Source organism: Cupressus sempervirens, chromosome 10 (assembly GCF_028749045.1).
Source record: "Cupressus sempervirens isolate cs-2001-9-10 chromosome 10, ASM2874904v1, whole genome shotgun sequence".
In the NCBI taxonomy this organism is placed as follows: domain Eukaryota; kingdom Viridiplantae; phylum Streptophyta; class Pinopsida; order Cupressales; family Cupressaceae; genus Cupressus; species Cupressus sempervirens.
Genome location: NC_143127.1, coordinates 683,777,076 through 683,849,164, shown reverse-complemented (window position 1 = coordinate 683,849,164; position 72,089 = coordinate 683,777,076). Strand labels below are relative to the sequence as shown.

Genomic DNA, 72,089 nt, shown 5'->3' with positions numbered 1-72,089 from the left:
TGGAAGTTGGGCTACCGAAATTTCTAAAATAATTTTTCAAAGATGTATTAGGTAGACTTATGTGTATTGTCAGGGTCTTCCAGCCATAGGTATTAAGTCTGAGCATCTAGAACATTCCCGACCGGCATACAATTGCCTATTTAAGAAAGGCCCAAACGTTGTCTAGGACAACTCTGGGTGATAGCTGGCAGCTTGTCTTGCAGACTGTTGTAGTGAAGGCCCCCATGTGGGTTAGCATATTGTGCTTATGAGTTATGCAATTCCACTTCTGCAGTCCAAATGACAAGACCACATTTTGTTCTCGCATTTTCTATTATTTCTATGGTTCTATTATAAGTTTATGGTATTAAGGGAAGCTTCCTGCGTCACCTCACCAAGTCACGTCTTAAGCCTTGCTCACCATGTCGGCTTTCCAAGTCAGCTCAACAAGTCGACTATTCAAGCATGCTCGCCAAGTCAACACATTTAGTTCACTCACACGCTCTTCTCGCATGGTCAGCTCATCGAGTCACCCCACCAAGTTGCCTCAATGACCCAACTCATCTAGTTGCCTCACCAAGTTGACTCTTTAAGTATACTCATCAAGTTAGCTTGTCAAGTTGCCTCTCCTCAGGGCTGGCGACCAAGGGTCGGATAGATTCGCTCACCGGGTTTCCTCACCAAGTGGGGTCGCCAGGTCACCCCACCAAGTAGCCTCAACAAGTTAACTCTTTCAGTTTGCTCGAAAAGTTGGCTCACCAAGTCACCGTACCATCTCGCCTCGCCAACTTTCCCAACCAAGTTGCCTTTTTAAGCTCGCTCACCAATTTGACTCACCAGCTCGGCTCCCCAGGTCGTCACACCAAGTGCTCTCACCAAGTTGACTCTTTAAGTTCGATCATCAAGTCCCCACGAGGTCGGCACATCAAGTCAACTCTTTAAGTCCGTTCATCAAGCAACCCCACAAGGTCGGCACACCAAGTACTCTCACCAAGTCGACTCTTTAAGTCTGTTCACGAAGTCACCCAACCAAGTCAGCCCACTAAGTACTCTCACCAAGTCGACTCTCTAAGTTTGTTCATGAAGTCACCCCACCAAGTCGGCCCACCAAGTACTCTCACCAAGTCGACTCTTTAAGTCCATTCATTAAGTTACCCCACCATGTACTCTCACAAAGTTGACACTTTAAGTCTATTCATCAATTAACCCCCCCAAGTACTCTCACCAAGTTGACTCTTTACATTCGTTCATCAAGTCACCCCACCAAGTACTCTAACCAAGTCAATTCTTCAAGTGCGTTCATCAAGTCACCCCGCCAAGGACTCTCACCAAGTCAACTCTTTAAGTCTTTTCATCGAGTCACCCCACCAAGTACTCTCACCAAGTCAACTCTTTAGGTCTGTTCATCAAGTCACCCCACCAAGTACCCTCACCAAGTACTCTCACCAAGTTGACTCTTTAAGTCATTTCATCAAGTCAACCCACCAAGTCAACTCTTTCAGTCTATTCATCAAGTCACTACAACAAGTACTCTCAAAAAGTCGACTCTTTAAGTACGTTCATCAAGTCATCCCACCAGGTTGGCCAACCAAGTACTCTCACTAGGTTGACTCTTTAAGTTCGTTTATCAGTTCACCTCGCCAAGTACTCTCACCAAGTTGACTCTTTAAGTCCACTCATCAAGTCGCACCACCGAGTACTCTCACCAAGTCGATTCTTTAAGTTCGTTAATCAAGTCACCCAACCAAGTACTCTAACCAAGTCGATTCTTCAAGTGCGTTCATCAAGTCACCCCACCAAGAACTTTAACCAAGTCAACTCTTTGACTCTATTCATCAAGTCACCCCACCAAGTACTCTCACCAAGTCAACTCTTTAGGTCCGTTCATGAAGTCACCTCGCCAAGTCGACCATTTAAGTCCGTTCATCAAGTCACCCCACCAAGTACTCTCACTAAGTTGACTCTTTAAGTCCTTTGATCAAGTCACCCCACCAAGTTGACTCTTTATGTCAGTTCATGAAGTCACCAGAACAAGTACTCTCACCTAGTTGACTCTTTAAGTTCGTTCATCAAGTCACCCCACCAGGTCAGCCTACCAAGTACTCCCACCAAGTTGACTCTTTAAGTCCGTTCATCAATTCACCTTGCCAAGTACTCTCACAAAGTTGACTCTTTAAGTCCGCTCATCAAGTCGTGCAACCAAGTACTCTCACCAAGTCAACTCTTTAAGTCCATTGATCAAGTCACCCAACCAATTACTCTAACCAAGATGATTCTTCAAGTCCGTTCATCAAGTCACCCCACCAAGTCGACTCTTTAAGTCTGTTCATCAAATCACCCCACCAAGTATCTCACCAAGTCAACTATTTAGGTTCGTTCATCAAGTCAACCCACAAAGTCAACCCTTTAAGTCTATTCATCAAGTCACCCCACCAAGTACTCTCACCAAGTCGACTCTTTAAGTCCTTTCATTAAGTCGCCCCACCAAGTCAACTCTTTAAGTCTGTTCATCAAGTCACCAAAACAAGTACTCTCACCAAGTCGACTCTTTAAGTCCATTCAGCAAGTCACCCCACCAGGTCGGCCCACCAAGTAGTCCCACCAAGTTGAATCCTTAAGTCTGCTCATTAGTTCACCCCACAAAGTACTCTCACAAAGTTGACTCTTTAAGTTCGTTCATCAAGTCATGCCACCGAGTACTCTCAACAAGTCGACTCTTTAACTCCATTCATCAAGTCACCCCAGCAATTACTCTAACAAAGATGATTGTTAAAGTCTATTCATCAAGTCACCCCACCAAGTCGACTCTTTAAGTCTGTTCATCAAGTCACCCCACCAAGTAATCTCACCAAGTCAACTCTTTACGTCTGTTCATCAAGTCACCCCGCCAAGTCGACCCTTTAAGTCTGTTCATCAAGTCACTCCACCAAGTTCATCAAGTCACCAGAACAAGTACTCTCACCAAGTCGACTCTATAAGTCCGTTCATCAACTTACCCCAACAGGTCAGCCCACCAAGTTCTCCCACCAAGCCGACTCTTTAAGTCCGTTCATCAGTTCAGCCCGCTAAGTACTCTCACCAAGTTGACTCTTCAAGATTGCTCATCAAGTTGCGCCACCAAGTACTCTCACCAAGTCGACTCTTTAAGTCCGTTCATCAAATCACCCCACCAAGTACTCTCACCAAGCTGACTCTTTAAGTTCGTTCATCAATTCACCCCACCAAGTACTCTGACCAAGTTGACTATTTTAGTCCGCTCATCAATTCGCACCGCCAAGTACTCTCACCAAGTCAACTCTTTATTTTTTTTCATCAAGTCAACCCACCAAGTACTCTAACCAACACGATTCTTCAAGTGCGTTCATCAAGTCACCCATCCAAGGACTCTCACCAAGTCGACTCTTTAAGTCTGTTCATCAAGTCACCCCACCAAGTACTCTCACCAAGTTAACTCTTTAGGTCCATTCATCAAGTCACCCCACCAAGTCGACCCTTTAAGTTCGTTCAACAAGTCACCCCACCAAGTACTCTCACCAAGATGACTCTTTAAGTCTGTTCATCAAGTCACCAGAACAAGTACTCTCACCAAGTCGACTCTTTAAGTCCATTCATCTAGTCACCCCACCAGGTTGACCCGTTAAGTTCATTAATCAAGTCACCCCACCAAGTTGACTCTTTAACTCATTTCATCAGGTCACCCCACCAAGTCAACTCTTTAAGTTTGTTCATCAAGTCACCAGAACAAGTACTCTCACCAAGTTGACTCCTTAAGTTTGTTCATCAAGTCACCCCACCAGGTCGGCCCAACAAGTACTCTCACCAAGTCGACTCTTTAATTCCGTTCATTAGTTCACCCCGCCAAGTACTCTTACCAACTTGACTCTTTAAGTCCGCTCATCAAGTCGCGCCACCGAGTACTCTCACCAAGTTTACTCTTTAAGTTCGTTAATCAAGTCACCTCACCAAGTACTCTAACCAAGTCGATTCTTCAAGTGCCTTCATCAAGTCACCCCTCCAAGCACTCTAACCAAGTCAACTCCTTAGGTCTGTTCATCAAGTCACCCCACCAAGTACTCTCACCAAGTCAACTCTTTAGGTTTGTTCATCAAGTCACCCAACCAAGTCGACCTTTTAAGTCTGTTCATCAAGTCACCCCATCAAGTACTCTCACAAAGTCGACTCTTTAAGTCCTTCCATCAAGTCACCCCACCAAGTCGACACTTTAAGTCTGTTCATCAAGTGACCAGAACAAGTACTCTCACTAAGTTGACTCTTTAAGTGCGTTCATCAAGTCACCCCACCAAGTTGGCCCACCAAGTCGACTCTTTAAGTTCGTTCATCAATTCACCCTGCCAAGTACTCTCACTAAGTTGACTCTTTAAGTTCGCTCATCAAGTCGTGCCACTAAGTACTCTCACCAAGTTGACTCTTTAACTCCGTTCATCAGGTCATCACACCAAGTACTCTAACCAAGTTGATTCTTCAAGTCCGTTCATCAAGTCACTTCACCAAGTCGATGCTTTATGTCTGTTCATCAAGTCACCCCACCAAGTACTCTCACCAAATCAACTCTTTAGGTCCGTTCATCAAGTCAACCCTCCAAGTTGACCCTTTAAGTCCATTCATCAAGTCTCCCCACCAAGTACTCTCACCAAGTCGACTCTTTAATTCCTTTCATCAAGTCGCCCCACCAAGTTGACTCTTTAAGTTTGTTCATCAAGTCACCAAAAAAAGTACTCTCACCAAGTTGACTCTTTAAGTACATTCATCAAGTCACCCCACCAGGTCGGCCCACCAAGTACTCCCACCAAGTCGACTCTTTAAGTTTGTTCATCAGTTCACCCCGCCAAGTGCTCTCACCAAGTTGACTATTTAAGTCCGCTCATCAAGTCACACCACCAAGTACTCTGACCAAGTCGACTCTTTGAGTTCGTTCATCAAGTCACCCTACCGGGTACTCTAACCAAGTTGATTCTTAGAGTGCATTCAGCAAGTCACCCCACCATGTACTCTCACCAAGTTGACTCTTTAAGTTCGTTCTTCAAGTCACCCTACCAAGTACACACACCAAGTCAACTCTTTAGGACCATTCATCAAGTCACCCTGCCAAGTCAACCCTTTAAGTCCATTCATCAAGTCACCCCACCAGGTACTCTCACCAAGTCGACTCTTTAAGTCCTTTCATCAAGTCACCTCACCAAGTCGACTCTTTAAGTCAGTTCATCAAGTCACCAGAACAAGTACTCTCACCAAGTCGACTCTTTAAGTTTGTTCATCAAGTCACCCCACTAGGTCGGCCTACGATGTACTCTCACCAAGTTGACTCTTTAAGTCCATTCATTAGTTCATCTTGCCAAGTACTCTCACCAAGTTGACTCTTTAGGTCTGCTCATCAAATCGCACCACCAAGTACTCTCACCAAGTCTTCTCTTTCAGTTCGTTCATCAAGTCACCCCACCAAGTACTCTAACCAAGTTGATTCTTCAAGTTCGTTCATCAAGTCACCCCACCAAGTCGACTCTTTAAGTCTGTTCATCAAGTCACCCCACCAAGTACTCTCACCAAGTCAACTATTTAGGTCCGTTCATCAAGTCACCCCACCAAGCCAACCCTTTAAGTGTGTTCATCAAGTCACCCCACCAAGTACTCTCACCAAGTCGACTCTTTAAGTCCTTTCATCATGTCACCCCACAAAGTCTACTCTTTAAGTCCATTCATCAAGTTACTAGAACAAGTACTCCAACCAAGTCGACTATTTAAGTCCGTTCATCAAGTCACCCCACCAGTTCGGCCCACCAAGTACTCGTACCAAGTCAAATCTTTAAGTTTATTCATCAGTTCACCCCGCCAAGTACTCTCACCAAGTTGAATCTTTAAGTCCGTTCATCAATTCACCCTGCTAAGTACTCTCACCAAGTTGACTCTTTAGGTTTGCTCATCAAGTCGCGCCACCAAGTACTCTCACCAGGTCGACTCTTTACCTCCGTTCATCAAGTCACCCCACCAAGTACTCTAACCAAGTCGATTCTTCAAGTGCCTTCATAAAGTCAACCCACCAAGGACTGTCACAATGTCGACTCTTTAAGTCCATTCATCAAGTTACTAGAACAAGTACTCCGACCAAGTTGACTATTTAAGTCCGTTCATCAAGTCACCCCACCAGGTCGGCCCACCAAGTACTCGCACCTATTCAACTCTTTAAGTTCATTCATCAATTCACCCTGCCAAGTACTCTCACCAAGTTGACTCTTTAAGTCTGATCATCAAGTCGCGCTACCAAGTACTATCACCAAGTAGACTCTTTATGTCGGTTCATCAAGTCACCCCACCAAGTACTCTCACCAAGTTGAATATTTAAGTCTGTTCATCAATTCACCCTGCCAAGTACTCTCACCAAGTTGACTCTAAGTTTTCTCATCAAGTCACGCCACCAAGTACTCTCACCAAGTCGACTCTTTACGTCTTTTCATCAAGTCACCCTAGCAAGTACTCCAACAAATTTGACTCTTCAAGTGTGTTCATCAAGTCAACCCACCAAGGACTCTCACCATGTCAACTCTTTAAGTCTTTTCATCAAGTCACCCCACCAAGTACTCTCACCAAGTCAACTCTTTAGGTCCGTTCATCAAGTCAACTTGCCAAGTTGCCCCTTTAAGTCCGTTCATCAAGTCACCCCACCAAGTACTCTCACCAAGTCGACTCTTTAATTTCCTTCATCAAGTCACCCCACCAAGTCGACTCTTTAAGTTCAGTCATCAAGTCACTAGAACAAGTACTCTCTCCAAGTTGACTCTTTAAGTCTGTTCATCAAGCCACCCCACCAAGTCGACGATTTAAATCCGTTCATCAACTCAACCCACTAAGTACTCTCACTAAGTCCACTCTTTAAGTCATTTCATCAAGTCACCCCACCAAGTTGGTTCTTTAAGTACGTTCATCAAGTTACCAAAATGAGTACTCTCACCAAATTGACTCTTTAAGTCTGTTCATCAAGTCACCTCACCAGGTCGGCCCACCAAGTACTCTCACCAAGTTAACTCTTTAAGTTCATTCATCAGTTCACCTCACCAAGTACTCTCACCAAGTTGACTCTTTAAGTCCGCTCATCAAGTTGTGCCATCGAGTACTCTAACCAAGTTGACTCTTTAAGTTTGTTAATTAGGTCACCCCACCAAGTACTCTAACCAAGTCGATTCTTCAAGTGCATTCATCAAGTCACTCCACCAAGTACTCTAACCAAGTCGACTCTTTAAGTCTGTTCATCAAGTCACCCCACCAAGTACTCTCACCAAGTCAACTCTTTAGGTCCGTTCATCAAGTCACCCCGCCAAGTCGACCCTTTAAGTCTGTTCATCAAGTCACCCCACCAACTACTCTCACCAACTCGACTCTTTAAGTCCTTCATTTAAGTCACCCCACCATGTCGACTCTTTAAGTTCGTTCATCATGACACTAGAACAAGTACTCTCACCAAGTTGACTCTTTAAGTCCGTTCATCAAGTCACCCTGCCAGGTTGGCCCACCAAGTACTCTCACCAAGTCGACTCTTTAAGTCTGTTCATCAGTTCACCCCGCCAAGTACTCTGCCCAAGTTGACTCTTTAAGTCTGGTCATCAAGCGCGCCACTGATTACTCTCACCAAGTCGACTCTTTAAGTTCGTTAATCGGGTCACCCCGTCAAGTCGACCCTTTAGGTCCGTCCATCAAGTTACCCCACAAAGTACTCTCACCAAGTTGACTTTTTAAGTCCTTTCATAAAATCACCCCACCAAGTCAACTCTTTAAGTTCGTTCATCAAGTCACCCCACCAGGTCGGCCCACCAAGTACTCCCACCAAGTCGACTCTTTAAGTTCGTTCATCAAGTCACCCCACCAGGTCGGCCCACCAAGTAATCCCACCAAGTCGACTCTTTAAGTCCATTCATCAATTCACCTTTCCAAGTACTCTCACCAAGTTGACTCCTTAAGTCCGCTCATCAAGTTGCGCCACCAAGTAATCTCACCAAGTTGACTCTATGAGGCCGTTCATCAAGTCACCCCACCAAGTACTCTAACCAAGTCGATTCTTCAAGTGCATTCATCAAGTCACCCCACCAAGTAATCTCACCAAGTTGACTCTTTAAGTCTGTTCATCAAGTCACCCCACCAAGTACTCTCACCAAGTCAATTCTTTAGCACTGTTCATCAAGTCACCCCGCCAAGTCGATCATTTAAGTCCGTCCATCAAGTTGCCCCACCAGGTACTCTCACCAAGTTTACTCTTTGATTCCTTTCATCAAGTCACCCCACCAAGTTGACTCTTTAAGTCTGTTCATCAAGTCACCAGAACAAGTACTCTCACCAAGTTGACTCTTTAAGTCTGTTCATCAAGTCACCCCTCCAGGTCAGCCCACCAAGTACTCTCAACAAGATGACTCTTTAAGTCTGTTCATCAGTTCACCCCACCAAGTAATCTCACCAAGTTGACTCTTTAAGTTCGTTCATCAAGTCACGCCACCAAGTACTCTCACAAACTCGACTCTTTACGTCCATTCATCAAGTCACTAGAACAAGTACTCTCACCAAGTCGACTCTTTAAGTCTGTTCATCAAGTCACCCCATCAGGTTGGTCCACCAAGTCGACTCTTTAAGTCCGTTCGTCAATTCACCTCGCCAATTTGACTCTTTAAGTCCGCTCATCAAGTTGCGCCACCTAGTACTCTTACCAAGTTGACTCTTTAAGTCCGTTCATCATGTCACCCCACCAAGTACTCTCACCAAGTCGACTCTTTAAGTCCGTTCATCAAGTCACCCCACCAAGTACTCTCACCAAGTTGAATCTTTAAGTCCGTTTATCAAGTTACCCCACCACGTAATCTCACCAAGTCGACTCTTTAAGTTTGTTCATCAAGTAACCCCACTGAATACTCTCACCAATTCGATTCTTTAAGTCCGTTCATCAAGTCACCCCACCTGGTCGACCCACCAAGTAGTCTCTTCAAGTTGACTCTTTAAGTTCGTTCATCAAGTCAGCCCACTAGGTCGGCCCACCAAGTACTCTCACCAAGTTGACTCTTTGAATCGATTCATCAGGTTACCCCACCAGGTCAGCCCACCGAGTACTCTCACCAAGTCGACTCTTTAATTTTGTTCATCAAGTCATCCCACCAGGTCGGCCCACCATGTACTCTCACTATGTTGACTCTTTAAGTCCATTCGTCAACTCACCCCACCAAGTACTCTCACCAAGTTGACTCTTTAAGTCTGTCCATCAAGTCATCCCACCAGGCTGAGTACTCTCACCAAGTCGACTCTTTAAGTCCATTCATCAAGTCACCCCACCAAGTACTCTCACCAAGTCGACTCTTTAAGTCCATTCATCAAGTCACCCCACCAGGTCGGCCAACCAAGTACTCTCACCAAGTTGACTTTTCAAATCTGTTCATCAGTTTACCCCGCCAAGTACTCTCACCAAGTTGACTCTTTAAGTCTGCTCATCAAGTCGTGCCACCAGGTACTCTCACCAAGTGAACTCTTTAAGTTTGTTCATCAAGTCACCCCACCAAGTAGTCTAACCAAGTCAATTCTTCAAGTGTGTTCATCAAGTCACCCCACCAAGTTGACTCTTTATGTTTGTTCATCAAGTCACCCCACCAATTAGTCTCACCAAGTCAACTCTTTAGGTCTGTTCATCAAGTCACCCCACCAAGTTGACCCTTTAAGTCCTTTCATCAAGTCACCTCGCCAAGTACTCTCACCAAGTCGACTCTTTAAGTCCTTTCATCAAGTCACCCCATCAAGTCGACTCTTTAAGTTCGTTCATCAAGTGACCAAAACAAGTACTCCCACCAAGTCAACTCTTTAAGTCCGTTCATCAAGTCACCCCATGAAGTCGGCCCACCAAGTACTCGCACCAAGTCGACACTTTAAGTCTATTCATTAGTTCACCTCGCCAAGTACTCTCACCAAGTTGACTCTTTAAGTTTTCTCATCAAGTCGCACCACCAAGTACTCTCACCAAGTCGAATCTTTAAGTTCGTTCATCAAGTCACCCCACCAAGTACTCTAACCAAGTTGATTCTTCAAGTGCATTCATCAAGACACCCCACCAAGTACTCTCACCAAGTCGACTCTTTAATTCTGTTCATCAAGCCACCCCACCAAATACTCTCACAATGTCAACTCTTTATGTCCATTCATCAAGTCATGCCACCAAGTTAACCCTTTAGGTATGTTCATCATGTCACCTCACCAATTACTCTCACCAAGTCAACTCTTTACGTCCGTTCATCAAGTCATCCCACCAAGTACTCTCACCAACTCGAATCTTTAAGTTCGTTCATCAAGTCACCCCACCAAGTACTCTTGCCAAGTCGACTCTTTAAGTTCATTCATCAAGTCACCCCACTGAGTAGTCTCACCAAGTCAACTCTTTAAGTCTGTTCATCAAGTCACCCCACCTAGTCGACCCACCTTGTCGACTCTTTAAGTTTGTTCATCAAATCACCCCACCAGGTTGGCCCAGCAAGTACTCTCACCAAGTCGACTCTTTAAGTCCATTCATCAAGTCACCCCACCAGGTCGGCCCACTGAGTACTCTCACCAAGTCGACACTTTAAGTCTATTCATCAAGTAATCCCACCAGGTCGGCCCACCATGTACTCTCACTAGGTCGACTCTTTAGGTCCATTCATCAAGTCACCCCACCAAGTACTGTCACCAAGTTGACTCTTTAACTCTGTCCATCAAGTCACCCCACCAGGCTGAGTACTCTCACCAAGTTGACTCTTTAAGTCCATTCATCAAGTCACCCCACCAAGTACTCTCACCAAGTCAACTCTTTAAGTCCGTTCATCAAGTCAACCCACCGGGTCGGCCAACCAAGTACTCTCACCAAGTCAACTCTTTAAGTGCGTTCATGAAGTCACCCCATTTCACTCCCTTGGCTCCATGAATTCACATCTCCTAATCAATGACAATCTTTTGCTTCTCTGCCTACCTCATAAAATATGGGGTCGTGGATGGCTATTTGGTCACATTTTTCAATGATTTGGATTTTTAAGGCAGTTGTCGATATGTTCGCTAATTTATAATGCAGAGGGAGCCTTGCACTAATAGCTTATATAGGAGAGGTGGTTTTTGTGAGCCTCTCACATGCCCCTATCATTGATTCAACACTGATGTCAAGGTGAATGGATATGTCAGATTCTGAAAGGGTGGCCGATGATGTTGAATCAATTAGAGGGGCATGAAGCCCACCCTCGAGGTGCTATTCCTCGACTCTCCTTTAGATCATGTTTTCTTGTCACTCCGTTGACGCAATTTTGAAAAAAGGTTTGGCAGCGGTGGCTAGCCCTCACCGCATGTACTTCGTGATTTTAAAACTTGATCTAAACGGGAGCCCTCGTTTAGCACCTTCGTTCAGTGTTGCTCACGTATTACATAAATTTTTGCTATCAGCCCGAATCGTCCAACGAATGCCTGTCCTTGGACTCTCTCTTAGATCACCTTCTTCGATCACTCGACCGACGCAATTACGGAAGAGACTTGGCAGCAGTTTCAATTCTACAGCATGTCTATTCAGCGATTTCGAAGTTGATCTAATGGCGAGCCCTTGTCTAGCCATGATGTGGGTGCTTGGCGCTCTAGCAATTTTTTGTGTGCCTATCGCAGCTACAATAGGAGAGGTGGTTGCCACGAGCCTCTCCCATGCCCCTCTCATTGATTCAACGCTAGTGTCAATGCGGATGGATATGTCAGATTTTCAAATGGTGGACGCCGACATTAAATCAATTAGAGGGGCATGAAGCCCACCCTCGAGGTGCTATTCCTTGACTCTCCTTTAGATCATGTTTTCTTGTCACTCAACTGGCACAATTTCAGAAAAAGTTTTGGTAGTGGTTACCAGCCCTCACTGAGTCTACTTCATGATTTTAAAACTTGATCTAAATGGGAGCCCTCGTCTAGCACCTTCGTTTGGTGTTGCTCGGGTATTGCATAAATTTTTTCTATCGGCGCAAATCCCCCAACGAATGCCTACCCTTGGAATCTCTCTTAGATCACCTTCTTTGATCACTCGATCGACGCAATTATGGAAGAGACTTGGTAGCGGTTGCCATTCTACAGCGCGTCTATTCAGCGATTTGGAAGTTGATCTAATGGCGAGCCCTTGTCTAGCCATGAGGTGGGTGCTTGGCACTCTAGCAATTTTTTGTGTGCCTATCGCGACTACAATGGGAGAGGTGGTTGTCGCGAGCCTCTCCCATGCCCCTCTCATTGATTCAATGCTTGTGTCAAGTTGGATGGATATGTCATATTTTGAAATGTTGGACGTCGATGTTGAATCAATTAGAGGGGCATGAAGCCCACCCTCGAGGTGCTATTCCTTGACTCTCCTTTAGATCATGTTTTCTTGTCACTCAGCTGGCGCAATTTTGGAAAAATGTTTGGCAGTGGTTGCCAGCCCTCACCACGTCTACTTTGTGATTTTAAAACTTGATCTAAACAAGAGCCCTCGTCTAGCACATCCGTCTAGTGTTGCTCAGGTACTACATAAATTTTTTCTATTGGCGTGAATCCCCCAACGAATGCTTACCCTTGGACTCTCTCTTAGATCACCTTCTTCGATCACTCGACCAATGCAATTACGGAAGAGACTCGGCAGCAGTTAACATTCTACAGTGCATCTGTTCAGTGATTTCAAAGTTGATGTAATGGTGAGCCCTTGTCTAGCCATGAGGTGGGCGCTTGGCGCTCTAGCAATTTTTTGTGTGCCTATCACAGCTACAATGGGAGCTTTGATAACAAAATCTATCAGTGACCCTCCCCAATAGAATTAGTGTTGGTGTTCGAGAAAGACACGTTATTCAAATTTTGAATATTAGCACCAGCATAGTGTCTATTGGGAGGGTCGTGAAGCCATCCTGACTACTATGCGAGAGCTCTCTCCCCAAAGTTGTTCTCTTTGCAACAACTTCTTTAGCAAAAAAATTTTGGAATGGTTCGGCAGCGGTTGTCGTTCCAATGGTGTCGTTGTGTTGGTTTCCTAGGTAGTGATCTGAAGGGCAAGCTGTCGTCTAGCAGTTGGGTTGTGCATCATGAGTGACAAGGGAGCCTTTATTATCAGAAGCTCCCCGTGGCCATTCGATCAGAAGAGCCATTGCTTATGTGAGCAAGGGCGAATGTAGCCTCAGATTCCAAATGAAATCAACGACATCGAATCTATATAAGAGTGGAATGAAGTAGCAGCCCGTTTGCTATGCGTGGCTCCCCAAAGTTGCTCTTCTTTCTCACTCCATTGGCACAAATTCAAGAGTTGTTTGATAGCGGTTGTCATTCCAATGTGTCATTGCGGTGATTTGGAGAGCGATGTTAAGGGTGGGAGCTTGTGTCTGACATTTGGGATGTTTATGCAAGCGAGCAGGGGAGCTTCTCTTATCAAAACCTCTCCGTGGCCTTTGAATATAGACCCAGTACTGATGATATCAATGGATACGAGCCTTGGATTCTAAATTTGTTCAGCTAACATTGGTTTTTGTGAGAGATGGGTACGAAAGCACATCTCGATTGCTATGCAGGAGCTCCCTAAGGTCGCCTCTGTGCAACTCGATCGATACAACATTGGAAATAGTTCGACAGCAGTTTTCGTTCCAATGTGTCATCGAGATGTCTTGGAAAGTGGTCTTTCAAGGGCGAGCTCATGTCTAGCACTTGGATTGTGTGTCATCACAAGTGAATGGGGAGATCTCTCTGTGAACGGCAGCATGGTGATTGGAAGAGAAAATTGACTTAGTCGGAGCATTGGCCTCGGGCCATTGTGACAGCCTTGCAATTTCTCTTTAATTGCAACCTATGTTTTTGAAGTAGCAGAGTTTGCATGTAAGATTGGCCTTGTTCTTGACAGTTCCAAGAGATGAACTTAAGAACTTTTGGAATTGGCCCCTTCAAGGTGAAATTCATCCAGTTGATTGGATGAGCTCGATGTGCTTGTATCTATTCCGAGACGGTAATGATGGTCATTAATCTGTGGCGGTGAGTATATCCCATTCGGTAATCGCAATGGTGGAGCTGGTGGGAAGTACTTGTCACTTTTTTTTTTTGGATACCCTATATCTAGGTGTCTACATGGCTTGCAACACATTGCACATTTGGTGTTCGATTCTAAGAAGCGCTTGTTGCTAATTGTATGGAGTTGTATCTTTTAGCCAAGGGCTCTGTCTCTTAGCATGTTCTATCATTGCATTTTTATCATGCTCGGACGAAAAGAAGGAAAGAGATAGTTGCATGGGTGTGTTGCTCGACATCCCTAATTTCATCAAGGGTCCACTCTCCACCCTAAGTTTTGTTGATTGGTAGAGTCTTGCGATTGAGAGGGGGGCCGGTGAAAGGTTTGGTTGCCGCATAATTTATTCGCTAGTGCATTCTCGGTGCATGCTTGCCTCTTCACTGTCTCATCCTACAGAAGTGCATGGCACTGTCGTGACAGCTTTTGTGGTCCGAGCCAGTAGAAGCGTAGAGTATAACCATTAATTTTTTTTTGGATGAAGAAAATCTCCATGCCCTGTCCTGCACGTGTGATCTAAACGGCTGTGGCTCATGCATATCTGTGAGAGATACTCTTCTTCAACTTCCCCCTAAATAGAGCATTCAGTGTTTGCATTGTGTGGACAAAAAGCCCAAGGCATTTCATCTCTCTTCAGATGCGAAATTTTGGGAGGGCTTGTCAAAGTATGGCCATTTGTACGGGGTGCACCAAAAAGTGTGTAGGGGGCATATGCCTTGGAAATGGATGTCTCTGAGTGTCCTTACTTAGTCACGTGTGTGGTGTACATCTTTGCATTACGACTCTGTTGCGAGCATTTGTGATTCAAGCATTTTGGGGGAACAGGTTTCGTATGAGATGTTCTTCTCAAGCTGTTGCGAACCAGAGCGCTCATCTTTGCAATGCTCCGACAAGTGCAAGCCAACGTGTCTGTCTAGGGGAAGAAATCACACAAATGCTTTTTGTCGAGATGTGGGTGCTCGTGGGTGGTTCCCTCGTAGTGCAGTTCTTTGGTATGTGCATGTGCATGAGATTGAAGCTTGTTTGACAACGCTAGTGTGAGTGTTCACCCGTAGGAACTTTTTTGTACCTACGCTGACAAATCACGTGTCATGGGGAACGGTTAGCAAAGCTGTGCTAGGAAAGGAGATATTTGCCAGAGGTTAGACATGTCTGTGTATGCAGGCAGGCTCTCATCACCTATAAATGTGTGCAGGGGGTGTTATACATGATGCCCTTGAGTGGCCTTATAATTGAGGTGGGTGTGTGCACAGTGATGCCCCCGCCAATCGCATAACCAACCATGTTTTTGACTCGCATGACCCTTCACCTTTTAGCACAGTGGTCTCCATGGGCAGTTCGGCAACCAACTCTTCATCATGGGAAAATGTTTGTTGCGATCGAGAAGGCTTTTGTCTGTGCGGGTGCACCTCAACAGGCGCGTAGGAGGCATATGCCTGGGAAATGGATGTCTCGTAGTGACCTTATAATTGAGGTGGCTACGTACGCAGTGCATCTCGTACAGACTTGAGGATTCTTTTTGAGTAGTGGGCACAGCGAGCTTGAGGGTAAAGGGTTCCGTACGAGATGTTCTTCCCAGGTGTCTGTGAACCGAGGCTCCCTATTTGGCCCTCTCCAATCGATGATGGGACACTTTCCTCTTGTGTGAAATCTTTGAGCATTGCGAGTCTTGCTTGTGTTGTGAACGCCATTCTTGTTGCTTGTGCAGGGGATTATGTTTGGATGCATGACAGAGCGAATGCAAATTTTGGTTTCCAATCGCGGCGAGCATCCCTTGGCTCTAGCAGGTCTTGGGGGTCGCCTCGTTGTTAGAAGCTACCTAATCGATCCTGCTAGTAGTCATATGCTTGTCTCAAAGATTAAGCCATGCATGTCTAAGTATGAACTATTTCAAACTGTGAAACTACGGATGGCTCATTAAATCAGTTATAGTTTCTTTGATGGTACTTTGCTACTCGGATAACCATATTAATTCCAGAGCTAATACATGCACCAAATCTCGACTCTTGGGGATGCATTTATTAGATAAAAGTTCGGCACGGGCTTGCCTACTACTTTGGTGATTCATGATAACTCGATGGATCGCACGGCCTTTGTGCTAGCGATGCTTCATTAAAATTTTTACCCTATCAACTTTCAATGGTAGGATAGAGGCCTACCATCGTGGTGACCGGTAATGGAGAATTAGGGTTCAATTCTGGAGAGGGAGCCTGACAAACGGCTACTACATCCAAGGAAGGCAACAGGCGCATAAATTACCCAATCCTAACTCGGGGAGGTAGTGACAATAAATAACAATACTAGGCTCATCGAGTCTGGTAATTGGAATGAGTACAATCTAAATCCCTTAACAAGGATCCATTGGAGGGTAACAAGGATCCATTGGAGGGCAAGTCTCGTGCCAGCAGCTACGGTAATTCCAGCTCCAATAGCATATATTTAAGTTGTTGCAGTTAAAAAGCTCGTAGTTGGGCCTTCGTTCGCCACGGTCGGTCCGCCTTCTTGGTGTGCATTGGCCCTCACGTCCCTTCTGCCAGCGGCGTGTTCCTGGCCTTAATTGGTTGGGTCGCAGTTTCGGCGCCATTACCTTGAAAAAATTAGAGTGCTCAAAGAAAGCCTACGCTCTGAATACATTTGCATGGAATAACGCGATAGGAGTCTGGTCTTATTCCGTTGGCCTTCGGGACCTGAGTAATGATTAATAGGGACTGTCAGGGGCATTTGTATTTCATTGTCAGAGGTGAAATTCTTCGATTTATGGAAGACAAACCACTGCAAAAGCATTTTCCAAGGATGTTTTCATTAATCAAGAACGAAAGTTGGGGGCTCAAAGACAATCAGATACCGTCCTAGTCTCAACCATAAATGATGCTGACTAGGAAGCGGTGGGTGTTTCTCTAAGGACTCCGCCAGCACCTTCTAAGAAATCAGAGTGTTTGGGTTTCCGGGGGAGTATGGTCGCAAGGCTGAAACTTAAAGGAATTGATGGAAGGGCATCACCAAGAGTGGAGCCTGCGGCTTAATTTGACTCAACACGGGGAAACTTACCAGGTCTAGACATAGTAAGGATTGACAGATTGAGAGCTCTTTCTTCATTCTATGGGGGGTTTTGCATGGCCGTTTTTAGTTGGTGGAGCGATTTGTCTAGTTAATTTTGTTAACGAACGAGCCCTTATCCTGCTAACTAGCTATACAGAGGTTCCCCTTCCCGGCCAGCTTCTTAGAGGGACTATGGCCTCCTAGGCCATGGAAGTTTGATGCAATAATAGGTCTGTGATGCCCTTAGATGTTCTGGGCCACATGTGTGCTACACTGATGCAACCAACGAGTTTCTCTCCCTGGCCCGAAAGGTTTTGGAAATCTTGCCAAATTGCATCATGATGGGGATAGACCATCGCAATTATTGATCTTCAATGAGGAATTCCTAGTAAGCGTGAGTCATCAACTCGCATTAACTATGTCCCTGCCCTTTGTACACACCGCCCGTTGCTCCTATCGATTGAATGATTCAGTGAAGTGTTCAAATCGTGGTGATGACGGTGGTTCCTGTCAGCGACGTCGTGAGAAGTTCATTGAACCTTATCATTTAGAGGAAGGAGAAGTCATAACAAGGTTACCGTAGGTGAACCTGTGGTAGGATCATTGTCAGTTCGAGACCCATAATCGTGTAGGGGATGGAGCTGGCCTCCTCTCCGCCCCCAAAATCTCGGTGACATGCGAACACTTGGCCCTGTAGTGATGTGCTGGATAGCCAAGCTACGGGTCCAATGCCATCAAGGTCGAGGGTCACATCGAGTGTCGTGATCGAAAGGGTGGATTCCCCATGGGGTGAAGACGAGACTCAAATGCAATCTGGATTACGCTCGGTGCCTTCGAATGACATTTGCGTCAAAGCGAGATGTCTCTGCTCGGTTGTAGTTCAGAGGGGGTCCGAGCCTTGTCCCTTATTGAGATTTCATGGTCCAATCGCGTGCGTGGCGTTGTGCAAGGGATCCATCATTTCGACGGTAGCAAGTCGGGACTACTACAACCCCACGTTGCCTTGCCCAGGTGTGTTAACTCGTCGCTTGGAGTGTTTTACATTTAGGATGGGTGCACTTGCATGATTTGCGGGGTAGGGGCCCCGTCCAATGACAAGGCTCTCCCATGTGTCGACTCCCACCTTTGCGAGGTGATGGGACGAGGACACACCACAGCCTTCCTCGTCGCACCCATTGGGTGCTCAGGGTTCGGGATGTGTCAACACCCAACACACGGGTGCATCACGCACCTTAGAAATCCAAAGAATGAAGCGCGATCCAGTGCTTTGCGTGCTTGAGTCGCTAAAAGACAAAAGCATAACAAAATCATGACTCTCAGCAACAGATATCTCGGCTCTTGCCATGATGAAGAATGTAGCGATATGCAATACTTAGTGTGAATTGTAGAATCTCATGAATCATCAAGTCTTTGAATGCAAGTTGCACCCGAGGCCTCGGCCAAGGGCACATCTGCTTGGGCATCGCACTACAAAATTGCCCTCCCCAGCAAGGAGCGGAGATGGCCGTCCGTGTCTGCAAGTGGCGCGGTCGCCTGAAATGAGCACGAGGTCTGTCGATCCATCACGACGAGCAGTGGCTCACAAAGGTCAGCGTTGGTTTGCACTGATCGAACGATTCCTCATGAGGAACTTTATTCTGCGTCCAGCGGTCCACCGCAGTGCAGGCATGCTACATCTCTATCGCGTCAACAAGTCAGGCGTGAATACCCATTGAGTTTAAGCATATCAATAAGCAGAGGAAAAGAAACTTACCAGGATTCCCCTAGTAACGGCGAGCAAATTGGGAAGACCCCAGCATGAAATTCGACGATCGCGCCTTTCAAATTGTAGTCTCTAGAAGCATCCTCAGTGACGGACTAGGCCCAAGTCCCCTAGAAGGGGGCGCCGGAGAGGGTGAGAGCCCCGTCAGGCCCGAACCCTGTCACACCATGAGGCCCTGTTGGCGAGTCGGGTTGTTTGGGAATGCAACCCTAATCGAGTGATAAATTTTGTCCAAGGCTAAATACGGGCAAGAGATCGATAACGAACAAGTACCGCAAGGGAAAGATGAAAAGGACTTTGAAAAGAGAGTTAAAGAGTGCTTGATATTGCCAAGAGGGAAGTGGATGGAGGCCGGCGATGTGCCCCAGTCGGATGCGAAACGGTGTGAGCCAGTCCGTCGCTCGATTCAGGGGACGTGCCAGCGCGGGCTATCGTGGCAGCACAAGCGCAACCTTCTGGTCGCACAAATACTTCTGTCATGGCGGTCAAGGAGCGAAGCACGTACCTTCACAGCGGGCTCTCGGGCACCTATGCGCTTGTGGCGCTGGCCAGCGGGCTTTCCATCCGACCCGTCTTGAAAAACGGACCAAGGAGTCTAACATGTGTGTGAGTTGGCAAGTTGGGAAAACCTGTTAGGCGCAAGGAAGCTTAATAGTGAGATCCCCTCTCGGGTGGTGCATCGCTGACCGATCCTAATCTTTTATGAAGGGTTCGAGTGCAAGCGCACCTATTGGGACCCGAAAGATGGTGAACTATGCCTGAGCAGGGTGAAGCCAAAGGAAACTTTGTTGGAGGCCCGCATTAATACTGATGTGCAAATCATTTGTTTGACTTGGGTATAGGGGCGAAAGACTAATCGAACCGTCTAGTAGCTAGTTTCCTCTGAAGTTTCCCTCAAGGTAGCTGGAGCTCACGTGCGAGTTTTATCGGGTAAAGCAAATGATTAGAGGCATCAGGGGCGTAACGCCCTCGACCTATTCTCAAACTTTAAATAGGTAAGTCGATGCAATTGCTCTGTTGAGCCATGCCACAGAATCACGAGCTCCAAGTGGGCCATTTTTGGTAAGCAAAACTGGCGATGCGTTATGAACCAAAAGCTGAATTACGGTGCTAAATTGTGCGCTAACCCAAATCCCACAAAGGGTGTTGGTTGATTAAGACAGCAGGACGTTGGTCATGGAAATTGAAATTTGCTAAGGAGTGTGTAACAACTCACCTGTCGAATCAACTAGCCCCAAAAATGGATGGTGATGAATCGCGCAACCTATATTCGACCGTCGGGGCAAGTGCCAAGCTTCGATGAGTAGGATGCGGGGGTTTTTGTGAAACCTTGGGCGTGAGCCTGGGTGGACCAGCCCCAGTGTAGATCTTGGTGGTAGTAGAAAATATTCAAATGAGAACTTTGAAGACTAAAGTGGGGAAAGGTTCCATGTGAACAGCACTTGGACATGGGTTAGTCGATCCTAAGAGATGGGGAAACCCTGTTTCAAGGGCGCACTTTGCGCAATCATCGAAAGGGAATTGACTTAATATTCCCAAATTGGGACGTGGCAGCAGATAGCAACATCAGGAAATCTGGAGACATCGGCGGGGGCCCCGAGAAGAGTTTTCTTTTCTTTTTAACAGCCTGCCCACCCTAAAATCGGTTAAATCGGAGATAGGGTCCAGCGACTGGAAGAGCACCACACGTCCTGCGATGTCTAGTGCACCTTCGGTGGCCCTTGAAAATCTAGAGGACCGAGTATCGTTCATGCTCGGTCGTACTCATAATCGCATCAGGTCTCCAAGGTGATCAACCTTTGGTCAATAGAAGAATGTAGGTAAGGGAAGTTAGCAAAATGGATCCGTAGCTTTAGGAAAAGGATTGGCTCTAACGGCTGGGCCTAGGGGTCTGCACCCCAAACTCGTGGGTTTTTGGCGGCCTGGCCGAGCTGCTCCCGCGGTGAGGGTAGGCTGTTGTGTGTCGATCGGGCGACAGACGCAGGATGCCCCCTTCGGAGGGCTTTCCCTAAGTAGCGAACAGTCGACTCAGAACTGGTATAGACAAGGGGAATCCGACTGTTTAATTAAAACAAAGCATTGCGATGGTCCTTGTGGATGCTGACACAATGTGATTTTTGCTCAGTGCTTTGAATGTCAAAGTGAAGAAATTCAACCAAGCGCGGGTAAACGACGGGAGTAACTATGACTCTCTTAAGGTAGCCAAATGCCTTGTCATCTAATTAGTGATGCGCATAAATGGATTAACGAGATTCCCACTATCCCTATCTACTATCTAGAGAAACCACAGCGAAGGGAATAGGCTTGGCAGAATCAGCGGGGAAAGAAGACCCTATTGAGCTTGACTCTAGTTCGACTTTGTGAAATGACTTGAGAGGTGTAGAATAAGCAGGAGCTTTCAGGCACAAGAGAAATACCACTACTTATAACGTTATTTTACTTATTCCGTGAGGCGGAGATGGGGCAATGCCCCTATTTTTGGCCTTAAGGTGCATCTAGGCTCGCCGATCTGGGTGGAAGACATTGTCAGGTGGGGAGTTTGGTTGGGGCAGCACATATATTAAAAGATAACGCAGGTGTCCTAAGATGAGCTCAACGAGAACACAAATCTTGTGTGGAACAAAAGGTTAAAAGCTCATTTGATTTTGATTTTTAGTACAAATACAAACCGTGAAAGCGTGGCCTATCGATCCTTTAGACTTTCAAAATTTGAAGCTAGAGGTGTCATAAAAGTTACCACAGGGATAACTGGCTGGCGGGTGGGGTTTTGTAAAAATTTCCACGAGGGCTAAAAAATCTCCCAAGTGCCAAATTCTCCGTAGGTGGGGTTTGTAATTTTCACCAGGACGAAAAAATCTCCCATGTGCCAAATTCTAAGCAGGTGGGGTTTTGTGAAAATTTTCGCGACGGCAAAAATATCTCCCAAGTACCAAATTCTCGATGGGTGGGGCTTGTAATTTCTGTTAGGACGAAAAAATCTCCAGAGTGTCAAATTCCCGGCGGGTGGGGTTTTGTAAAAAATTTTGCGAGGGCGAACAAATCTCCCAAGTGCCAAATTCTTGGCAGGTGGGGTTAGTAATTTCTGCTAGGACGGAAAAATCTCCCAAGTGCAAAATTTTGAGGGGGTGGGGTTTTGTGAAAACTTTCGCGAGGGCGAAAAATCTCTCAAGTGCCAAATTCTCAGTGGGTGGGGTTTTATAAAAATTTCCACGAGGGCAAAAAAATCTCCCAAGTGCCAAATTCCTGGAGGGTGGGGTTTGTAATTTGCGCGAAGGCGGGAAAATCTTCCAAGTGCCAAATTTTGAGTAGGTGGGGTTTGCAATTGTCACAAGGGCGAAAAAATCTCCCAAGTACCAAATTCTCGGCGGGTGGGATTTGTAATTTTTGTGGGGCGGAAAAATCTCTCAAGTGCCACATTCTGGGCAGGTGGGGTTTTGTAAAAAATTTCGTGAGGGCAAAAAAATCTTCCAAGTGCCAAATTTCGGGCGAGTGGGGTTTGCAATTTTTGCAAGGGTGAAAAAATCTCCCAAGTGCCAAATTCTTGGTGGGTGGGGTTTGCAATTTTCGCGAGGGCGTAAAAATCTTCCAAGTGCCAAATTCTTGGCGGGTGGGGTTTGTAATTTTTGCCAAGGCAGAAAAATCTCCCGAGTGCCAAATTCTGGGCGGGAGGGAGGGGTTTTGTAGAAATTTTTGCCAGGGCAGAAAAATCTCCCGAGTGCCAAATTTTGGGCAAGTGGGGTTTTGTAAAATTTCCACGAGGGGGAAAAGAATTCCCAAGTCCCAAATTTTGAGCTGGTGGGGTTTGCAATTTTTGGAAGGGTGGAAAAATCTCCTAAGTGCCAAATTCCTGGAGGGTGGGGTTTTGTGATTTCTGCGAGTGCGAAAAAATCTCTCGAGTGCCAAAGTTTCCTCGAGGGCAAAAAAGTCTTCCAAGTGCAATTTCATGTGGGTCAGGTTTGTAATTAGTGCAATTTCGGGTGGGTCGGGTTTGCAATTTTCGTGAGGGCAGAAAAATCTTCCAAGTCCAAATTTTGGGCACGTGGGGTTTCGTAATTTCCAAGTGCCAAATTCCAAGCGGGTGGGGTTTGTAAATTTCGTGAGGGCGAAAAAATCTTCCAAGTCCAAATTTCGAGTGGGTGGGGTTTGTAAATTTTTGTGAGGGCAAAAAAATCTTTTGACTGCAAATTTCAGGCGGGTGGGGTTTTGTAATTTTTGTGAGCATAGACGACTCATGTACGTGATTAAAAATTGGTTAACTTATTTTTTTGGTTAACGCCCAAAGTTTTGAACTCAAATTGAGTTGGCTACCCCGACTCAAATCGCCTCGAGCCTAATCGCCTCCGAATTTTTCACACAACCCATGTCACCATGCTCAACTTGATTCCAAGTGCCCCGAGTCATGTACGTGGTCCAAAAGAGGTTAAATTTTTTTTTTGGGTTAATGCCCAAAGTTTTCAACTCAAATCGCGTTGGCAACCTCGACATGAATCGCCCCAACTATCCCAACCCTGACTCAAATTACGTCGAGCCTTAATTGCCTCCAATTTTTTCGCACGACTCCTTGTCACCGTGCTCAACATAATTCTAAGTGCACCAAGTCATGTGCGTGATCCAAAGGCGATCAATTTTTTTTGGGTTAACGCACAAATTTTTTAACCCAAATTGTGTCGGCAACCCTGACTCGTATCGCCTCGAGCCTTAACTACCTCCAGTTTTTTCATAGGACTCATGTCACCGTGCTCGACTTGGTGCCTCGAGTCATGCACATGATCCAAAAGTGGTTAAGTTCTTCCTTTTTTAGTTAACACCCAAAGATTTCAACCCGAATAGTGTTAGCAACCTCGACTCAAATTGCCTCAAGCCTTAATCGCCTGCAATTTTTTCAAACCACTCATGTCACCGTGCTTGACTTGATTTTATGCGCCCCAAGTCATGTACGTGATCCAAAACCGGGTAACTTTTTCTTTTTTCTTTTTTTAAATTTTTTGTCATGTCCCAAAGCTTTGAACTCGAATAGAGTTAGATACCCCCACTCGAGTCATCTCCAAATTTTTTGCACGACTCATGTCACTATGCTCAACTTGATTCTAAGTGCCTCGAGCCGTGTACGTGATCCAAAAGCGGTTAACATTTTCTTTTTGGTTAACGCCCAAAGTTTTGAACCCGACCCGCCTCGGCAACCTCGACTCAAAGCGCCTCGAGCCTTAATGGCCTCCAATGTTTTTGTACGACTCATGCCATCGTCGAATTTTCACTCGAATTATGTCACCCAGGGCACCTCGATGCTACATGACCTAAGCCCTGTGTATGATCCAAAATTGGGTAACATTTTTTTAGAACTCCCAAAATTTCATTCTTTTTTGCCTTACGGGGCCTATCATGATCTCTTTTTATAAAGAAAATTCTCAAATCGGATCGTTTCGGCTACCCTACCTCAAATCTGGCTAGCTAGGCATAACGCCTCGAGTCGGCTTGGCAATATGTGAACTGAAACCTAAGCGTGAACCAAAAGTGGGTAACTTGTTTTTATTTTTTTTGTAATGCCCAAAATTTAGTGCTTTTCACTATACAAGGCCTCCCATGAATTTTTTTTCCCTCATTGACCCACTCTGGCGACCCAATTGGGTCACCCTAGGCTGGGGCGATAGAGATGGGTTGACCCAGTCGAGTGACCCAAGTTGGGTCGACCCAGGCGTGCGATCTTGGCTGAGGACAACAAGTCAATTCTATAAGTTTGCTTGCCAATTTTGCTAGCCAAGTTAGCTCACCAAGTCGCCTAACCATGTGGTCTTTACCAAATCACCCCACCATGTTGCCTCAAAGAATTGACTCTTTAAGTCCGCTCATAGCTCGACAAGCTGGCTCACAAAGATGACTTACCGTCTCACCTCACCAGGTTGCCCCATTAGGTCACCTCTTCTTTAAGATTGTTCACCATGTCGGCTCCCCAAGTCAGCTCACCAAGTTGACTATTCAAGTTGCCTCACCAAGTCGACTCCTTAAGTTCGCTCACCAAGTCAGCTCCCTAAGTTAGCTCACCAAGTCGACTCACCTAGTCATTTTATCACCTTGCCCCAGCAAGTGTGCTCGCCAAGTTGCCCCACCGAGTTGCTTCTCTAAGCCCACTGACCATGTCAGCTCACCAAGTCAATTGTTCAAGTACTTTGCCAAGTCAACTCTTTAAATTTTCTCACCAGGTTAGCCTGCCCAAGTTGGCTCTTTAAGTTTGCTCCCCAACTCGGCTCACCCAAGTTGCATCAGCGAGCTAACTCGCTGAGTCACCTCACGAAGTTCACTCTTTAAGTGCGCTCACCAAGTCAGCTCACCAAGTCGACTCACCATCTCGCCTCGATAAGTTGGCTTGCCTAGTTACCCCACCAAGTCGCATCTTTAAGCTCGCTCACCGTGTCAGCTCGTCAGGTCGGCTCACCAAGTCGACTAATCAAGTAGGCCCACCAAGTCACCTCACCATGTTGACTCTTTGAGCCTGCTCGCCAGGTCGCCTCACCAAGTCGACTCAAGTACGTTGCCAAGTCGACTCTTTAAGTTCACTCGCCAGGTCGACTCGCCTAGTTAGCTCACCATGTCATCTCAATGAACCAACTCACCAAGTCACCTCACCACATTGGCTCTCTAATTCCACTCACCAAGTTGCCTAACCAACTCGCCCTGTTAAGACCACTCACCATGTTAGTTCGCTAGGTTGGTTCCTTGTGTCAGCTCACCAAGCCAATAATTAAAGCATGCTCACCAAGTCTACCCCTAGGTCATCTCCGCAGGTCGGCTCACAAGGTGGACTTGCAAAGTTTCCTTAATGAGTTGACTCTTCAAGTTTGCTCGTTAGGTTGACTCCCCAATTCGGCTCGCCAAGTCAGCTCACCAAGTTCACTCGCTAGGTCGCCTCCCCAATTTGGCTCACCATGTCATCTAAACGAACTAACTCACCGAGTCGCCTCACCAAGTTGGCTCTTTAATTCCACTCACCGAGTTGCCCCGCTAACTCGCCTCGTTAAGCCCACTCGCCATGTCAGCTTGCCAAGCCAAAAATTCAAGCACGCTCACCAAGCCAACTCTTGTAGTTTTCTCACCAAGTGGGTTTCACCTTGCCAGGTCAACCCCACCAAGTTGCCTCAATGAGTTGACTCTCTAAGTCCACTCACCAAGTTAGCTCAAGCATAAGTGTCGAGAAGTTATTGCAGATTTTCAGTGGAAAAATATGCTAAAAATCTTTAGGCTCACCGTTGGAGGCCTTAGAGTTCCCGGATGAGGTCTAAAAAATTGAGGGAAGGGCGCATTCACAGTTCCGAGCCTGTAGATCAGGAGCTGGCATTTCCAAAAAGTGGTCATAATAGCCAATCGGAGAAACAATTCGTGAGTTATGGCCTTCGAAAGTTGGGCTACCGAAATTTCTAAAATAATTTGTCAAAGATGTATTAGGCAGACTTATGTGTATTGTCAAGGTCTTCCAGCCATAGGTATTAAGTCTGAGCATCTAGAACCTTCCCAGTTGGCATACAATTGCCTATTTAAGAAAGGTCTAAACGTTGTCTAGGACAACTCTAGGTGATAGCTGGCAGCTTGTTTTGTAGACTGTTGCAGTGAAGGCACCCATGTGGGTTAGCATATTATGCTTATGAATTATGCAATTCCACTTTTGCGGTCCAAATGACAAGACCACATTTTGTTCTCGCATTTACTATTATTAGTATGGTTTTGTTATATGTTTATGGTATTAAGGGGAGCTTCCTGCATCACCTCACCAAGTTACGTCTTAAGCCCTGCTCACGATGTCGGCTTTCCAAGTTAGCTAAACAAGTTGACTATTCAAGCATGCTCGCCAAGTCAACACTTTTAGTTCGCTCACAAGGTCTTCTCGCATGGTCAGCTCATCGAGTCAACCCACCAAGTCACCTCAATGACCCAACTCATCTAGTTGCCTCACCAAGTTGACTCTTTAAGTCTGCTCACCAAGTCAGCTCGCCAAGTTGCCTCTCCTTAGGGCTAGCGACCAAGGGTTGGATAGGTTCACTCACCGGGTTGCCTCATCAAGTGGGGTCACCATGTCACCCCACCAAGTAGCCTCAAAAAGTTGACTCTTTCAGTTTGCTCGACAAGTTGGCTCACCAAGTCGGCCTACCATCTCGCCTTGCCAACTTTCCCAACCAAGTTGCCTTCTTAAGCTCACTAGCCAATTCGACTCACCAGCTCGACTCCCTAGGTTGGCGCAGCAAGTGCTCTCACCAAGTTGACTCATTAAGTTCGATCATCAAGTCACCCCACAACGTCGATGCACCAAGTTGACTCTTTAAGTTTGTTCATCAAGCCACCCCACAAGGTCGGCACACCAAGTACTCTCACCAAGTCGACTCTTTAAGTTCGTTCACGAAGTCACCCAACTAGGTCGGCCCACCAAGTACTCTCACCAAGTCAACTCTTTAAGTCTGTTCATCAAGTCACCCCACCAAGTATTCTCACCAAATTGACTCTTTAAGTCTGTTCATCAATTCCCCCCGCCAAGTACTCTCACCAAGTTGACTCTTTAAGTCTGCTCATCAAGTCCCACCACCAAGTACTCTCACCAAGTTGACTCTTTATATCCGTTCATCAAGTCACCCCACGAAGTACTCTAACCAAGTCGATTCTTCAAGTGCATCCATCAAGTCACCCCACCAAGGACTCTCACCAAGTCAACTCTTTATGTCTGTTCATCAAGTCACCCCACCAAGTACTCTCACCAAGTAACCTCTTTAGGTTCGTTCATCAAGTCACCCCACCAAGATGACCCTTTAAGTCCGCTCATCAAGTCACCCCACCAAGTACTCTCACCAAGTTGACTCTTTAAGTCCTTTCATCAAGTCAACCCACCAAGTCGACTCTTTAAGGCCGTTCATTAAGTAACCAGAACAAGTACTCTCACCAAGTCGACTCTTTAAGTCTGTTCATCAAGTCACCCCACCAAGTTGACCCTTTAAGTCCGTTCATCAAGTCACCCCACCAACTACTCTCACCAAGTTGACTCTTTAAGTCATTTCATGAAGTCACCCCACCAAGTCGACTCTTTAAATCCGTTCATCAAGTCACCAGAACAAGTACTCTCACCAAGTCGACTCTTTAAGTCCATTCATCAAGTCACCCCACCAGGTTGACCCACCAAGTACTCTCACCAAGTCAACTCTTTAAGTCCATTCATCATTTCACCCCACCACGTACTCTCACCAAGTTGACTCTTTAAGTTCGCTCATCAAGTCGCGCCACCGAGTACTCTCACCAAGTTGACTCTTTAAGTTCATTAATCAAGTCAGCCCACCAAGTACTCTAACCAAGTCTATTCTTCAAGTGCATTCATCAAGTCACCCCACCAAGTACTCTAACCAAGTCGACTCTTTAAGTCTGTTCATCAAGTCACCCCACCAAGTACTCTCACCAAGTCAACTCTTTAGGTCCGTTCATCGAGTCACCCCACCAAATCGAACCTTTAAGTCCATTCGCCAAGCCACCCCAAAAAGTACTCTCACCAAATTGACTCTTTAAGTCCTTTCATCAAGTCACCCCACCAAGTTGACTCTTTAAGTCTGTTCATCAAGTCACCAGAACAAGTATTCTCACCAACTCGACTCTTTAAGTTCATTCATCAAGTCACCCAACCAGGTCAGCCCACCAAGTCAACTCTTTAAGTCCGTTCATTAGTTCACCCCACCAAGTACTCTCACCAAGTTGACTTTTTAAGTCCGCTCATCAAGTTGTGCCACCAAGTACTCGCACCAAGTCGACTCTTTAAGTCTGTTCATCAAATCACCCCACCAAGTACTCTAACCAAGTCGATTCTTCAAGTTCATTCATCAAGTCACCCCACCATGTCGACTCTTTAAGTCTATTCATCAAGTCACCCCACTAAGTACTCTCACCAATATAACTCTTTAGGTCTGTTCATCAAGTCAACCCTTTAAGTCCACTCATCAAGTTGCCCCACCAAGTACTCTCACCAAGTAGACTCTTTAAGTCCTTTCATCAAGTCGCCCAACCAAGTCGACTCTTTAAGTCCGTTCATCAAGTAACCAGAACAAGTACTCTCACCAAGTCGACTCTTTAAGTCTGTTTATCAAGTCACCCCACTAGGTAGGCCCACCAAGTCCACTCTTTAAGTTTGTTCATCAGTTCACCCCACCAAGTACTCTCACCAAGTTCACTCTTCAAGTCCGATCATCAAGTTGCGCCACCAAGTACTCTCACCAAGTTGACTCTTTGAGTCCTTTCATCAAGTCACCCCACCAAGTACTCTAACCAAGTTGATTCTTCAAGTGCGTTCATCAAGTCACCCTACCAAGTACTCTCACCAAGTTGATTCTTTAAGTGTGTTCATCAAGTCACCCCACCAAGCACTCTCACCAAGTAAATTCATTAGGTCCGTTCATCAAGTCACCCCGCCAAGTTGACCCTTTAAGTGCGTTAATCAAGTCATCCCACCAAGTACTCTAACCAAGTTGACTCTTTAAGTCCTTTAATCAAGTCACCCCACCAATTTGACTCTTTAAGTCCGTTCATCAAGTCACCAGAACAAGTCGACTCTTTAAGTTCATTCATCAAGTCACCCTACCAGGTCGGCCCACCAAGTTAACTCTTGAAGTGCATTCATCAGTTCACCCTGCCAAATAATCTCAGCAAATTGACTCTTTAAGTCTGCTCATCAAGTCGTGCCACCAAGTAATCTCACCAAGTTGACTCGTTGAGACCGTTCATCAAGTCACCCCACCAAGTACTTTAACCAAGTCGATTCTTCAAGTGCGTTCATCAAGTCACCCCACCAAGTACTCTCACCAAGTTGACTCTTTAAGTCCATTCATCAAGTAACCCCACCAAGTACTCTCACCAAGTCAACTCTTTAGGTCCGTTCATCAAGTTACCCCGCCAAGTCGACCCTTTAAGTTCATTCATCAAGTCAACCCACTATGTACTCTCACCAAGTAGACTCTTTAAGTCCTTTCATCAAGTCACCCAACCAAGTCGACTCTTTAAGTATGTTCATCAAGTCACTAGAACAAGTACTCTCACCAAGTTAACTCTTTAATTCTGTTCATAAGTTCACCCCACCAAGTACTCTCACCAAGTTCACTCTTTAAGTCCACTCATCAAGATGCACCACCAAGTACTCTCACCAAGTTGACTCTTTAAGTTTGTTCATCAGGTCACCCCACCAAGTACTCTAACCAAGTTGATTCTTCAACTGTGTTCATCAAGTAACCCCACCAAGTACTCTTACCAAGTCGACTCTTTAAGTCTGTTCATCAAGTCACCCCACCAAGTACTCTCACCAAGTCAACTCTTTAGGTCCGTTCATCAAGTCACCCCACCAAGTCGACCCTTTAAGTCTATTCATCAAGTCACCCCACCAAGTACTCTCACTGAGTCGACTCTTTAAGTCCTTTCATCAAGTCACCCACCAAGTCGACTCTTTAATTCCATTCATGAAGTCACCAGAACAAGTACTCCCACCAAGTCAACTCTTTAAGTCTGTTCATCAAGTCACCCCACCAGGTCTGCCCACCAAGTACTCAAACCAGTCGACTCTTTAAGTCCGTTCATCAGTTCAACCTGCCAAGTACTCTCACCAAGTTGACTCTTTAAGTCTACTCATCAAGTCTCACCACCAAGTACTCTCACGAAGTCAACTCTTTAAGTTTTTTCATCAAGTCACCCCACCAAGTACTCTCACCAAGTTGACTCTTTGAGTCCGTTCATCAATTCACGTCGCCAAGTACTCTCACCAAGTTGACTCTTTAAGTCTACTCATCAAGTTGCGCCACCAAGTACTCTCACCAAGTCGACTCTTTACGTCCGTTCATCAAGTCACCCCACCAAGTACTCTAACCAAGTTGATTCTTCAAGTCCATTCATCAAGTCACCCCACCAAGGACTCTCACCAAGTCGACTCTTTAAGTCTATTCATCAAGTCACCCCACCAAGTCAACTCTTTAGGTCCGTTCATCAAGTCACCCCAACAAGTCGACCCTTTAGGTCTGTTCATCAAGTCACCCCACCAAATACTCTCACCAAGTCGTCTCTTTAAGTCCTTTCATCAAGTCACCCCACCAAGTCGACTCTTTAAGTTCGTTCATCAAGTCACCAAAACAAGTACTCTTACCAAGTCGACTCTTTTAATCCGTTCATCAAGTCACCCCACCAAGTTGACCCTTTAAGTCTGTTCATCAAGTCAACCCACCAAGTACTCTCACCAAGTCATCTCTTTAAGTAATTTCATCAAGTCACCCCACCAAGTCGACTCTTTAAGACCATTCATCAAGTTACCAGAACAAGTACTCTCACCAAGTCGACTCTTTAAGTTTCTTCATCAAGTCACCCAACCAAGTCGGCCCACCAAGTGCTCTCACCAAGTATTCTCCTAGTGTGTTCATTATGTCACCCCACCAAGTACTCTAACCAAGTCGAGTCTTTAAGTCTATTCATCAAGTCACCCCACCAAGTCGACCCTTTAAGTCTGTTCATCAAGTCACCCCACCAAGTACTCTCACCAAGTTGACTCTTTAAGTCCTTTCATCATGTCACCCCACCAAGTCGACTCTTTAAGTCCGTTCATCAAGTCACCAGAATAATTACTCTCACCATGTCGACTCTTTATGTCCATTCATCAAGTCACCCCACCAGGTTGGCCAACCAAGTACTCACACCAAGTTCACTCTTTAACTTCGTTAATCAATTCACCCCACCAAGTACTCTAACCAAGTCGATTCTTCAAGTGCGTTCATCAAGTCACCCCACCAAGTACTCTAACAAAGTCGAGTCTTTAAGTCTGTTCATCAAGTCACCACACCAAGTACTCTCATCAAGTCAACTCTTTAGGTACGTTCATCAAGTCACCCCGCCAACTCAACCCTTTAAGTCCGTTCATCAAGTCACCCCACCAAGTACTCTCACCAAGTCGACTCTTTAAGTCCTTTCACCAAGTCACCCCACCAAGTCGACTCTTTAAGTCCATTCATCAAGTCACCAAAACAAGTACTTCACCAAGTTGACTCTTTAAGTCCGCTCAAGTCACCCCACCAGGTCAGCCCACCAAGTACTCTCACCAAGTTTACTCTTTAAGTCTGTTCATCAGTTCACCCCGCCAAGTACTCTCAGCAAGTTGACTCTTTAAGTCCGCTCATCAAGTTGCACCACCAAGTACTCTCACCAAGTCGACTCTTTAAGTTCATTCATCAAATCACCCCACCAAGTACTCTAACCAAGTCGATTCTTCAAGTGGGTTCATCTAGTCACCCCACCAAGTACTCTCACCAAGTCGACTCTTTAAGTGTGTTCATCAAGTCACCCCACCAAGTACTCTCAGCAAGTCAAATCTTTAGGTCCGTTCATCAAATCACCCCAACAAGTTGACCCTTTAAGTCCTTTCATCAAGTCACCCCACCAAGTACTCTCACCAAGTGAACTATTTAAGTTCATTCATCAAGTCACCTGGTGAAATCGACCCTTTAAGTCCGTTCATCAAGTCACCCCACCAAGTACTCTAACCAAGTCGATTCTCCAAGTGCGTTCATCAAGTCAACCTACCAAGTACTCTATCCAAGTCAAATTTTTAAGTCTATTCATCAAGTCACCCCACCAAGTACTCTCACCAAGTCAACTCTTTAGGTCCGTTCATCAAGTCACCACGCCAAGTCGACCCTTTAAGTCCGTTCATCAAGTCACCCCACCAAGTACTCTAACCAAGTCTATTCTCCAAGTGCGTTCATTAGGTCAACCCACCAAGTACTCTTAACCAAGTCAACTTTTTAAGTCTATTCACCAAATCACCCCACCAAGTACTCTGACCAAGTCAACTCTTTAGGTCCGATCATCAAGTCACCACGCAAAGTTGACCCTGTACATCTATTCATTAAGTCACCCCACCAAGTACTCTCACCAAGTCAACTCTTTAAGTTCGTTCATCAAGTCACCCCACCAAGCCGACTCTTTAAGTTTGTTCATCAAGTCACCAGAACAAGTACTCTCACCAAGTCAACTTTTTAAGTCTGTTCATCAAATCACCCCTCAAGGTCGGCCCACAAAGTACTCCCACCAAGTCCACTCTTTAAGTCTGTTTATCAGTTCACCCAGCCACGTACTCTCACGGTGTTGACTCTTTAAGTCCGCTCATCAAGTCGCGCCAACAAGTACTCTCACCAAGTCGACTCTTTAAGTCTGTTCATCAAGTAACCCCACCAATTACTCTAACCAAGTCGATTCTTCAAGTTCGTTCATCAAGTCACCCCACCAGGTCGACGCTTTAAGTCTGTTCATCAAGTCACCCAACCAAGTACTCTAACCAAGTCAACTCTTTAGGTCCATTGATCTAGTCAACCCACCAAGTCGACCCTTTAAGTTCGTTCATCAAGTCGCCCCACCAAGTACTCTCACCAGGTCGACTCTTTACGTCTGTTCATCAACTCACCCCACCAAGTACTCTAACCAAGTCGATTCTTCAAGTGCGTTCATCAAGTAACCCCAACAAGGACTCTCACCAAGTCAACTCTTTAGGTCCATTCATCAAGTCACGCCACCAAGTTGACCCTTTAAGTCCGTTCATCAAGTCAGCCCACCAAGTAGTCTCACCAAGTTGACTCTTTAAGTACTTTCATCAAGTCACCCCACCAAGTCGACTCTTTAACTCCATTAATCAAGTCACCAGAACAAGTACTCTCATCAAGTCGGCACTTTAAGTCTGTTCATCAAGTCACCCCACCAAGTCGACCCTTTAAATCTGGTGATCAAGTCAACCCACCAAGTACTCTCACCAAGTCAACTATTCAGGCCCGTTCATCAAGTCACCCCGCCAAGTAGACACTTTAAGTCTGTTCATCAAGTCACCCTACCAAGTACTCTCACCAAGTCGACTCTTTAAGTACTTTCATCAAGTCACCCTACCAAATCGACTCTTTAAGTCTGTTCATCAAGTCACCAGAACAAGTACTGTCACGAAGTCGACTCTTAAAGTTCATTCTTCAAGTCACACCACTAGGTCGGCCCACCAAGTACTCCAACCAAGTCAACTCTTTAAGTTCCTTCATCAGTTTACCCCACCAAGTACTCTCACCAAGTTGACTCTTTAAGTTCGTTCATCAAGTCGTGCCACCGAGTACTCTCACCAAGCCAACTCTTTAAGTCCGTTCATCAAGTCACCCACCAATTACTCTAACCAAGTCGATTCTTCAAGTTTGTTCATCAAGTCACCCCACCAAGTACTCTCACGAAGTTAACTCTTTAGGTCTCTTCATCAAGTCACCCCACCAAGTGCTCTCACCAAGTCAACTCTTTAAGTCCTTTCATCAAGTCACCCAACCAAGTCGCCTCTTTAAGTTCGTTCATCAAGTCACCCAACCAACTTGACTCTTTGAGTTTGTTCATCAGGTCACCAAACCAACTACTCTAACCATGTCGATTATTCAAGTGCGTTCATCGAGTCACCCCACCAAGTACTCTCACCAAGTTGACTCTTTAAGTCTGTTCATCAAGTCACCCCACCAAGTACTCTCACCAAGTCAACTCTTTAGGTTTGTTCATCAAGTCACCCTGCCAAGTCGACCCTTTAAGTTCGTTCATCAAGTCACCCCACCAAGTACTCTCACCAAGTCGACTCTTTAAGTCCTTTCATCAAGTCACCCCACTTAGTCAACTCTTTAAGTCTGTTCATCAAGTCACCAAAACAAGTACTCTCACTAGGTCAACTCTTTAAGTCCATTCATCAAGTCACCTCACCAGGTCAGCCCACCAAGTCGACTTTTTAAGTTCGTTCATCAGTTCACCCTACCAGGTACTCTCACCAAGTTGACTCTTTAAGTCCGCTCATCAAGTCACACCATGAAGTACTCTCACTAAGTTGACTTTTTAAGTTTGTTCATCAAGTCACCCCACCAAGTACTCTAACCAAGTTGATTCTTCAAGTGTGTTCATCAAGTCACCCCACCAAGTACTCTCACCAAGTCGACTCTTTAAGTCTGTTCATCAAGTCACCCCACCAAGTACTCTCACCAAGTCAACTCTTTAGGTCCATTCATCAATTCACCCCACCAAGTCGACCCTTTAAGTCCATTCATCAAGTCACCCCACCAAGTACTCTCACCGAGTCGACTCTTTAAGTCCTTTCATTAAGTCACCCCACCAAGTCGACTCTTTAAGTCCATTCATCAGGTCACCAGAACAAGTACTCCCACAAAGTCGACTCTTTAAGTCTGTTCATCAAGTCACCCCACCAAGTCGGCCCACCAAGTTGACTCTTTAAGTCTGTTCATCAGTGCACCCCACCAAGTTGACTCTTTAACTTCGCTCATCAAGTCGCGCCACCAAGTACTCTCACCAAGTTGACTCTTTACGTCCGTCCAATAGGTCACCCCACCATGTACTCTAACCAATTCGATTCTTCAAGTGCATTCATCAAGTCACCCCACCAAGGACTCTCACCAAGCCGACTCTTTAAGTCTTCTCATCAAGTCACCCTGCCAAGTACTCTCACCAAGTCAACTCTTTACGTCTGTCCATTAAGTAACCCCATCAAGTCGAACATTTAAGTCCGTTCATCGAGTCATCCAACCAAGTACTCTCACCAAGTCGACTCTTTAAGTCCTTTCATCAAGTCACCCCACCAAGTCAAATGTTTAAGTCCGTTCATCAAGTCACTAGAACAAGTACTCTCACCAAGTCAACTCTTTAAGTACATTCATCAAGTCACCCCACCAAGTCGACCCTTTAAGTTTGTTCATCAAGTCACACCACCAAGTACTCTCACCAAGTCGACTCTTTAAGTCATTTCTTCAAGTCACCCCACCAAGTCGACTCTTTAAGTTCATTCATCAAGTCACCAGAACAAGTACTCGCACCAAGTCGACTCTTTAAGTCTGTTCATTAGTTCACCTCGCCAAGTACTCTACCCAAGGTGACTCTTTAAGTCCGTTCATCAATTCACCCCATCAAGTACTCTCACCAAGTTGACTCTTTAAGACTGTTCATCAAGTCACCCCACCAAGTACTCTCACCAAGTCAACTCTTTAGGTCCGTTCATCAAGTCAACCCACCAAGTTGACCCTTTAAGTTTGTTCATCAAGTTGCCGCACCAAGTACTCTCACCAAGTCGACTCTTTAAGTCCTTTCATCAAGTCACCCCACCAAGTCGACTCTTTAAATCCGTTCATCAAGTCACCATAACAAGTACTCTCACCATGTCGACTCTTTAAGTTCGTTCATCAAGTCACCCCACTAGGTCGGTCCACCAAGTACTCCCATCAAGTTGACTATTTAAGTGCATTCATCAGTTCACCCTGCCAAGTACTCTCACCAATTTGACTCTTTAAGTCGGCTCATCAAGTTGGGCCACCAAGTACTCTAACCAAGTCGGCTCTTTGAGTCTGTTCATCAAGTAACCCCACCAAGTACTCTAACCAAGTCGACTGTTCAAGTGTGTTCATCAAGTCACCCCACCAAGTCGACTCTAAGTCTTTTCATCAAGTCACCCCACCAAGTCGATTCTTCAAGTGCGTTCATCAAGTCACCTCACCAAGTACCCTAACCAAGTCGACTCTTTAAGTCTGTTCACCAAGTCACCCCACAAAGTACTCTCACCAAGTCAACTCTTTAGGTCCATTCATCAAGTCACTCCGCCAAGTCGACCCTTTAAGTCCGTTCATCAAGTCACCCCACCAAGTACTCTCACCAAGTTGACTCTTTAAGTCCTTTCATCAAGTCACCCCACCAAGTCGACTCTTTAAGTCCATTCATCAAGTCACCAGAACAAGTACTCTCACCAAGTTGACTCTTTAAGTTCATTCATCAAGTCACCCCTCAAGGTCTTTAAGTCCGTTTATCAGTTTGCCCAGCCAAGTTCTCTCACGGTGTTGACTCTTTAAGTCCGCTCATCAAGACGCGCCACCAAGTACTCTCACCAAGTCGACTCTTTAAGTCCGTTCATCAAGTCACCCCACCATGTACTCTAACCAAGTCGATTCTTCAAGTCCGTTCATCAAGTCACCCCACCAAGTCAACGCTTTAAGTTTGTTCATCAAGTCACCCCACCAAGTGCTCTCACCAAGTCAACTCTTTAGGTCTGTTGATCAAGTCAACCCACCAAGTCGACCCTTTAAGTTAGTTCATCAAGTCGCCCCACCACGTACTCTCAACAAGTGGACTCTTTAAGTCTGTTCATCAAGTCACCCCACTAGGTCGGCCAACCAAGTACTCCCACCAAGTTGACTCTTTAAGTCCATTCATCAGTTCACCCCGCCAAGTACTCTCACCAAGTTGACTCTTTAAGTCTGCTCACCAAGTCGCGCCACCAAGTACTCTCACCAAGTTGACTCTTTGAGTCCGTTCATCAAGTCACCCCACCAAGTACTCTGACCAACTCGATTCTTCAAGTGCGTTCATCAAGTCACCCCACCAAGTACTCTCACAAAGTCGACTCTTTAAGTCTGTTCATCAAGTCACCCCACCAAGTACTCTCACCAAGTCAACAATTTAGGTCCATTCATCAAGTAACCTCGCCAAGTCAACCCTTTAAGTCCGTTCATCAAGTCACCTCACCAATTACTCTCACCAAGTCGACTCTTTGCGTCCTTTCATCAAGTCACTCCTCCAAGTGGACTCTTTAAGTTCGTTCATCAAGTCACTAGAACAAATACTCTCACCAAGTTGACCCTTTCAGTTCATTCATCAAGTCAACCCACCAAGTCGGCCAACCAAGTACTCCCACCAAGCCGACTCTTTAAGTCTGTTCATCAGTTCACCCCGCTAAGTACTCTCACCAAGTTGATTCTTTAAGTCCGCTCATCAAGTCATTCCACCAAGTACTCTCACCAAGTCGACTCTTTAAGTCTATTCATCAAGTCACCCCACCAGGTCGGCCCAACATGTACTCCCACCAAGTCAACTCTTTATGTTCATTCATTAGTTCACCCCGCCAAGTACTCTCACCAAGTTGACTCTTTAAGTCTGCTCATTATGTCGCGTCACCAAGTACTCTCACCAAGTCGACTCTTTGAGTCCATTAATCAAGTCACCCCACCAAATACTCTAACCAAGTCGATTCTTCAAGTGCGTTCATCAAGTCAACCCACCAAGTACTTTCACCAAGTTGACTCTTCAAGTCTGTTCCTCAAGTCATCCCACCAAGTACTCTCACCATGTCAACTCTTTAGGTCCTTTCCTCAAGTCACCACGCCAAGTCGAACCTTTAAGTCCGTTCATCAAGTCACCCCACCAAGTACTCTCACCAAGTTGACTTTTTCAATTTTTTCAACAAGTCAGCCCACCAAGTCGACTATTTAAGTGCATTCATCAAGTCACCAGAACAAGTACTCTCACCAAGTCGACTCTTTATGTCTGTTCATCAAGTCACCCCACCAGGTTCACCCACCAAGAACTCCCACCTAGATGACCCTTTAAATTCGTTCATCAGTTCAACCCACCAAGTACTTTAACCAAGTTGACTCTTTAAGTCTGCTCATCAAGTCGAGCCACCGAGAACTCTCACCAAGTCGACTCTTTGAGTGCGTTCATCAAGTCACCCCACTAAGTACTCTAACCTAGTCGATTCTTCAAGTGCATTCATCAACTCACCCCACCAAGTACTCTCACCAAGTCGACTCTTTAAGTTTGTTGATCAATTCACCTTACCAAGTACTCTCACCAAGTCAACTCTTTAGGTCCATTCATCAAGTCACCCCGCCAAGTCGACCCTTTAAGTCTGTTCATCAAGTCACCCCACCAAGTACTCTCACCAAACTGACTCTTTAAGTCCTTTCATCAAGACACCCCACAAAGGTGACTCTCTAATTCTATTCATCAAGTCACCCCACCAAGTACTCTCACCAAGTTGACTCTTTAAGTCCTTTCATCAAGTCACCCCACCAAGTCGACTCTTTAAGTCCATTCATCAAGTCACCAGAACAAGTACTCTCACCAATTCGACTCTTTAAGTTCATTCATCAAGTCACCCAACTAGGTTCGCCCACCAAGTACTGTCACCAAGTCGACTCTTTAAGTCCATTGATCAGTTTGCCCTGCCAAGTACTCTCACCGAGTCGACTCTTTATGTCTGCTCATCAAGTCGCACCACCAAGTACTCTCACCAAGTTGACTCGTTAAGTTCGTTCATCAAGTCACCCCAACAAGTACTCTAACCAAGTCGATTCTTCAAGTGCGTTCATCAAGTCACCCCAACAAGTACTCTAACCAAGTCGATTCTTCAAGTGCATTCATCAAGTCACCCCACCAAGTACTCTCACCAAGTCGACTCTTTAAGTTTGTTCATCAAGTCACCCCACCAAGTACTCTCACCAAGTCAACTCTTTACGTCTCTTCATCAAGTCATGCCGCCAAGTTGACCCTTTAAGTCCATTCATCATGTCACCCCACCAAGTACTCTCACCAAGTCGACTCTTTAAGTTCATTCATCAAGTCACCGCACCAAGTACTCTCACCAAGTCAAATCTTTTACTCTGTTCATCAAGTCACCCCACCAAGTACTCTCACCAAGTCAACTCTTTAATTTTGTTCATCGAGTCACCCCACCTAGTCGGTCCACCAAGTACTCTCACCAAGTCGACTCTTTAAGTTTGTTCATCAAGTCACCCTACCAGGTCAGCCCACAAAGTACTCTCACCAAGTCGACTCTTTAAGTTCGTTCATCAAGTCACTCCGCCAGGTCGGCCCACCAAGTACTCTCACCAAGTCGACTCTTTAAGTTTGTTCATCAAGTCACCTCGCCAGGTCAGCCCACCAGGTACTCTAACCAAGTTGACTCTTTAGGTTTGTTCAAGTCACCCCACCAACTACTCTCACCAAGTTGACTCTTTAAGTTTGTTCGTAAAGTCGCTCTACCAGGTCGGTCCACCAAGTTCTCTCACCAAGTCGACCCTTTAAGTTCGGTCATCAAGTCACCCTGCTAGGTCGGCCCACCAATTACTCTCACAAAGTTGACTATTTAGGTCCATTCATTAATTCACCCCGCCAGGTCGGCCCACCAAGTACTCTCACCAAGTTGACTCTTTAAGTTAGTTCATCAAGTCACCCTTCCAGTTTGACCCAGTAAGTACTCTCACAAAGTCGACTCTCTAAGTTCGTTCATCAAGTCACCCTGCCAGGTCAGCCCACCAAGTACTCTTAGCAAGTCACCCGACCAGTTCGACCCACCAAGACGACTCTTTACGTTCATTCATCAAGTCACCCGACCAAGTTGGCCCACCAAGTACTCTCACCAAGTCGACTCTTTAATTTCGTTCATCAAGTCACCTGACCAGGTCAGCCCACTGAGTACTCTCACCAAGTCGACTCTTTAAGTTTTTTCATCAAGTCACCCTACCAAGTCGGCCAATTACTCTCACCAAGTCGACTCTTTAAGTTTATTCATCAAGTCACCCTGCCAGGTCAGCCCACCAAGTCGACTCTTTAAGTTCGTTCATCAACTCACCCTACCAGGTCGGCCCACCAAGTCGACTCTTTAGGTTCATTCATCAAGTCACCCCACCAAGTACTCTCAGCAAGTCGAATCTTTATGTTCGTCCATCAAATCACCCCGCCAGGTCTGCCCACCAAGTACTCTCACCAAGTTGACTCTTTAGGTTCGTTCATCAAGTCACCCCGCTAGGTCGGCTCACCAAGTGGACTCTTTAAGTTCGTTCATCAAGTCACCCAGCCAGGTCGGCCCACCAAGTCACCAAGTACTCTTACCAAGTCGACTCTCTAAGTTTGTTCATCAAGTCACCCCGCCAGGTCGGCCCACCAAGTACTCTCACCAAGTCGACTCTTTAAGTTCGTTTAGGCTAGCCAAGTCATCTCACCACTAGGCTAGCCAATTGTGCTTGCTGAGGCATTTCACCATGTGGGCTCGCCAAGTCATCCTAGAAAGTTGCCTCAATGAGTTGACTCTTGAAGTCTGCGCACCAAGTCAACTCACCACATTGACTTACCATGTCACCTTACCAAGTTTTCCCACCCGATCACGTCTTGAAGTCTGCTCACCATGTCGGATTTCTAGCTTGATTCCCCAAGTCAGCTTGCTAACGTGGCTCACGAGTCAAAAGTTCAAGTGTGCCCACCAAGTCAAGTCTTTAAGTTCACTCACCAAGTCTGCTCGCCAGGTCGGCTCACCAAGTCAAGTCGTCTCACCCAGTTGACTTACCATCTTTCCTCACCGTCAATTTACTCCCGTGGTTCATGAAATCACGCCACGTAACCCATGTCAGTTTTTGTCTCCGTTGCCAAATTCAGCAAAAACGGGGTCTTGGATGGCTATTCGGTTACATTTTTTAATGAATTGATTTTTTTAAGGCACTTGTCTGCATGAATGCATATTTTCGAATGCAGAGGAAGCCTTGCACTAATATCTTATATAGGAGAGGCAGTGTGCTCGAAATAAAGTCGAGTCATAATTTTCAAATCGGGTAGCCTTGGATATAAAATGGAGGTTGAGCCAATCTAGCCGAGCCATAATTTTCAAATTGGGTTGCCTACGATACAAAATTCAAGCCGAGCCATAATTTTCAAATTTGGGTAGCTTGCGATATAAAATGGGTACCCGAGCCATTCTACTTAAGTCATAATTCTCAAATCGGGTAGCTTCTGATATAAAATGGTCGTCGAGCCATTCTAGTCGGTTTCCAAAAATTGATCAATTTACTCCCCTGACTGATACAATCAAATTGCCTAACCAATGCCAATCTTTGTCTCTGTTGACAACCTCATCAAAAATGGGGTCGTGGATGGCTATTCGGTCACATTTTTCATTGAATTAGGTTTTAAGGTACTTGTCCACTAAATGTACATTTCTAATGTAGAGTAAGCCTTACACTAATAGCTTATATAGGGGAGGTAGTGTGCTTGAAAAATGGTGGTCGAGCTAGCTTGCCCGACCCGAACTGGGCGAGCCATTCTTGCCGATCCGATCTAGGTGAGCCATGCTGGCTGACCTTATCTGGGCAAGCTATTTTGGCCGACCCGATCTGGACGAGCCATGCTGGCTGAATCGATCTGGATGAGCCATGCTGGCCGACCCGATCTGGGCGAGCCGTTCTGGCCGACCTGATCTGGTCGAGCCATTTTCGTCGACCCAATCTGGCCAAGCTCCAAAAACGGTGTCGTGGATGGCTGTTTGGTCACATTTAGATCATTAGGGGGGCATGAAGCCCACCCTTGAGGTGCTATTCCTCGACTCTCCTTTAGATCATTTTTTCTTATCACTCAGGTGGCGCAATTTTTAAAAAAGGCTTGGTAGCAGTTGCCATTCCTCACCGCATCTACTTCGTAATTTTAAAACTTGATCTAAATAGGAGCCCTCGTTTAGCACCTTCGTCCGGTGTTGCTTGGGTATTACATAAATTTTTTGCTATCGACGCATATCCCCCAACGAATGCCTAGCCTTGGACTCTGTCTTAGATCACCTTCTTTGATAACTCGACCGACGCAATTACGGAAGAGACTTGGCAGCGGTTGCCATTCTACAGCGCGTTTGTTCAGCAATTTTGAAGTTGATCTAATGGCGAGCCCTTGTCTAGCCATGACGTGGGTGCTTGGCGCTCTAGCAATTTTTTGTGTGCCTATTGCAGCTATAATGGGAGCTTTGAGAACAAAAGCTCTCGACGACCCTCTCCAATAGAATCTGTGCTGGTGTTCGAGAAAGACATGTTATTCGGATTTCAAATATTGGCACCAACATCATTTCTATTGGGAAGGCTGTGAAGCCATCCCGAGTGCTATGCAAGGGCTCTCTCCCCAAAGTCATTCTCTTTGCAACTTCTTTGGCACAAAATTTTCAAAATGGTTCGGCAGCGGTTGTCATTCCAATGGTGCCGTTGTGGTGATTGCCTGGGCAGCGATCTAAAGGGTGAGCCGTCGTCTAGCAGTTGGGCTGTGCATCATGAGTGACAAGGGTGCCTTTGTTATCGGAAGCTCCCCGTGGCCATTCGATTAGAAGAGCCATTGCTTGTGTGAGCAAGGACGAGTGCAGCCTTGGATTCCAAACAAAATCAATGACATCGGATCTATATAAGAGTGGAATGAAGCAACAGCCAGTTTGCTATGTGCGGCTCCCAAAACTTGCTCTTCTTTCTCACTCCATTAGCACAAATTTGAGAGTTGTTCGACAGCAGTTGTTGTTCCAATGTGTCATTGCGGGTGATCTGGAGAGCGATGCTAAAGGTGGGAGCTTGTGTCTAGCATTTGGGATGTTTGTCCAAGCGAGCAGGGGAGCTTCTCTTATCGAAACATCTCCATGGCCTTTGAATATAGACCCAGTGCCGACGATATCGATGGATACAAGCCTTGGATTCTAAATTTGTTCAGCTAACATTGGTTTTTGTGAAAGATGGGTACAAAAGCACATCTCGATTGCTACGAAGGAGCTCCCTAAGATCGCCTCTATGCAACTCGATCGGCACAACATTGGGAATGGTTCGATAGTGGTTGTCATTCCAATGTGTCATCAGGATGTCTTGGAAAGTGGTCTTTCAAGGGCGAGCTCGCGTCTAGCACTTGGATTGTGCATCGTCACAAGTGAATGGGGAGATCTCTCTATGAACGGAGGCATGGTGATTGCAAGAGAAAATTGACTTAGTCGGAGCATTGGCCTCGGGCCATTGTGACGGCCTTGCAATTTCTCTTTAATTGCAACCTATGTTTGCGCAGTCGCAGAGTTTCCATGTAAGATTGGCCTTGTTCTTGACAGTTCCAAGAGATGACCTCTGAAACTTTTGGATTGGGCCCCTTCAAGGTGAAATTCATCCAGTTGTTCGAATGAGCTTGATGACCATTTCACTCCCTTGGCTCCATGAATTCACATCTCCTAACCGAGTACAATCTTTTGCTCCTCTTCCGACCTCATAAAAAATGAGGTTGTGGATGGCTGTTTGGTCACATTTTTCAAAGATTTGGATTTTTAAGGCAGTTCTCGATGTGTTCGATAATTTCTAATTTAGAGCGAGCCTTGCACTAATAACTTATATAGGAGAGGTGGTTGCCGCGAGCCTCTCCCATGCCCCTCTCATTGATTCAACGCTGGTGTCAAGGCGGATGGATATGTCAGATTTTGAAATGGTGGATGCCGACGTTGAATCAATTAGAGGGGCATGAAGCCCACCCTCGAGGTGCTATTCGTCGACTCTCCTTTAGATCATGTTTTCTTGTCACTCAACTGGCGCAATTTCGGAAAAAGGTTTGGCAGCGGTTGCCAGCCCTCATCGCGTCTACTTTGTGATTTTAAAACTTGATCTAAACGGGAGCCCTTGTCTAGCACCTTCGTCCGGTGTTGCTCGGGTATTGCATAAATTTTTTCTATCGGCACGAATCCCCCAATGAATGCCTACCCTTGGACTCTCTCTTACATCACCTTCTTCGATCACTCGACCGTCGCAATTATGGAAGAGACTTGGCAGTCGTTGCCATTCTACAGCGCGTCTGTTCAGCGATTTCAAAGTTGATCTAATGGCGAGCCCTTGTCTAGCCATGAGGTCAGTGCCTGGCATTCTAGCAATTTTTTGTGTACCTATCGTGGCTACAATGTTAGAGGTGGTTGCCGCGAGCCTTTCCCATGCCCCTCTCATTGATTCAATGCTGGTGTCAAGGCGAATGGATATGTCAGATTTTGAAACAGTAGATGCCGACGTTGAATCAATTAGAGGGGCATTAAGCCCACCCTCAAGGTACTATACCTCGACTCTCTTTAAGATCATGTTTTCTTGTCACTCAGCTGGCGCAATTTTGAAAAAAGGTTTGGCAGCGGTTGCTAGCCCTCACCGCATCTACTTCGTGATTTTAGAATTTGATCTAAACGGGAGCCCTCGTCTACCACCTCTGTTCGGTGTTGCTCAAGTATCACATAAATTTTTTCTATCAGTGTGAATCCCCCAACGAATGCCTACCCTTGGAATCTCTCTTAGATCACCTTCTTTGATCACTCGACCAACGCAACTACGAAAGAGACTTGGCAGCATCTGCCATTCTACAGCACGTCTGTTCAATGATACTAAGGGCAGGAGCTTGTCTCTAGCATTTGGGATGTTTGTGCAAGCGAGCAGGGAAGCTTCTCTTATCAGAACCTCTCCGTGGCCTTTGAATATAGACCCAGTGTCGACGATATTGATGGATACGATCCTTGGATTCTAAATTTGTTCAGCTAACGTTGGTTTTTGTGAGAGATGGGTACAAAAGAAAATCCTGATTGCTACGCGGGAGCTCCCTAAGGTCGCCTCTGTGCAACTCGATCGACACAACATTGGCAATGGTTCGACAGCGATTGTCGTTCCAATGTGTCATCGAGATGTCTTGGAAAGTGGTCTTTCAAGGGTGAGCTCGCGTCTAGCACTTGGGTTGTGCGTCGTCACAAGTGAATGGGGAGATCTCTCTGTGAACGATGGCATGATGATTGCAAGAGAAAATTGACTTAGTTGGAGCATTGGCCTCGGGCCATTGTGATGGCCTTGCAATTTCTCTTTAATTGCAACCTATGTTTGCGCAATAGCAGAGTTTGCATGTAAGATTGGCCTTGTTCTTGACAGTTCCAGGAGATGACCTCCGAAACTTTTGGATTGGGCCCCTTCAAGGTGAAATTCATCCAGTTGATCGGATGAGCTCAATATGCTTGTATCTATTCCAAGATGGTAATGATGGTCATTAATCTATGGCAGTGAGTATATCCCATTCGGTAATCACAATGGCGAAGCTGGTGGGAAGTACTTGTCGCTTTGTTCTATTGGATACCCTATATGTAGGTGTCTACATGGCTTGCAACACACTACACATTTGGTGTTCGATTCTAAGATGCGCTTGTTGTTGAGTGTATGGAGTTATATGTTTTAGCCAAGGGCTCCGTCTCTTGGTACGTTCTATCATTGCATTTTTATCCTGCCTAGACGGCAAGAAGGAAAGAGATGTTTGCACGGGTGCATTGCTCGACGTCCCTAATTTCATCAAGGGTCCACTCTCCACCTTAAGTTTTGCCGATTGGTAGAGTCTTTGGATTGAGAGGGGGGCCGACGAAAGGTATGGTTGCCGCATAATTTATTCTCTAGTGCATTCTTAGTGCGTGCTCGCCTCTTCAGTGTCTCATCCTACAGAAGTGCATGGCACTGTCGTGACAACTTTTCTAGTCTGGGCCAGTAGAAGCGTAGAGTATTACTATTAATTTTTGTTTGGATGTGAAAACTCTCCATGCCCTGTCCTACACGTACAATCCAAATGCCTGCAGCTCATGGGTTCTACAAGAGATACTCTTCTTCAGCTTCCTCCTAAATAGAGTGTTCGGTGTTTGCATTGTGTGGACAAAATACACAAAGTGTTTCATCTCTCTTCAGATGCAAAATTCAAGGAGGGCTTGTCGAAGTATGGTTGTTTGTATGGGGTGCACCAAAAAGCATGTAGGGGGCATATGCCTGGGAAATGGATGTTTCTGAGTGTCCTTACTCAGTCGCGTGTGCAGTGTACATCTTTGCATTACGACTCTGCTGCGAGCATTTGTGATTCGAGCATTTTGGGGGAACGGGTTTCGTACGAGATGTTCTTCTCAGGCTCCTGCGAACCAGAGCGCTCATCTTTACAATGCTCCAACAAGTGCAGGCCCAACGTGTCTATCTAGGGGAAGAAATTACATGAATGCTTTTTGCTGAGATGTGGGTGCTCGCGGGTGGTTCCTTCACAGTGCAGTTCTTCGGTATGTGCATGTGCATGAGATTGAAGCTTGTCTCACAACACTAGTGCGAATGTTCACCCGTAGGAACTTTTCTATACCTACACTGGCAGATCATGTGTCACGGGGAATGGTTAGCGAAGTTGTGTTGGGAAAGGAGATATTTGCCAGAGGTTAGACATGTATGTGTATGCGAGCGGGCTCTCATCACCTATAAATGTGCGTAGGGGTGTTATACACGATGCCCTTGAGTGGCCTTATAATTGAGGTGGTCGCATGCACAGTGATGCCCTCGCCAATCGCATAACCAGCAATGTTTTCGACTTGCGCTGCCCTTCACCCTTCAGAATGGCAGGATCATTGTTAGTTTGAGACCCTGAATCGTATAGGGGAAGGAGCTGGCCTCCTCCCCACCACCAAGATCTCAGCAACGTGCAGACACTTGGCCCTGCAGCAATATGTTGGACGGCCAAGCTATGGGTCCAGCACCGTCAAGGTCGATGGTCACATCGAATGCCGTGATCGAAAGTGTGGATTCCCCGCGGGGCAAAGAAGAGACTCGGATGCAATCTGGATTACGATCAGTGCCTTTGAACGACGTCTGCATCAGAGCGAGAGGTCTCTACTCAGTTGTAGTTCAGAGCGGGTCCGGGCCTCATCCCCCGTTGAGATTTCATGGTACGATCGTGTGTGCGGCGCTGTGCCTGGGATCCGTCGTTTCGATTGCGGCAAGTTGAGACTGTCGCAACCCCTCGTTGCCTTGCCCAGGTGTGTTAACTCGTCGCTTGGAGCATTCTGTGTTTAGGATGGGTGCACTTGCATGATTTGTGAGGTAGGGGCCCTGTCCAATGACAGAGCTCTCCCATGCGTCGACTCCCACCTTTGTGAGGTGACGGGGTGGGGACACACCACAGCATTCCTCGTCGCACCCATTGGGTGCTCGGGGTTTCGAATGTGTCAACACCCAACACATGGGTGCATCACGCACCTTAGAAATCCAAAGAATGAAGTGTGATCTAGTGCCTTCCGTGCTTGGGTCATCGAAAGACAAAAACATAACAAAATCATGACTCTCGGCAACAGATATCTTGACTCTCACAACGATGAAGAATGTAGCAAAATGTGATACATAGTGTGAATTACACAATCCCGTGAATCATCAAGTCTTTGAATGCAAGTTGCGCTCGAGGTCTCAGCCAAGGGCACATCTGCTTGGGCATCGCACTACAAAATTGCCCTCCCCAGTGAGGTGCGGAGATGGTTGTCTGTGTCCGTAAGTGGCGCAGTTGACTAAAATGAGCACGAGGTTCGTCGATCTGTCGCGATGAGCGGTGGCTTGCAAAGGCCGGCATTGGTTTGCCCTGATCGAATGATTCCTCGCGAGGAACTTTATTTTGAGTCAAGCAGCCTGTCGCAATGTGGGCATGTTGCATCTCTACCACGTCCCCAAGTCAGTCATGAATACTCACTGAGTTCAAGCATATCAATAAGCGGAGGAAAAGAAACTTACCAGGATTCCCCTAATAATGGCGAGCGACCCAGGAAGAGCCTCGCTTGAAAATCGACGGTCGCGCCTGTCAAATTGTAGTCTATAGAAGCATCCTCAATGATGGACCAGGCCGAAGTCCCCTGGAAGTGGGCGCCAGAGAGTGTGAGAGCCCCGTTGAGCCCAGACCCTGTCGCACCATGAGGCGCTGTCGGTGAGTTGGGTTATTTGGGAATGCAGCCCTAATCGGGTGGTAAATTTCATCCAAGGCTAAATATGGGCAAGAGATCGATAGCGAACAAGTACCACGAGGGAAAGATGAAAAGGACTTTGAAAAGAGAGTTAAAGAGTGTTTGAAATTATCGAGAGGGAAGCGGATAGAGGCCGCCAATGTGCCCCGATTGGATGCGAAATGGTGTGAGCCGTTCTGTCACTTGGTTCGAGAGACGTGCCAACGTGGACTGTCGTGACAACACAAGCGCAACCTTCTGGTCACACAAATACTTTCGTCATGGCAGTCGAGGAGCGAAGCGCACACCTTTACGGCTAGCTCTCGAGCACCTTTGCGCTCGTGGCGCTGGCCAGCGGGCTTTCCATCCGACCCGTCTTGAAACACGGACCAAGGAGTCTAACATGTGTGCGAGTTTGTGGGTTGGGAAAACCCACGAGGCGCAAGGAAGCTGATTGGCAAGATCCCCTCTCGGGGGGTGCACCGCCGACCGACCTTGATTTTCTATGAAGGTTTAGAGTGCGAACACACCTATTGGGACCCGACATATGGTGAACTATGCCTGAGCAAGGCGAAGCCAGAGGAAACTCTCCTAGGAAACCCTCACAGAGGAAGCCAAATTTCGAGCGGATGGGATTTGCAATTTTCACAAGGGCAAACAACTCTCCTAGGTGCCAAATTCTCAGTGAGGGTTTGTAATTTTTGCCAGGGCAAAAAAATCTCCCAAGTGCCAAATTTTGAGCGGTTCGGGTTTTGTGAAAATTTCTGCGACGATGAAAAAATCTCCCAAGTGCTAAATTCTCGGCGGGTGGGGTTTTGTAAAAATTTTTGCGAGGGCAAAAAAATCTCCCAAGTGCCAAATTCTCTTTAGGTGGGGTTTGTAATTTCTGCCAGGACGAAAAAAATCTCAGAAGTGCCAAATTTCGAGCGGGTGGGGTTTTGTGAAAATTTCTACAACTGTGGAAAAATCTCCCAAGTGCCAAATTCCTGGCGGGTGGGGTTTTGTAAAAATTTCCGCAAGGGCAAAAAAATCTCCCAAGTGCCTAATTCTCAGCAGGTGGGGTTTGTAATTTCCGCCAAGACGAAAAAATCTCCCAAGTGCCAAATTCTTGATGGGTGGGGTTTGTAATTTTTGCCAGGACAAAAAAATCTTCGAAGTGTCAAATTCTCGATAGGTAGGGTTTTGTAAAAAATTTCGCAAGGGCGAAAAGATCTCCCAAGTGCCAAATTCTCGGCAGGTGGAGTTTCTAATTTCTGCCAGGACGGAAAAATCTCCCCAGTGCCAAATTTTGAGGGAGTCGGGTTTTGTGAAAATTTCTGCGAGGGCAAAAAAATCTCCCAAGAGCCAAATTCTCGGTGGGTGGGATTTTGTAAAAAATTTTCCGAGGTCGAAAAATCTCCCAAGTGCCAAATTCACGACAGGTGAGGTTTGTAATTTGCGTGAGGGTGGGAAAAACTTCCAGGTGCCAAATTTCAAGCGAGTGGGGTTTGCAATTTTCACGAGGGCGAAAAAATCTCCTACGTGCCAAATTCTTGGCAGGTGGGGTTTGTTATTTCTGTCGGGGCAAAAAAATCTCCCAAGTGCCACATTCTGGGCAGGTGGGGTTTTGTAAAAAAATTCGCGAGGGCGAAAAAATCTCCCAAGTGCCAAATTTCAGGCGGGTGGGGTTTGCAATTTCTTCAAGGGCAAAAAAATCTCCCAAGTGCCAAATTCTCGGCGAGTGGGGTTTGCAATTTTCGCGAGGGCGTAAAAATCTCCCAGGTGCCAAATTCCTGGCAGGTGGGGTTTGTAATTTCTGCTAGGGCAGAAAAATCTTCTGAGTGCCAAATTTCAAGCGGCTCTTTCTATCATTATGAAGTAGAATTCACCAAGTGTTGGATTGTTCACCCACCAATAGGGAACGTGAACTAGGTTTAGACCGTCGTGAGATAGGTTAGTTTTATCCTACTGATGATCTGCACCGCGATAGTAATTCAACTTAGTACAAGAGGAACTGTCGATTCGCACATTTGGTCATTGCGCTTGGTTGAAAAGCCAGTGGCACGAATCTACCGCGTGTTGAATTATGACTGAATGCCTCTAAGTCAGAATCCACTCTAGCTGCGGCGCATATCTCTCTTCGGCTGCATCGCGACCCGCAGTAGGGGTGTTCTTTCACTCCTATGGGCCAGTGTCATTGGCCATCTCCAATCAGCGCATTAGCTCGTTGGAGCAACCTCAGATATTAATTTCAAGCGGTCGGCGAGAAGAATCTTTTGCAGACGACTTAAATAAGAGACGGGGTATTGTAAGTGGCAGAGTGGCCTTGCTGCCACAATCCACTGAGATTCAGCCCTCTGTCGCCTCGATTCGTCAAACCCTTTTTTACTCTGAAGTGGGTGCGGTTTGTAATTTGTGCGAGGGCAAGAAAATTTTCCAAGTTCCAAATTTCGGGTGGGTGGGGTTTGCAAATTTTTTTGCGAGCGCGTAAAAATCTCTCAGGTCCCAAATTCCCGATGGGTGGGGTTTGTAATTTGTGCGAGTGCAAGAAAATCTTCAAAGTGCCAAATTTCGGGTGGGTTGGATTTGCAATTTTCACGAGGACAGAAAACTCTCCTAGGTGCCAAATTCTCGGCGAGGGTTTGTAATTTTTGCCAGGGCGAAAAAATCTCCCAAGTGCCAAATTTCAAGCAGGTGGGGTTTTGTGAAAATTTTTGCGATGGTGAAAAAATCTCCCAAGTGGTAAATTCTTGGTAGGCGGGGTTTGTAATTTCTGCCAGGACGAAAAAAATCTCCCAAGTGCCAAATTTCGAGCCGGTGGGGTTTTGTGAAAATTTCTGCGACAGTGTAAATATCTCCCAAGTGCCAAATTCCCGGCGGGTGGGGTTTTGTAAAAAAATTTGCAAGGGAAAAAAAATCTCCCAAGTGCCAAATTCTCAACAGGTGGGGTTTGTAATTTCCGCTAGGACGAAAAAATCTCCCAAGTGCCAAATTCTGAGCAGATGAGATTTTGTGAAAATTTCTGCGAGGGCGATAAAACCTCCCAAGTGCCAAACTCTCGATGGGTGGGGTTTGTAATTTCCGCCAGGACAAAAAAATCTCCAAAGTGTCAAATTTTCGATAGGTAGGGTTTTGTAAAAATTTCCACAAGGGCGAAAAAATCTCCCAAGTGCCAAATTCTCGGCAGGTGGAGTTTGTAATTTTTGCCAAGACGAAAAAATCTCCCAAGTGCCAAATTTTGACAAGGTCGAGTTTTGTGAAAATTTTTGCGAGGGCGAGAAAATCTCCCAAGTGCAAATTCTCGACGGGTGGGGTTTTGCAAAAATTTTTGCGAGGGCGAAAAAATCTCCCAAGTGACAAATTCCTGGCAGGTGGGGTTTGTAATTTGCGCGAGGGTGGGAAAATCTTCCAGGTGCCAAATTTTGAGCGGGTGGGGTTTGCAATTTTCATGAGGGCGAAAAAATCTCCCAGGTGCCAAATTCCCGGCAGGTGGGGTTTGTTATTTCTATCGAGGCGAAAAAATCTCCCAAGTGCCACATTCCGAGTGGGTGGGATTTTGTAAAAAATTCCACGAGGGTGAAAAAATCTCCCAAGTGCCAAATTTCGGGCGGGTGGGGTTTGCAATTTCTGCAAGGGCAAAAAAATCTCCCAGGTGCCAAATTCTCGGCAGGTGGGGTTTGCAATTTTCACGAAGGCATAAAAATCTCCCAGGTGACAAATTCCTAGTGGGTGGAGTTTGTAATTTCTGCCAGGGCGGAAAAATCTCCTGAGTGCCAAATTCTAAGTAGCAGGGAGGGGTTTTGTAGAAATTTTTGCCAGGGCAGAAAATCTCCCGAGTGCCAAATTTCGAGCGAGTGCAGTTCTGTAAAATTTCCACGAGGGGGAAAAAAATCTCGCAAGTCCCAAATTCTAAGCTGGTGGGGTTTGCAATTTTTGGAAGGGAGTAAAAATCTCCCAAGTGCCAAATTCCCAGCAGGTGGGGTTTTGTGATTTCCGCAAGTGCGAAAAAATCTCTTGAGTGCCAAAGTTTCCTCGAGGGAAAAAAGTCTTCCAAGTGCAATTTCCATGTGGGTCAGGTTTGCAATTTCTGTGAGGGCAAAAAAATCTTCCAAGGCCAAATTTCGGGCAGGTGGGGTTTCATAATTCCTAAGTGCCAAATTCCGGGCGGGTGGGGTTTGTAAATTCTGTGAGGGCGAAAAAATCTTCCAAGTCCAAATTTTGAGCGGGTGGGGTTTGTAAATTTTCGTGAGGGCAGAAAAATCTTCCGACTGCAAATTCCAGGTGGGTGGGGTTTTGTAATTTTCGCGAAGGCAGACAACTCATGTACGTGATCGAAAATCGATTAACTTATTTTTTTGGTTAATACCCAAAGTTTTGAACTCAAATCGAGTTGGCTACCCTGACTCGAATCGCCTCGAGCCTAATTGCCTCCGAATTTTTTGCACAACCCATGTCACTGTGCTCGACTTGATTCTAAGTGCCCCGAGTCATGTACGTGGTCCAAAAGAGGTCAACTTTTTTTTTTGGGTTAATGCCCAAAGTTTCCAATTTGAACCGTGTCGGCAACCCCGACACGAATCGCCCCAACTACCCCAACCCTGACTAGAATCACATCGAGCCTTAATTGCCTCCAATTTTTTTGCACAACTCATGTCATCGTGCTCGACATGATTCTAAGTGCACCGAGTCATGTGCATGATTCAAAGGCGATCAATTTTTTTTTGGGTTAACGCCCAAAGTTTTCAACCCAAATTATGTCGGCAACACTGACTCGTATCGCGTCGAGCCTTAACTGCCTTCAGTTTTTTCCTAGGACTCATGTCACCATGCTCGACTTGTTGCCCCGAGTCATGTACGTGATCCAAAAGTGGTTAACTTCTTCCTTTTTTGGTTAAACACCCAAAGATTTCAACCTAAATCGTGTCAGCAACCCCGACTCAGATCGCCTCGAGCCTTAATCCCCTGCAATTTTTTCAAACCACTCATGTCATCGTGCTTGACATGATTCTATGTTTCCCAAGTCATGTACGTGATCCAAAAGTGATTAACTCTTTTTTTGGCTAACAGCCAAAGTTTTTGAACCAACTTAGCTACCGCGACTCGAATTGCCTCGAGCCTTAACTACCTCCATATTTTTTCGCTCGACTCATGTAACCGCACTCGCCTTGATTCAAAGTGGCCTGAGTCACTTACGTGATCCAAAATCGGGTAACTTTTTCTTTTTTCTTCGTTCTTTTTTTTGTCAAGTCCCAAAGTTTTGAACTTGAATAGTGTCGAATAACCTGACTCGAGTCGTCCCAAAATTTTTTGCACGACTCATGTCACTGTGCTCGACTTGATTCTAAGTGCCCCGAGCCGTGTACGTGATACAAAAGCGGTTAACTTTATCCTTTTGGTTAACACCCAAAGTTTTCAACCCGACCCGTCTTGGCAACCTCGACTAGAAGCGCCTCGAGCCTTAATGGCCTCAAATGTTTTTTCACGACTCATGCCACCATCAACTTTTCGCTCGAATCATGTCACCCAGGGCACCTCGACTTGGCGGGGTGACTTGATGAACGGACCTAAAGAGTTGACTTGGTGAGAGTACTTGGTGGGGTGACTTCATGAAAAAACTTAAAGAATCAACTTGGTGAGAGTACTCGGTGGGGTGACTTGATGAACACACTTGAAGAATCGACTTGGTTAGAGTACTTGGTGGGGTGAATTGATGAATGGACTCAAAGAGTCGACTTGGTGAGAGTACTTGGTGGCGCGACTTGATGAGCGAACTTAAAGAGTCAACTTGGTGAGAGTACTTGGTGGGGTGAACTAATGAATGGACTTAAAGAGTCGACTTGGTGGGATTACTTGGTGGGCTGACCTGGTGGGGTGTCTTGATGAACGGACTTAAAGAGTTGACTTGGTGAGAGTACTTGTTCTAGTGACTTGATGAACGGATTTAAAGAGTTGACTTGGTGGGGTGACTTAATGAAAGGACTTAAAGAGTCGACATGGTGAGAGTACTTGGTGCGGTGACTTGATGAACGGACTTAAAGAATCAACTTGGTTAGAGTACTTGGTCAGATGATTTGATGAACGGACTTAAAGAGTCGACTTGGTGAGAGAACTTGGTGGAGCGACTTGATGAGCGGACTTAAAGAGTCCACTTGGTAAGAGTACTTGGCAGGGTGAACTGATGAACGAACTTAAAGAGTCGACTTGGTGGGAGTACTTGGTGGGCCGACCTGGTGGGGTGACTTGATGAACGAACCTAAAGAGTCGACTTGGTGAGAGTACTTGTTCTGGTTACTTGATGAACAGTTTTAAAGAGTCGACCTTGTGGGGTGACTTGAAGAAAGGACTTAAAGAGTCGACTTGGTGAGAGTACTTGGTAGGGTGAATTGATGAATGGACTTAAAGGGTCGACTTGGTGAGGTGACTTGAACGGACCTAAAGAGTTACCATGGTGAGAGTACTTGGTGGGGTGACTTGATGAATAGACCTAAAGAGTCAACTTTGTGAGAGTACTTGGTGGGTTGACTTGATGAACACTATTGAATAATCGAATTGGTTAAAGTACTTGGTGGGGTGACTTGATGAACGGACTAAAAGAGTCGACTTGGTCAGAGTACTTGGTGGCTTGACTTGATGAGAAAAATTAAAGAGTCAACTTGGTGACAGTACTTGGTAGGGTGAACTGATGAACAGACTTAAAGACTCGACTTGGTGGGAGTACTTGGTGGGCCGACCTAGTGGGATGACTTGATGAACGGACACAAAGAGTCGACTTGGTGAGAGTACTTGTTGGGGTAACTTGATGTACGAACTTAAAGGTTCGACTTGGCGGGGTGACTTGATGAACGGACCTAAAGAGTTGACTTGGTGAGAGTACTTGTTGGGGTGACTTGATGAACAGACTTAAAGAGTCGACTTGGTGAGAGTACTCGGTGGGGTGACTCGATGAACGCACTTGAAGAATCGACTTGGTTAGAGTACTTGGTGGGGTAACTTGATGAACAGACCTAAAGAGTCGACTTGGTGAGATTACTTGGTGGCACGACTTGATGAGCGGATTTAAAGAGTCAACTGGGTGAGAGTACTTGGCGGGGTGAACAAATGAATGGACTTAAAGAGTCGACTTCGTGGGAGTACTTGGTGGGCTGACCTGGTGGGTTGATTTGATGAACAGACTTAAAGAGTCGACTTGGTGAGAGTACTTGGTGGTGCAACTTGATGAGCAGACTTAAAGTGTCAACTTGCTGAGAGTACATCGCGGGGTGAACTAATGAATGGACTTAAAGAGTTGACTTGGTGAGAGTACTTGGTGGGTCGACCTAGTGGGGTGACTTGATGAACGGACTTAAAGAGTCAACTTGGTGAGAGTACTTGTTCTGGTGACTTGATGAACGAACTTAAAGAGTCGACTTGTGGGGTGACTTGATGAAAGGACTCAAAGAGTCGACTTGGTGAGAGTACTTGGTGGGGTGACCTGATGAACGGACTTAAAGGGTCGGCTGAGTGGGGTGACTTGATGAACGGACGTAAAGATTTGACTTGGCGAGAGTATTTTGTGGGGTGACTTGATGAATATACCTAAAGAGACAACTTGGTGAGAGTACTTGGTGGGGTGACTTGATGAACGCACTTGAAGAATCGACTTGGTTAGAGTACTTGGTGGGGTGACTTAATGAACGGACTCAAAAGGTCGACTTAGTGAGAGTACTTTCTGGCGCAACCTGATGAGCGGACTAAAAGAGTCAACTTGGTGAGAGCACTTGCTGGTGTGAACTGATGAATGGACTTAAAGAGCCGACTTGGTGGGAGTACTTGGTGGGCCAACCTAGTGGGGTGACTTGATGAATGGACTTAAAGAGTTGACTTGGTGAGAGTACTTGTTTCGGTGACTTGATGAACGGACTTAAAGAGTCGACTTGGTGGAGTGACTTGATGAAAGGACTTAAAGAGTCAACTTGGTGAGAGTACTTGTTCTCGTCACTCAATGAACGAACGTAAAGAGTCGACTTGGTGAGAGTACTTGGTGGCACAACTTGATGAGCGTACTCAAAGAGTCAACCTGGTGAGAGTACTTGGTGGGGTGAATTGACGAACGGACTTCAAGAGTCGACTTGGTGAGAGTACTTGGTGGGCCGACCTGGTGGGGTGACTTGATGAACAGACTTAAAGAGTCAACTTGGTGAGAGTGCTTGTTCTGGTGACTTGATGAATGAACTTAAAGAGTCGACTTGGTGGGGTGACTTAATGAAGGGACCTAAAGAGTCGACTTGGTTAGAGTACTTGGTGGGGTGACTTGATGAACGAAGTCAAAGAGTCGATTTGGTGAGAGTACTTGGTGGCATGACTTGATGAGCAGACTTAAAGAGTCAACTTGTTGAGAGTACTTGGCATGGTGAACTAATGAACGGACTTAAAGAGTCGACTTGGTGGGAGTACTTGGCGGACTGACTTGGTGGGGTGACTTGATGAACAGACTTAAAGAGTCGACTCGGTGAGAATACTTATTCTGGTGACTTGATGAACGAACTTAAAGAGTCAACTTCGTGAGGTGACTTGATGAAAGGACTTAAAGGGTCGACTTCATGGGGTGACTTGATGAACGGACCTAAAGAGTTGACTTGGTGAGAGTATTTGGTGGGGTGACTTGATGAAAAAACTTACAAAGTCGACTTGGTGAGAGTATTTGGTGGGGTGACTTGATGAACGCACTTGAAGAATCGACTTGGTTAGAGTACTTGGTGTGGTGACTTGATGAAAAAACTCAAAGAGTCGACCTGGTGAGAGTACTTCATGGCGCGACCTGATGAGCGGACTTAAAGAGTCAACTCGGTGACAGTACTTGGCGTGTTGAACTGATGAATAGACTTAAAGAGTCGACTTGGTGCAAGTACTTGGTGGGCCAACCTGGTGGGGTGACTTGATGAATGGACTTAAAGAGTCGACTTGGTGAGGTGACTTGATGAAAGGACTTAAAGAGTCTACTTGGTGAGAGTACATGGTGGGGTGACCGTATTAACAGACTTAAAGGGTCAACCTAGCGTGGTGACTTGATGAACGGACCTAAAGAGTTGACTTGGTGAGAGTACTTGGTGGGGTGACTTGATGAACAGACTTAAAGAGTCGACTTGGTTAGTGTACTTGGTGGGGTGACTTGATGAACACACTTGAACAATCGACCTAGTTAGAGTACTTGGTGGGGTGACTTGATTAACGAACTAAAAGAGTCGACTTGGTGAGAGTACTCGGTGGCGCGACTTGATGAGCGGACTTAAAAAGTCAACTTGGTGAGAGTATTTGGCGGGGTGAACTGATGAACGGAATTAAAGACTTGACTTGGTGAGAGTACTTTGTTGGCCGAGCCGGTGGGGTAACTTGATGAATAGACTTAAAGAGTCGACTTGGTGAGAGTCCTTGGTGGGGTGACTTGATGAATGCACTTGAATAATCGACTTGGTGAGAGTCCTTGGTGGGGTGACATGATGAACGAACTTGAAGAATTGACTTGGTTAGAGTACTTGGTGGGCTAACTTGATGAACGGACGTAAAGAGTCGACTTGGTGAGAGTACTTGGTCGCACGACTTGATAAGCGGACTTAAAGAGTCAACTTGGTGAGAGTACTTGGCAGGGTGAATTGATGAACGGACTTAAAGAGCCAACTTTGTGAGAGTACTTGGTGGGGTGACTTGATGAACGAACTTAAAGAGTCAACTTGGTGAGAGTACTTGGTGGCGTGACTTGATGAGAAGACTTAAAGAGTCAACTTGGTGAGAGTACTTGGCATGGTGAACTGATGAATAGACTTAAAGAGTCGACTTGGTGCAAGTACTTGGTGGGCCAACATGGTGGGGTGACTTGATGAACGGACTTAAAGAGTTGACTTTGTGAGACTACTTGTTCTGCTGACTTGATGAACGCACTTAAAGAGATGACTTGGTGGGGTGACTTGATGAACGAAGTCAAAGAGTTGACTTGGTGAGAGTACTTGGTGGCATGACTTGATGAGCAGACTTAAAGAGTCAACTTGTTGAGAGTACTTGGTGTGGTGAACTAATGAACAGACTTAAAGAGTCGACTTGGTGGGCCGACCTGGTGGGGTGACTTGATGAACGGACTTAAAGAGTCAACTTGGTGGGGTGACTTGATGAAAGGACATAAAGAGTCAACTTGGTGAGAGTACTTGGTGGGCTGATTTGATGAACGGACTTAAAGGGTCGACTTGGCAAAGTGACTTGATGAACGGACCTAAAGAGTTGACTTGGTGAGAGTACTTTTTGGGGAGATTGATGGACAAAATTAAAGATTTGACTTAGTGAGAGTACTTGGTGGGGTGAGTTCATGAACACACTTGAATAATCGACTTTGTTAGAGTACTTGGTGGGATGAATTGATGAACAGACTCAAAGAGGTGACTTGGTGAGAGTAACTGGTGGTGCAACTTGATGAGTGGACTTAAAGAGTCAACTTGGTGAGAGTACTTGGTAGGGTGAACTGATGAATGCACGTAAAGAGTCAACTTGGTGGGAGTACATGGTGGGCCGACATGGTGGGGTGACTTGATGAACGGACTTAAAGAGTCGACTTAGTGAGAGTACTTGTTCTGGTGACTTGATGAACAAACTTATAGAGTCGACTTGGTGGGGTGACTTGATGAAAGGACTTAAAGAGTCGACTTGGTGGGTTGACTTGATGAACGGACCTAAAGAGTTGACTGGGTGAGAGTACGTGGTGGCGTGACTTGATGAACAAACTTAAAGAGTCGACTTGTAGGGGTGACATAATGAATGAACCTGAAGAAATGACTTGGTTAGAGTACTTGTTCTAGTCACTTGATGAACGGACCTAAAGAGTCGACTTGGTGGGGTGACTTGATGAAAGGACTTAAAGAGTCAACTTGGTGAGAGTACTTGGTGGGGTGACTTGATGAATGGACTTAAAGGGTCGACTTGGTAGCGTGACCTGATGAACGGACCTAAGGAGTTGACTTGGTGAGAGTAGTTGGCAGGGTGACCTGATGAACATACTTAAAGAGTCGATTTGGTGAGAGTAGTTGGTAGGCTGACCTGGTGGGGTGACTTGATGAAAGGACTTAAAGACTCAACTTGGTGAGAGTACTTGATCTGGTGACTTGATGAAAATACTTAAAGGTTCGACTTGGTGGGGTGAATTGATGAACGAAACTAAAGAGTTGACTTCGTGAGAGTACCTGGTAGGGTGATTTGATAAACAGACTTAAAGAGTCGACTTGGTGAGTGTCCTTGGTGGGGTGACTTGATGAACGCACTTGAAGAATCGACTTGGTTAGAGTAATTGGTGGGGTGACTTGATGAACAGATGAAAAGAGTGGACTTGGTGAGAGTAGTTGGTGGCGCGACTTGATGAGCGGACTTAAAGAGTCAACTTGGTGAGAGTACTTGGTAGGCTGAATTGATGAACAGACCTAAAGAGTCGACTTTCTGAGAGTACTTGGTGGGTCGACCTGGTGTGGTGACTTGATGAACAGACTTAAAGAGACAACTTGGTGAGAGTACTTGTTCGGGTAACTTGATGAATGAATTTAAAGAGTCGACTTGGTAGGAGTACTTGGTGGGCTGACCCAGTGGGATGACTTGATGAACGAACTTAAAGAGTCGACTTGGTGAGAGTACGTGTTCTGGTGACTTGATGAACTGACTTAAAGACTCGACTTGGTGTGGTGACTTGATGAAAGGACTTAAGGAGTCGACTTGGTGAGAGTACTTGGTGGCGCGACTTGATGAGCAGACTTAAAGAGTCAACTTGGTGAGAGTACTTGGTGGGGTGAACTGATGAATGCACTTAAAGAGTCAACTTGGTGGGAGTACTTGGTGGGCTGACCTGGTGGGGTGAATTCATGAATGGACTTAACGAGTCGACTTGGTGAGAGTCCTTATTCTGGTGAGTTGATGAACGGACTTAAAGAGTCGACTTGCTGGGGTGACTTGATGAAAGGATTTGAAGAGTCCACTTGGTGAGAGTACATGATGGGGTGACTTGATAAACAAATTTAAAGAGTCGACTTGGTTAGTGTACTTGGTGGGGTGACTTCATGAACGCACTTGAAGAATCGTTTTGGTTAGAGTACTTGGTGGGGTGACTTGATGAACGGATGTAGAGAGTCGACTTGGTGAGAGTACTTGGTGGCATGACTTGATAAGCATTGGTGAGAGTACTTGCTGGGGTGAATTGATGAACAGACATAAAGAGTCAACTTGGTGAGAGTACTTGGTGGGGTGACTTGATGAACGGACTTAAAGAGTCAACTTGGTGAGAGTACTTGGCACAGTGAACTGATGAACAGACTTAAAGAGTCGACTTGGTGTGACTACTTGCTGGGCCGACGTGGTGGGGTGAATTGATGAACAGACTTAAAGAGTCGACTTGGTGGGAGTACTTGTTCTGTTGACATGATGAACGAACTTAAAGAGTCGACTTGGTGGGGTGACTTGATGAAAGGACTTAAAGAGTTGACCCGGTGAGAGTACTTGGTGGGGTGACTTGATGAACAAACTTAAAGGGTTGACTTGTTTGGGTGACTTGATGAACGGATCTAAAGAGTTGACTTAGTGAGAGTACTTGGTGGGGTGACTTGATGAAGAGACTTAAACAGTCGACTCGGTGAGAGTACTTGGTGGGGTTAATTGATGAATGCACTTGAAGAATCAACTTAGTTAGAGTTCTTGGTGGGGTGACTTGATGAATGAACTTAAAGAGTCGACTTAGTGAGAGTACTTGTTTTGGTGACTTGATGAACAGACTTAAAGAGTTGACTTGGTGGGGTGACTTTATTAAAGGACTTAAACAGTCGACTTGGTGAGATTACTTGGTGGAGTGACTTGATGAACAGACATAAAGGGTCGACTTGGTGGGGTGACCACATGAACAGACCTAAAGAGTTGACTTGGTGAGAGTTCTTGGTGGGGTGACTTGATGAAAAGACTTAAAGAGTCGACTTGGTGAGAGTACTTCGTGGGGTGACCTAATGAATGCACTTGAAGAAACGACTTGGTTAGATTACTTGGTGGGGTGACTTGATGAACGAACTCAAAGAGTCGACTTGGTGAGAGTACTTGGTGGCTCGACTTGATGAGTACACTTAAAGAGTCAACTTGGTGAGAGTACTTGGCGGGGTGAACTGATGAACGAACTTAAAGAGTCAACTTGGTGGGCCGACCTAGTGGGGTGACTTAATGAACGGACATAAAGAGTCGACTTGGAGAGAGTACTTGTTCTAGTGACTTGATGAATAGACTTAGAGAGTCGACTTGGTGGGGTGACTTGATGAAAAAACTTAAAAGAGTCGACTTGGTGAGAGTACTTGGTGGGGTGACTTGATGAACGAACTTAAAGGGTCGACTTGGCAGGGTGACTCGATGAACGGACCTAAAGAGTTGACTTGGTGAGAGTACTTGGTGGGGTAACCTGATGAACAGACTTAAAGAGTCGACTTGGTGAGAGTACTTGGTGGGGTGACTTGATGAACACATTTGAAGAATCGACTTGGTTAGAGTACTTGGTGGGCTGACTTGGTGAATGGACTTAAAGAGTCGACTTGGTGAGAGTACTTGGCAGGGTGAACTGATGAACAAAATTAAAGAGTCGACTTGGTGGGAGTACTTGGTTGACTCTTTAAGTTCGTTCATCAAGTCACCCCACCAAGTAATCTCACCAAGTCGACTCTTTAAGTCTATTCAACAATACACCCCACCAAGTACTCTCACCAAGTCAACTCTTTAGGTCTGTTCATCAAGTCACCCCACCAAGTTGACCCTTTAAATCCGTTCATCAAGTCACCCCACCAAGTACTCTTACCGAGTCGACTCTTTATGTCCTTTCATCAAGTCACCCCACCAGGTCGACTCTTTAAGTCCGTTAATCATGTCACCAGAACAAGTACTCCCACCATGCCGACTCTTTAATTCCGCTCATCAAGTCACCCCACCAAGTTGGCCCACCAAGTACTCGCACCAAGTCGGCTCTTTAAGTCTGTTCATCAGTTCACCCCACCAAGTACTCTCTCCAAGTTGACTCTTTAAGTCCGCTCATCAAGTCACCCCACCAAGTCCTCTCACCAAATTGACTCTTTAAGTCCGTTCATCAATTCGCCCTGCCAAGTACTCTCACCAAGATGACTCTTTAGGTCCGCTCATCAAGTCACGCCACCAAGTACCCTCACCAAGTCGACTCTTTACATCCGTTCATCAAGTCACCCCAAAAAGTACTCTAACCAAGTCAATTCTTCAAGTGTGTTCATCAAGTCACCCCACCAAGTCGACTCTTTAAGTCTGTTCATCAAGTCACCTGAACAAGTACTCTCTCCAAGTCAACTCTTTAGGTCGGTTCATCAAGTCACCCCACCAAGTCGACCCTTTAAGTCCGTTCATCAAGTCACCCCACTAAGTACTCTCACCAACTCTACTCTTTAAGTCCTTTCATCAAGTCACCCCACAAACTTGACTCTTTAAGTATGTTCATCAAGTCACCAGAACAAGTACTCTCACCAAGTCGACTCTTTAAGTTCGTTCATCAAGTCGACCCTTTAAGTCCGTTCATCAAGTCACCCCACCCAGTACTCTCACCTAGTTGACTCTTTAAGTCATTTCATCAAGTCACCCCACCAAGTTGACTCTTTAAGTTCGTTCATCAAGTCACCAGAATAAGTACTCTCACCAAGTCGACTCTTTAAGTCCGTTCAACAATTTACCCCACCAGGTCGGCCCACCAAGTACTCCCACCAAGTCGACTCTTTAAGTCTGTTCATCAAGTCACCAGAACAAGTACTCTCGCCAAGTCGACTCTTTAAGTTCGTTCATCAAGTCGACCCTTTAAGTGCGTTCATCAAGTCACCCCACCCAGTACTCTCACCAAGTCGACTCTTTAAGTCCATTCATTAGTTCAAACTGCCAAGTACTCTCACCAAGTTGACTCTTTAAGTTCGATCATGAAGTCGTGCCACCGAGTACTCTCACCAAGTTGACTCTTTAAGTTCGTTAATCAAGTCACCCCACAAGGTACTCTAACCAAGTTAATTCTTCAAATGTGTTCATCAAGTCACCCCACCAAACACTCTAACCAAGTCAACTCTTTAAGTTTGTTCATCAAGTCACCCAACCAGGTACACTCACCAAGTCAACTCTTTAGGTCCTTTCATCAAGTCACCCTGCCAAGATGACTCTTTAAGTCTGTTCATCAGTTCACCTTGCCAATTAATCTCACCAAGTTGACTCTTTAAGTCCGCTCATCAGGTCGCGCCACCAAGTACTCTCACCAAGTCAACTCTTTGAGTCCATTCATCAAGTCACCCCACCATGTACTCTAACCAAGTCAATTCTTCAAATCCGTTCATCAAGTCACCCCACCACATCGACCCTTTAAGTCCGTTCATCAAGTCACCCCACCAACTACTCTCACCAAGTTGACTCTTTAAGACCTTTCATCAAGTCACCCCACCAAGTCGACTCTTTTAGTCCGTTCATCAAGTCACCAAAAAAAGTACTCTCACCAAGTCGACTCTTTATGTCCATTCATCAAGTCACCCCACCAGGTCCGCCCACCAAGTACTCCAACCAAGTCGACTCTTTAAGTCCATTCAAAGGTTCTCCCTACAAAGTACTCTTACCAAGTTGACTCTTTAAGTCTACTCGTCAATTCGAGCCACCAAGTACTCTCAGCAAGTCGACTCTTTGAGTCTGTTCATCAAGTCACCCAGCCAAGTACTCTAACCAAGTCGATTCTTCAAGTGCATTCGTCAAGTCACCCCACCAAGTACTCTCACCAAGTCAACTCTTTAATTCTGTTCATCAAGTCACCCCACCAAGTACTCTCAGCAAGTTGGCTCTTTAAGTTCATTCTTTAGTTCATCCCACTAAGTACTCTCACCAAGTGGACTCTTTAAGTACACTCATCAAGTTGCACCACCAAGTACTCTCACCAAGTTGACTCTTTAAGTTCGTTCATCAAGTCACCCAACCAAGTACTCTAACCAAGTCGATTCTTCAAGTACGTTCATCAAGTCACACCACCAAGTACTCTCACCAAGTTGAATCTTTAAGTCGTCTCATCTAGTCACCCCACTAAGTACTCTCACCAAGTCAACTCTTTAGGTCCATTCATCAAGTCACCCCACCAGGTCGACCCTTTAAGTCTGTTCGTCAACTCACCCCACCAAGTCGGCCCACCAAGTACTCGCACCAAGTCGACTCTTTAAGTCTGTTCATTAGTTCACCCCGCCAAGTACTCTCACCAAGTTGACTCTTTAAGTCCGCCCATCAAGAAGCGCCACCAAGAACTCTCACCAAGTCGACTCTTTAAGTCCGTTCATCAAGTCACCCCACCAAGTCCTCTCACAAAGTTGACTCTTTAAGTTTGTTCATCAATTCACCCTGCCATGTACTCTCATCAAGTTGACTCTGTTAGTCCACTCATCAAGTCGGGCCACCAAGTACTCTCACCAAGTCAACTCTTTACATCCGTTCATCAAGTCACCCCACCAAGTACTCTAAGCAAGTCAATTTTTCAAGTGCGTTCATCAAGACAGCCCACCAAGCACTCTCACCAAGTTGACTGTTTATGTTTGTTCATCAAGTCACCCCACCAAGTACTCTCACCAAGTCAACTCTTTAGGTTCGTTCATCAAATCACCCCAACAAGTCGACCCTTTAACTCCATTCATCAAGTCACCCCACAAAGTACTTTCACCAAGTTGACTCTTTAAGTCCTTTCATCAAGTGACCCCACCAAGTCAACTCTTTAAGTATTTTCATCCAGTCACCAGAACAAGTACTCTCACCAAGTTGACTCTTTAAGTTCGTTCATCAAGTCACCCCACCAAGTTGACCCTTTAAGTCTGTTCATCATGTCACCCCACCAAGTACTCTCACCAAGTCGACTCTTTAAGTCATTTCATCAACTCACCCCACCAAGTCGATTCTTTAAGTTCGTTCATCAAGTCACTAGAGCAAGTACTCTTACCAAGTTGACTCTTTAAGTCCGTTCATCAAGTCACCCCACCAAGTCGGCCCACCAAGTAATCTCGCAACGTCAACCCCTTAAGTTTGTTAATCAGTTCACCCCGCCAAGTACACTCACCAAGTTGACTCTTTAAGTACTCTCACCAAGTCGATTCTTCAAGTGTATTCATCAAGTCACCCCACCAAGTACTCTAACCAAGTCAACTCTTTAATTTTTTGCATCAAGTCATCCCACCAAGTATTCTCAGTAAGTCAACTATTTAGGTCCGTTCATCAAGTCACCCCGCCAAGTCGACCCTTTAAGTCCATTCATCAAGTCACCCCACAAAGTACTCTCACCAAGTTGACTCTTTAAGTCCTTTCATCAAATCACCCCACCAAGTCCACTCTTTAAGTACATTCATCAAGTCAACAGAACAAGTACTCTCACTTAAGGGGTCGACTTGGTGGGTTGACTTGGTGGGTTCACTTGATGAACGAACTTAAAGGGTCGACTTGGTGGGTTGACTTGATCAACGAAGCTAAAGAGTTGACTTAGCGAGAGTACTTGGTGGGGTTACTTGACGAACAGACTTAAAGAGTCGACTGGTGGGGTGACTTGATGAATAGACTTGAAGAATCAACTTGGTTAGAGTACTTGGTTGGGTGACTTGATGAACGAACTTAAACAGTCGACTTGGTGAGAGTACTTGGTGGCGCGACTTGATGAGCAGACTTAAAGAGTCGACTTGGTGAGAGTACTTGGCAAGGTGAATTGATGAACAGACTTAAAGAGTCAACCTAGTGAGAGTACTTTGTGGGGTGACTTGATGAACGGACTTAAAGAGTTGACTTGGTGAGAGTACCTGGTGGTGCAACTTGATGAGCGGACTTCAAATGTCAACTTGGTGAGAGTACTTGGCGCGGTGAACTAATGAATAGACTTAAAGAGTCGACTTGGTGCGAGTACTTGGTGGGCTAACCTGGTGGAGTGAGTTGATGAATGGACTTAAAGGGTCGACTTGGTGGAGTGACTTGATGAACGAACTTAAAGAGTCGACCCGGTGAGAGTACTTGGTGGGGTGACTTGATGAACAAACTTAAAGGGTCGACTTGGTGAGATGACTTGATGAAAAGACCTAAAGAGTTGACTTGGTGAGAGTACTCGATGCGGTGACTTGATGAACAGACTTAAAGACTCGACTTGGTGAGAGTACTTGGTGCGGTGACTTGATGAATGCACTTGAAGAATCGACTTGGTTAGAGTGCTTGGTGGGGTGACTTGATGAACGAACTTAAAGAGTCGACTTGGTGAGAGTACTTGGTGGGGTGGCTTGATGAATAGACTTAAAGAGTCGACTTGGTGAGAGTACTTGGTGGGGTGACTTGATGAATGCACTTGAAGAATCGACTCTGTTAGAGTACTTGGTTGGGTGACTTGATGAACGAACTCAAAGAGTCGACATGGTGAGAGTACTTAGTGTCTGGACTTGATGAGTAGACTTAAAGAGTCAACTTGGTGAGAGTACTTGCTAGGGTGAAATAATGAAGGTACTTAAAGAGTTGACCTTGTGGGAGTACTTGGTGGGCTCACTTGGTCGGGTGACTTGATGAACGGTCATAAAGAGTCGACTCGATGAGAGTACTTGTTCTGGTGACTTGATGAACGGACTTAAAGAGTCGACTTGGTGGGGTGACTTGATGAAATTACTTAAAGAGTCAACTTGGTGAGAGTACTTGGTGGGATGACTTGATTAATGGACTTAAAGGGTCACTTGGCAGGGTGACTTGATGAACGGACCTAAAGAGTTCACTTGGTGAGAGTACTTGGTGGGGTGACATGATGAATAAACTTAAAGAGTCGACTTGGTGAGAGTACTTGGTGGGTTGACTTGATGAACGCACTTGAAGAATCGACTTGGTTAGAGTAATTTGTGGGGTGACTTGATGAACGGACTTAAACAGTTGACTTGGTGAGAGTACTTGGTAGCGCGACTTGATGAGCAGACTCAAAGAGTAAACTTGGTGAGAGTACTTGGTGGAGTGAACTGATGAACGAACTTAAACAGTCGACTTGGTGCCGACCTGGTAGGGTGACTTGATGAACGGACTTAAAGAGTCAACTTGGTGATAGTACTTGTTCTGGTGACTTGATGAACGGACTTAAAGAGTCGACTTGGTGGGGTGACTTGATGAAAGGACTTAAAGAGTCGACTTGGTGAGAGTACTTGGTGGGGTGACTTGATGAATGGACTTAAAGGGTCAACTTGGCGGGGTGAATTAATGAACGGACCTAAAGAGCTGACTTGGTGTGGTGACTTGATGAACAGACTTAATAGTCGACTTGGTGAGAGTACTTGGTAGGGTGACTTGATGAATGCACTTGAAGAATCAACTTGGTTAGATTACCTGGTGGGGTTACTTGACGAATGAACTCAAAGAGTCAACTTGGTGCGAGTTCTTGGTGGCGTGACTTGATGAGTGGACTTAAAGAGTCAACTTGTTCAGAGTACTTGTCAGGGTGAACTGATGAACAAACTGAATGAGTCGACCTGGTGGGAGTAATTGGTGGGCCGACCTGGAGGGGTGACTTGATGAACAGACTTAAAGAGTCAACTTGGTGAGAGTACTTGTTCTGGTGACTTGATGAATGGACTTAAACAGTCACCTTGGTGGGGTGACACTATAAAAGGACTTAAAGAGTCGACTTGGTGAGAGTACTTGGTGGGGTGACTTGATCAACAGACTTAAAGGGTCGACCTGGCAGGGTGACTTGATGAACGGACATAAAGAGTTGACTTGGTGAGAGTACTTGGTGGGGTGACTTGATGAACGCACTTGAAGAATCGACTTGGTTAGAGTACTTAGTGGGGTGACTTGATGAACAGACTCAAAGAGTCAACTTGGTGAGAGTACTTGGTGGCGCGACCTGATGGGTGGACTTATATAGTAAACTTCGTGAGAGTACTTGGCGGGGTGAACTAATGAACGAACTTAAAGAGTCGACTCGTTGGGAGTACTTGTTGGACAGACCTGGTGGGGTGACTTGATGAATGGACTTAAAGAGTCAACTTGGTGAGAGTACTTGTTCTGGTGACTTCATGAACGGACTTGCAGAGCAAACTTGGTGAGAGTACTTCTTTTGGTGAGTTGATGAACGGACTTACAGAGTCGACTTGGTGTGGTGACTTGATGAAAGGACTTAAAGAGTCGACTTGGTGAGAGTACTTGGTGGGGCGACTTGATGAATGGACTTAAAGGGTCGACTTGGTGGGTTGACTTGATCAACGGATGTAAAGAGTTGACTTGGTGAGAGTATTTGGTGGGGTGACTTGATGAACAGACTTAAAGAGTCGACTTGGTGAGAGTACTTGGTGGGGTGACTTGATGAACGCACTTGAAGAATCAACTTGGTTAGAGTACTTGGTGGGGTCACTTGATGAACAGACTTAAAGAGTCAACTTGGTGAGAGTACTTGGTAGCGCGACTTGATGAGCAGACTTCAAGAGTCAACTTGGTGAGACTACTTTGTGGGGTGAACTAATGAACAGACTTAAAGAGTCAACTTGGTGGGCCGATCTGCTGGGGTGACTTGATGAATGGTCTTTAAGTCCATTCATCAGTTTACCCTGCCAAGTACTCTCACCAAGTTGACTCCTTAAGTTCGTTCATCAAGTCACCCCACCAAGTCAACCCTTTAAGTTCGTTCATCAAGTCACCCCACCAAGTACTCTCACCAAGTTGACTCTTTAAGTCCTTTCATCAAGTCACCCCACCAAGTCGACTCTTTAAGTCTATTCATCAAGTCACCAGAAAAAGTACTCTCACCAAGTCAACTCTTTATGTCTGTTCATGAAATCAGCCCACCAGGTCCACCCACCAAGTACTCCCACCAAGTCAACTCTTTAAGTCCATTCATCAGTTCTGCCCTCCAATTACTCTCACCAAGTTGACTCTTTAAGTCCGTTCATCAAGTCACCCCACCAAGTACTCTAACCAAGTCGATTCTTAAGGTGCATTCATCAAATCACCCCACCAAGTACTCTCACCAAGTCAACTCTTTAAGTCTGTTCATCAAGTCACCACACCAAGTATTCTCACCAAGTCAACTCTTTAGGTTCGTTCATCAACTCACCCCACCAAGTCGACACTTTAAGTCCGTTCATCAAGTCACCCCACCAAGTACTCTCACCAATTTGACTATTTAAGTCCTTTAATCAAGTCACCCCACCAAGTTGACTCTTTAAGTCCATTCATCAACTCACCAAAACAAGTACTCTCACCAAATCGACTCTTTAAGTTTGTTCATCAAGTCACCCCACCAGGTTGACCCACCAAGTACTCTTACCAAGTCAACTCTTTAAGTGCGCTCATCAAGTCACACTACCATGTACTCTCACAAGGTTGACTCTTTAACTTCGTTCATCAAGTCACCCCACCAAGTACTCTATCCAAGTCGATTCTTCAAGTGCGTTCATCAAGTCACCCCACCAAGTACTCTCACCAAGTCGACTCTTTAAGTCTGTTTATCAAGTCACCCCACCAAGTACTCTCACCAAGTCAACTCTTTAGGTTCGTTCATCAAGTCACCCCACCAAGTTGAAACTTTAAGTCTGTTCATCAAGTCACCCCACCAAGTACTCTCATCGAGTCGACTCTTTAATTCCTTTCATCAAGTCATGCCATTAAGTCAACTCTTTAAATCTGTTCATCAAGTCACCCCACCAGGTCGGCCCTCCAAGTACTTGCGCCAAGTCGACTATTTAAGTTCGATCATCAGTTCACCCCACCAAGTACTCTCAGCAAGTTGACTCTTTATGTCCGCTCATCAAGTCACGCCACCAAGTACTCTCACCAAGTTGACTCTTTACGTCCGTTCATCAAGTCGCCCCACCAAGTACTCTAACCAAGTCAATTCTTCAAGTGCGTTCATCAAGTCACCCCACCAAGCACTCTCACCAAGTTGACTCTTTAAGTTTGTTCATCAAGTCACCCCACCAAGTACTCTCACCAAGTCAACTCTTTAGTTTCATTCATCAAGTCACCCCACCAAGTCGACCCTTTAAGTCCGTTCATCAAGTCACCCCACCAAGTAATCTCACCAAGTTGACTTTTTAAGTTCGTTCATCAAGTCACCCCACCAAGTACTCTCACCGACTTGACTCTTTAAGTTCGTTCATAAGTTCACCCCGCCAAATACTCTCACCAAGTTGACTCTTTAAGTCCGCTCATCAAGTCACGCTACCAAGTACTCTCACCAAGTTGACTCTTTAAGTTCGTTCATCAAGTCTCCCCACAAAGTACTCTAACCAAATCGATTCTTCAAGTGTGTTCATCAAGTCACCCCACCAAGTACTCTCACCAAGTCGACTCTTTAATTCCGTTCGTCAAGTCAACAGAACAAGTACTCTTACAAAGTCGACTCTTTAAGTCTGTTCATCAAGCCACCCCACCAAGTCAGCCCACCAAGTACTCCCACCAAGTCGTTTCTTTAAGTCCATTCATCAGTTCACGCCACCAAGTAGTATCACCAAGTTGCCTCTTTAAGTCGGCTAATTAAGTCGTGCCACTAAGTACTCTCACAAACTCGACTCTTTGAGTTCGTTCATCAACTCACCCCACCAAGTACTCTAACCAAATCAATTCTTCAAGTGTGTTCATCAATTCACCCCACCAAGTACTCTCGCCAAGTCGACTATTGAAGTCTGTTCATCAAGTCACCCCACCAAGTACTCTCGCCGAGTCATCTCTTTAGGTCCGTTCATCAAGTCACCCCGCCAAGTCGACTATTTAATTCTGTTCATCAAGTCCGAACAACAAGTACTCTCACCAAGTTGACTCTTTAAGTCCTTTCATCAAGTCACCCCACAAAGTTGACTCTTTAAGTCCATTCATCAAGTCACTAGAACAAGTACTCTCACCAAGTTGACTCTTTAGGTCTGTTCATTAAGTCACCAAAACAAGTACTCTCACCAAGTCGACTCTTTAAGTCCGTTCATCAAATCACCCCACCAAGTAGTCTAACCAAGTCGACTCTTTAAGTCCTTTCATGAAGTCACCCCACCAAGTCGACTCTTTAAGTTTGTTCATCAAGTCACCAGAACAAGTACTCTCACCAAGTCGACTCTTTAAGTCCATTTATCAAGTCACCCCAATAGGTCGGTCCACCAAGTACTCCCAACAAGTTGACGCTTCAAGTCAGTTCATCAAGTCACCCCACCAGGTCGGCCAACCAAGTACTCTCACCAAGTCGACTCTTTAAGTCCGTTCATCAGTTCACCCCGCCAACTACTCTCACCAAGTTGACTCTTTAAGTCCGCTCATCATGTCGTGCCACCAAGTACTCTCACCAAGTTGAATCTTTACGTTCGTTCATCAAGTCACAAGAACAAATACTCTCACCAAGTCGACTCTTTAAGTCCATTCATCAAGTCACCCCACCAGGTCTGTCCACCAAGTACTCCTACCAAGTTGACTCTTTAAGTCTGTTCATCAGTTCACCCCTACAAGTACTCTCACCAAGTTGACTCTCTAAGTCCGCTCATCAAGTCACGCCACCAAGTACTCTCACCAAGTCGACTCTTTAAGTCCATTCATCAAGTCACCCCACCAAGTACTCTAACCAAGTCGATTCTTCAGCTGCGTTCATCAAGTCACCCCACTAAGCACTCTCACGAAGTCAACTCTTTAAGTCTGTTCATCAAGTCACCCCACCAAGTACTCTCACCAAGTCAACTCTTTAGGACCATTCATCAAGTACCCCCACCAAGTCAACTTGGTGAGAGTACCTAGTGGTGCGACTTGATGAGCGGACTTAAAGAGTCAACTTGGTGACAGTACTTGGCAGGGTGAACTGATGAACGGACTTAAAGAGTCGACTTGGTGGGAGTACATTGTGGGCCGACCTGGTGGGGTGACTTGATGAACAGACTTAAAGAGTCGACTTGGTGATAGTA

General features: G+C 45.8%; 2 non-coding genes and 3 pseudogenes across 2 annotated transcripts; all 5 read left to right on the top strand.

Moving 5' to 3' along the window:
• The first annotated feature begins 15,836 nt into the window (after positions 1-15,836).
• On the top strand, positions 15,837-17,665 carry LOC149535681 (18S ribosomal RNA; annotated as a pseudogene).
• Positions 17,666-18,370: 705 nt separating this feature from the next.
• On the top strand, positions 18,371-18,524 carry LOC149535680 (5.8S ribosomal RNA). Its single transcript, XR_016358259.1, has one exon. It is a non-coding gene; the product is annotated as a 5.8S ribosomal RNA (ribosomal RNA).
• Positions 18,525-18,766: 242 nt separating this feature from the next.
• On the top strand, positions 18,767-20,626 carry LOC149535679 (25S ribosomal RNA; annotated as a pseudogene).
• Positions 20,627-47,544: 26,918 nt separating this feature from the next.
• On the top strand, positions 47,545-47,698 carry LOC149535678 (5.8S ribosomal RNA). The gene has a single exon (XR_016358263.1). It is a non-coding gene; the product is annotated as a 5.8S ribosomal RNA (ribosomal RNA).
• A 219-nt stretch (positions 47,699-47,917) lies between these two features.
• LOC149535677 (25S ribosomal RNA) lies at positions 47,918-50,545 on the top strand (annotated as a pseudogene).
• Positions 50,546-72,089: the final 21,544 nt, after the last annotated feature.